Consider the following 59,751-nt stretch of genomic DNA (forward strand, 5'->3'; position numbering starts at 1 on the left):
CCACCTAGCCATATAATTAGTATGGGAACAGCTTCAGTATTTGAAGGCTGGTCAAAAGAACAACCAGGTTTGCGTTACAGGATCCAAAACGGTGACATTGTACCATAAAACACAGCACTGACGCAGGCAGGTTTATGTTCGCAGGATGTCCATGGATCAGTGTGACAAGCAGATCCTCCTGTAGGGTCCTGCTCTTTGACCCCTGACCGACACTGAAGCTGCAAGACTCACACTGTGAAGGGCTCTACGGGGACATTTTACAACTCAGACCAAAGTACAAGCGGCTCAGAGAAGTGTTTTCTGAATGACCCGTACCTGATCTCCACCCCATATGGAGAAGGGCAGCCCGTAGCCCGGCTCTATTTAATGAGTAAATAAACTTTTACTGAATCTTTTCCTTGAATGAAAATCAGAAGACCGTTCGAACAATTTAAAACATGCATGTATCTTCAGTTAGGGGAGTTTTCTGCTCTTTAAAGGAGGATACAGTCAAGTTCTGCCCAGCAAGTCAAGTGAAATTATAAACAAACAACTTAAGAATAAAATCACACATCCTCTGAGACATGCTTTTGAGTGACTGTAAAATGCATCATTGATTAGGATGGATATGTTAGCTGACATATTGTATAATTCACAACTGGGTAGTTTTAGCCCATTATTTGCCTTTTACAACAGAATTGCTGGTTTTGATTATGTTTGTAGTAATTTTATTGTCTGCATGTGTCGATGTGGTACTACATTTTTTAGGTTTTAGTTTCCATTTCAGCCAATTTTTTTTATAATATTATTCTCTACCAAGGAGGTCATGTTTGCACCCATTTCTGTTTGGTGGTTTGTTGGTTTGTCAACAGGATTTCACAAAAACTACTGAACGGATTTCCACATAAGGATGAAGGATGGGTCTCAGCCCAGAATAAACTTTTTGGTGCAGATTCGCATAAAACAATGGATCCAGGATTTTTTTCTCATGTTTGCTACCATTATAAGGCGTTTTTTGACATTTTCGTTAGTTTCTCCTGTATAACACTCCGGCGTATTTAGGTTGCTGGTATCAATGAGCGAGTACAATTTGATGCGGATCTGGAGAGCTTAAATCATAGTTAAGTAGTTTTAGTGATATGCGTTTGAGTTTGATATTGGATTAGGCTTGATTAAATTAAAGGGGACTGTTGAGCCTTGGCAGAGGTATGCTCTCTACTGAGTGCCATTCTTGTTTCTATTAAATATGATCAACATGTTAGTTGCTACTGGATATTAAGGATTTTGCACAAATAAAATAAACTTTTGAACATTAAAATGAGATATTGCATCTTTTTAAATCAACATTATGGCAGATCTGAGAGGCTTTACTAGTAGAAATGTGATTATATTTATATTATGTGACCTTCTAAATTCTGTAATACTCAATTTTTTAATGGTATTGTGCACTTGAAACTTGAGGACCAGTTGGTTTAAGTTATTTCAAGTCAGTTTGATTTATATAGCGCCAAATCACAACAAAAGTTATCTCATCGTGCTTTTCAGTAAGAGCAGGTCTTGACAATACTGCTTATAATACTTTTGTTTGTTACACATTTGTTCTTTTCTAATTTATGAGACTTTAAAATAAACTTTATTTTAAATATCAAATTACATTTTGGATGTAAATGCAAACGAAAAAGCTAAATGATCTGTTACATGTCTGTTTTTTTTTTCTCCGAGTCAAATTAATTTACTTCCTACAAAGACAACTTCTCCATGACATGAACAAATTACCACTCCAGCACAAGTTATGGATCATTTGCTTTTTGACAGTTTGTGTTGTGAAATATAATCTCACATACCTTCATCACAGGAACTTGGGGGTTAAAAAAAGAAAAGAAAAGAAAAACCACCCCTCTTAATTTTAGCGATGGTGGCAGCGGGTTAGCAAGTGACCCACAGTGACCTCTGGAATACCAGACGCGGGCTCAAGTGTAAATAAAGGTTTGGCATTCATTCACAGTCGTGGCACTACAACAAGGACGTATAGCTGAGAAGCGTGTGTCCCCTGAACAGAAACAGACTTTACACCAAGTTCAGCCCAAACTCTGAACAACCTCTGCTCACTGACTCAACCTCTAAACTTCAAAACAGCCAATCTGAACCATGAAACAGGATTTGACTTGTAGCTGCTTTCTACAGTTTCAAGAATGAGACAAAACCATCAAAATATAACAATCTCCTACAAACCTGCCCAGCACAGAAAACAGATCTCAAAGATTATCATTGTCCAGATGTATGCGATATGATTTTTTTTCTGTGCGCTGTAAAATGTTTAAGTTTTTCCTTATATACTACAGTACAAGCAAGACTGATAACTCTATTCAACTCAAGTCTATGCAACTGAGGGTAATTTTATCCTCTGATCTGCCAAAACCAACAGACATTTATGAATAAACATAATATATACTTTATCGAAATTTGAACGTGGTCTGGACTGCAAGTCATGTAGATAAGAGCAGAAGGAAAACAGCACATGAAATAATATTTTTTTGTTTTCCTAATTTTTAAATAATTGAACAGCATTTTTACTGGTTGATTGTAAAAAGCATTGTTGCCATCAGATCTGGCTTTCATCACAGTTTGCTCTGAGCACAGTATGCAAAATGACTTTTTTTGAGCCAAAATGTGTATTTTCAGTGGAGCTTTCCTTTAAAAAGCCAAAAATTGGCTCTCATTATACTCTCAGCCCAGTCATTTGTTAATAAGACTGGACTGTATCAACCTCGTCAGCCTCAACAAAACTACATTTCTTATCTATTTATGCACGTTTTTAAAAATATGCTCAGTACTTAATCTTTTCATACTGGTCAAAGCTTTCCACAATATATATATTTAATTACTCAAAGTTTATTTTATAGCTTATTTCCAAACATAGACATTTCCCCCACCATAGAAGTAAATGGTTTTGTAAAAGAGCCAACTATAAACACTAAGTTTAAGTTTAATGGACCCACCAACGTGTCATCATTACCTCCCTGTTGTTTTCATGTAAAAAAGGCAACATTAAATACCCACGTGCTGAATTCACCTCGGTGGTAACGGAGGAAAAGCACCCTAAATGCCGTCAGAGGGAATCACCAAGCCCTTTATTATTCCTAGTGCACTCCTAGAAGAGAGTATTAGCACTGACTTACAGCAGCGTCACCACCTTGTGTGTGTGCTTCTGTCTAATGGTGTGCGGAGGCAGACGGAACAAGCCCGAGGCAGTCCACATTAAACCTGCGGAGCCCCGCTGAGAGGAGGAGGAAAAGACCCCGAGTTATCCTAAACTCTTTGGGGAGACACATCACGGCGCGCACACTTAAAAAACTGGCCTCACTTTAACTAAACGATGGCTCCCCTTCAACGCCGAGGGCTTTTCCAACCTCAAACATCCAACCAAACAACCCTCCTCCAAAGTGCTTCTGCTCTAATCTTTTGAGATTCTGGTTGTTTTTGGACGAATCTGAAGCCTTAAGAAAGTGTTTTAAAGTATCATCACTGCACCGCAAGGTACATGAGCAGAAAGTAAACATGGCCACGCTTATCTTTCACTGTGGGGCTTAATTAAATATTCTGCCAATCTTTGCTTGATGGCGATGGCACAATATGAAGTTCTAGCGTTCCAACCAAAACATCGCCCTGGCTCTGCCTCATACTGCCAGAGGTTACGTATCCCCTATCAGATGACACATTCAGTGTATACAAGCTCGAATATAACATTTATTCTAATCCGTTCCATGCACGATGTCTGGGTTTTCAGGCCGCTATTACAACTGAAATGGCGAGCAAAAAGTGACAAATGTACTCAGTATCAAGATGATGACACTGCTTTGTTTGCTTTATTGCTGCTCTGCCAATGAATCATAAGAGTAAAATAGCGATGAAATATTTAAAACAATAGCTTCATTGTTTTCTGCAAAATGAAGTTGGAATCCCAGATGATATGATATTCAAAATAAAGTTAGGGTTGGTGCGGTGCATGTAAAATGGACAATGAATAATAAAGTCATTGTTCTTTACAAAGAAGCTCTGGTGAACCACTTTTTTAGTTCACTCCAAAGTTCAGACTTTGCAACATAACTGACATTAAGAGGCTGAATGTTACAAGCAAACCTGAAACTTCATAATAAAGGAGAAGGTAAACATTTTGTTGAATGTGCTCATTTCTTTCTGTCTTGCACACTTCAGAGTCAGGGGATAGTTACCTTAGCTTAGCATAAAGAATGTAAGCAGGTGGAATTAGCTAGCTAAGTTCAGAAATACACCTCTGGAGCATTGAAACACACACTATCTAATTTATGCTGCTAGGTGGCTCTCTAGCAAAACAAAACAAAAGACGTTTGCTGAGCGAGGGTCAGTGAGAGTTGACCTGGATGCAAACACAAAGACTTAATGTACAGTATAGTAATCCGCCTGAGTAACACACAAAAAACCCCACAAATGATCCTGCGGTCAAACTCACTACTCTGGTGGTGAATACCATTAAACAACCACCATTGCTGATAAAAATCTGTTGGAAGGTTGAGAATTTTACAGACATGAAATGAGTCAAAAAAACAAGTTCAAAATACATGACAGCTGAAGAGTCATTGTTTTTGGAAATTAAATTTTCCAATAAACTTTTTTTTACCTTCGACAAAGACAGTAAACTTTGCTGTCAGATACATGCAGCCTATTGCCTTTCGTATCAACTTGATGTTTACTTGGCTGTTTGACACTGCCTGTTCCTAAACTTTATGTTCAGCTACAGTGTGTCTGTCTTTTTTTATGTTTTTGCACTGTATATAAGTACATTAAGAAACAGAGTCACAATGTATATACCAGTAAACTAAATAGTCCAAATGCACACATGCTTTATGCTTCTACACTCTGCAGATTATCCTCAAAGTGAAGGGATAAAATGAGCTCCACATGGGACACTGTGCATAGTCCTGCACGACCACTTTCATAGGCCTGGGAACCCCCAAACACACACACACACACACACACACACACACACACACACACACACACACACACACTGAGCTTTTCCTTCTGTCTCCCACATCTGTGTCTATGGCCCTAATTGTTTAATACCTCTCCCCTTCCAACCTCCCTGTGCAGCCGAGGCACTAATAGGCCCATCAAAAACCTGCCGGGGCCTCTGATTCCTGTTACCCTGAGCTAACTGATGGAGATTTCACTGGTCAGTGGATGAACTCGTGCTCCTCGCCACCTGTGTTTATCCCACATGGTTGTTGTGGCTGGATTGTGTGTCTGAGTGTGTGTAAAAGATGGTTGAGTGGTTGAAAAAAAAACCCTTTGTTTGTGACTTCTTGAGGGTAACTAGGAGAAAAAAAAAAAGTTTTTGGTCTGTTTGTTTCAGTCTGTCTGCTCTTAATTTATGCATGATGTTGAAGTTCCCTTTGTTTCTGCATGTTTTTTTGCACTGTACTTCATCAGTCAACATCAGCTTGTCTTTGTTGAGCAGGACACACACAAAGACATAAAGCTGGCACCATAAAAGTTTGTCATTCTGCGTCATTTGCTACCTGTACCGCTCCAAGTCGACACGCTGAGGGACACCCAGTGAAAAAAAGGAAGACGGCTAGGTTGGAAAAACTTGACCCTAAAGTTGTTTGAACCCCTTCATCCTCCTGATGTCCCCACAGACAAAAATGGATGGACTTCTTTTGGACTAGAAGGGAGGAGAGCTGTCATTGCCACCTCTTCTACGCAGTGTCAGACGCAGCCATTTGAACCTGAGGTTGGGGCATAAATCTCCATCCTAGGGCCGGCCTTGACATTCTGTTCCCAGATGGTGCCTCCCCTGCTGTGGACTCTGCCCCAAAGGGGCCTGGCATCTCAGAGAGTCCCATCCATCACCGGAGAACCAGGCCCCTTATACTGGGAGCAGAGGCCCCACTAGGGAGCACCTGCCCTCGTGTTTTCACCCTTGTGGCTAAAACAACTCCACCCCACCCGAGCGCACTTCATCCCCCGCTGCTTTCCTGAGGGGTTAGAGGTCGTTTGAGGGTGTGAGACAACTTTGCATGTCCAGAGACACTCTTCTAAGATGACATTCACACTCAGGTCTGTGGTTAAATCTATTAGGGCTCATATTGCAAGCAGGTCAAAGGTTGAGATGTTGTTAATGTTAACAGAAGGCCACACAGACTATATAAAAAAACATGAAATAAGCAGTACTGGAGACAAAACGTCAGAAAACCAAAAGGACAGCTGCAGAGCAAAGATCAATCGCCTTCAAAAGAAAAAGAAAGGTACTTCTTCACTCCGAACAGCTTTTATACAAAAGAAATGCACTCCTCCCTTTTTTGGTCCATCTGTTTTATATATTGTGGCCAAAAAACATCACTGATTTGATTGGACCCAAATGTGATGCTTGAGGCTCCTTCATACATCCAAAGCCTGTTTGACCCTCCTTCTCCTGCCCTCCACCAACAAAGCTGCTTTTCCCTCTCCCCACTGGTCTCGTTCAAGGGGCTCCAGGCCTGAATACGTGTGTGTGTGTGTGTGTGTGTGTGTGTGTGTGTGTGTGTGTGTGTGTGTGTGTGTGTGTGTGTGTGTGTAGTCTTGTCCCAGCTTAACTGGCTGCCAACGGTATATACTGTGAGAAATACTTGACAAAGGACCTATGATTTAAGTATCAAACCACCTGTTAAAAGGTGGCTCTGAGAAGTTTGAACTTTCTCATACCTTCAACAAAATATGTCAAAATATGGCTGAATATACAGCTTTCATTCGATGCAAGCACCGTTTGTCACATGCAACTACCTCTGCTAACATGGTGGCAAGTTATAGACAGAATCAGCATAAACAGCTAGTCCCTGGTGTCAAACAGAAGCTGTATATAACCATATTATGGCAAAAGTTTTGGCAGCAACTGTTCTACAAAGTGTGTCATATCACGTTCACATTATATGTTTAAGATCTGACTTTTACATCAGGATGCGGAAAGGACGATGCTGGAGTTGCGGGGGAAGAGACTGTTGAGCAAGCACAGTTTGAGCTGAGTTTCAAGATTTGTTAGCCTGAAACCACTGAATACTTTTAAGGCGACCACGGGACAATTTCTAGTCATGTTTGTGGTGACCAAAACAGATATTTTAAGCCAAAACGTGATCTTTTCCTAACCCTAACCAAGCAGTTTTGGTAAATCTAACCAGACCATAAGCACAGCACTGTGTCAACATAAAATGGATAACTGAAAGTCTGGACCAAAATGGTGGATCAGCCATTTTCATATACTTCTGGATATTTTTTAAATACTTTTATGGCCGTGAAACTGGATCATTATTGCTATCTAGCTCTTGTGAATCCAACTCCAGCTGCCTTTCTCCAAAAAGAAGCACGACAAAGAGCCACTGTTTAAAGGAAAAGTTCACCAAAAAATTCAAATTCAGTCATAATCTTCTCACCCCCCATGCCGATGGAGAGTCGGGTGAAGTTTTGTAGTCCACCAAACATTTCTGGAGCTTCACAGCAAGACAGCGTTTCAGCAATTTCCTAAAAAGCAGAAGTAGATGGAGACAACAGAGAAAGAAAACCTCCTAATCCAAGTCTCCGAAGTCTCATGACCCTAAATTGATGTGAAAAGATCAAATAATGCTTCTTTCACAATGAAAGCTTATGCTTGAGCCCTGGTGCAACACGTGACGTTGTAATTTCAAGGTTTGGCTTCAAGGCCTGGTGCTCTTCCTGGGTTTGGATTGGGAGTCAGAGGTGTAAATAATGTGTTTTTTTCCCCAATCAATTTGACATCTCTGTTTAGGAAAATGGCATGAGGTTGAGTAGATATCGACCGAATCTGAATTTTCGTTTTTGGGTGAACTTTAAGCCAAAGCGAACTAACTGAACGAGCCTCGATAAGAGTCTGGAAGGAATTTAGCAAGCAACAAGTCACGCTGCATGTTACCATCCCCGCTTTAAATCCTTGTTCCTAGCTCTGCTCAGCTATCCCACATCATGTCTGTGTTAATTTCCATCAGGACCAGGCACAGCACTGCACTCTGGCATATATCGTCCTACACACTTGTCAAACATCTGAAAAGAAGATAGACAGGATGTCCCACATGGTTCTGATAAACACAGAGGTAAGCTATAGTCAGCACAGTTTACTCATTCCTAATCTGTGATTAATTCTTTATGTAAAGTGCATTGTGATTCCTCTGTGAAGAATGTATGGTTGAGGGAAAATGACTGTATTATAAATAATTGCTTAAATTGGTGCCTGTTATTAATAAATCATGATGGTTCACATTTCTTTCTTTTTCTGTCAAACGTGACCCTTTTTGTTTTGGGGAAGAAAAAGGTGGAAGAGAGAGAAAACAGAAAACATTTGGATTGTTTCCAGCTTGCAAATGAAGCGTAACACATGCTTTCAGTGTGACAATGTTTATACAATCTCTCAGCAACACAGCGTAGATGAACTTACAGATGTATGGAGAAATATCAAGACTCCGCACATATGTTGATTTTCTGGAGTCAAAGGACCGAGTGGTAATTTACGATACTGAGGATGATGATTTATGTTTTTGCTGCAAATCTGCTGATAGACCATAAACAGATTGTGGCTGTACTCTAAACTAAAAATGTATCTGAGCTGTCAGAAAGTGCAGATATAATTCTCCTGCAACCACTTACTCTATACTGATAAGAAACAAAACTGTAATTCAGTTGATCTTTAAAAAAATAAATAAAATAGCATTGGACTAAATTACTGAGTTGTAAAGTGGTCAGTGTTTCAAACAATTCATTCATAAACTGTGGCAAATCCCCCACTCAGCGAGTTTTAAGTACAAAAGCTTAAAAACATTAAAGTTAAGTAAAGCAACATTAAAAGTGTAAAAACATTTTTTTTTACTTAAAAAGCTATAATACAGAAAAAATATGCACAATTAAAATGCTGTTTGAAGACAGGAACACTGCTGCTTATGCTGTTTTTTTTGTTTTCCCATCTAAGTTCAGTCTATAATCTGTACCATCTTTCATGTAAGGGAGCTTCAGAAGAGCTCCTCGATGCTCATGCAGCTTTACTTACAACAGGTGGAATTTTTTTTTATCAAAATCACATGATACAAATCTGCATTACATAGGCCTACAAAAAGGTTTTGTTTTACCGTTCTAACCGGTCTAACAACCCGCTGTACCTCTGGCACGAAACATAACAAACCGAGATCAGACTGCTGCAATTACATTTAATTAGATATTACATTTGTCAATGTTAAAATATGTGGGTAACACACAGTCAACACAAAAAATGTTCTTTGTTTTGTATCTTCTGGTCCATCAAATCATATTTTTAGCCAAGAGAAGAATGAAGCAATCCATCACAGCCCTTAAGACTGGATATGAAAATAGTTTCAAAACAATTTATTATAAAATCAGTTGTCACCGCAACTACACTTTCCCGCTCCTCAACTGTTTCTCTGCCAAGCGAATGTAACCTAAATTCCTTCAGTGCATCGTACAGCCTCAAGTCCCCTGAGAAACAAGCCAGAAACCACAACGCAGAACGTGTTTAGAGGCCAGTACTTATCTCAATAGAATGCAAATAGAAATAAATAGAAAATCTGATCCAGGATGAGAACACAGCTGTGTTTTATTTGCCACAATGCCTCCTCTTCCAAGTGACTATCAGACCGGACTATCAGATGATAATCTTTTCTTCTTGTTCTGCAGGAAAACGCGGCTCAGGGCGAACGTTGTGAGATCAGCCTTGACCAGATTTGACAAGTGATGATCTAATACAGATGTGTATTATTGCGGAGGATCTTTCATTGGACTGTGACTTTTTAACACTGCTCTTTACTGCAGTATTATCTGCTCAGATACTGAAATACATGGGATCAAGGCTTGATTACCAACTGCAGAAGCAGCCAACTGCAGCTGGGCTCACGTGCTCCAAAAGCCCCAGGTGTGTCAAGTGGTTTGTTTTAATTTGATTAAGTGAAATTCTCTCATTTCGCTGACAAGACAGGTCCCGCGTTATTACCTGATCTTAGTGAAAGGTCCCTGTGTTAGCCTGAATTTCTGCCCACATTCCACATTCAGTAATTTAAATTTGACAGGTGGTCAGTTCTTACCTATTGCACCTTCAGACCAATCAACAATCCCAGGATGTAGCGACGGTGACCCTGCAAAACAGTGCGAGGGGAAACCTTTTTTTTTGCATGTGGAGAGGCGAGCTCCAGCATTAAACTGGTTAAGCTTGTTTACATTCATACTACTAGCGACCAGGTTGGGGTAACCAGCCCAGTCGCCGCAATAAAATGTTGGCAGTTAACGTTTCTGCAAACCACTGGTATGTTAAAACTTTCTTTGTGAACGTATCTGTAGTCTGCAGAAATGTACATTGCCAACATTTATTGTGGCGATTGGGTCAGCGTCATTTTCAGTGTATAGGTTGCTAGCTTGGAGGTTGTTGATGACTTAAGAGGATTTTGGAAGAGGTAACGCGCAGATAGTGGAAGGGAGGAGAATGCGACCTGAAATAGGTGCCCAGTGGCGGGCTCAACCAACAATCTACATCTGGTGAGTCAGACTACACTGACACGAAACTGAAGATAAATTATCTCTTGTTATGTGTAGCCTGTCAGTGACGCACTGACACACTAATTAATGAGGTGAAAACTAAACAGCAATTCACTCTCATAATCAGACTATTCCTGCATCAAGATCTAGTTTAATGAGCTGCTTTTTTTTGCGCTTACATGCGTCATACTGGAGATAATAGTGGAGGGCATACTATACACACTGCACATACAGTGGGAAACCCAGCAGCTCATTTTTGCTCTAGATCTCCCTAACAGGTTAATCCCACCGTACTGGGGATTACAGTCAGTTTCCATGCCTTATTAAACTGTGAATAATCTCATTTATTGCACACAAATCCAAAAACATCTCCGTCCTCAAAGAGCTGCCAAGGAATCTTATTGTACTTGAGACTTCTTGACCTCTCAGCAAATTGAGTTGCCTGACTGACAGGCAGTATCTGATAAAGATCCACTGAGCAGCTCTTTACTCCAGTTGTGTGGACTGTCGAGCGGCTGAGAACCAGAAGCTTGTTTGGCCAGCTCACCTGATATGGCGAGAGATCTCTTCGCTCACCGTGATCCCAAGGTCAAGGACCCGCTGAAATCACAAATACAGAGGAGCGCAGGGCTTGTCAAAACCCACTGAGGTGCAGAGGAGAGTCTGAACTGAGTCAATAAATAATTACGCACCTATCAGCGACTGCATGTAGGACACACTTGGCTGGTATGGTTTCGAAGCCAGACTGTTTATTATCTTTCATGAGAGTATCTGATAAAGACTTTAGCTCCTCAGCTTCCTCAGCTCATATGTTCCCTGAGGGTAGCACATTTGGATTAACAGCAGACCAAGTGGAGCCATGTTGAATCACTTTGTATTTCTTTACTGTTCTAAGAGAAGCAGACTTCTGTGATGTTCAGGTCACTTTTACAAGCAGCAAAAATAAAAATTCTCTCTTCAGCTTTTTAAATCCAAATTGCATCAATACTGGATGAAAGTGGCAGAGAACAAATAATAAATCAATGACAGTTTATGTTCAAAATAGCTGCAATGATGGATACAGAGAAATACAGTTCCAATTAAGTGTAAAAATTAATTAAAAATGCTTGTTTATTTATGCATGTGAAATTAATATTTCACTAAAGTTTGCGTTTGAGAAGTTTTGAGTGTCACTGAAGCCTCAAAAACCGATTGAATCAGGATTTATGAGATAGGCATGTTCTTTCACTTAATACATTTTATGATTTTATTATGATATATACATAATAATAAAGTAAATAAGTAAGTATATTTAAATAATTTTACTTTTTATTAAATTATCAAGTTTTTAAGGGCTCTTTACTCGCCTGTTGTGGGACTGCTTTCTGCTTTTAATTTTGTTGGACACAATGTCATTGTGAGGGTCACCCTTCTATGATTGATTGATGGATTGATTGATTATTATTATTTTATTTAGCCCTGAAGCTGCTCAGGAAAATTAAGATAAATGGTCAGATGCAATTAGAAGGTTATTCACAACTTTAACCAATGTGGTTTCTGTGCTATGATTCACTCTAAAACCTGACTGGAAATCCTCATATTAAGTATTGTTACGTAGAAAGTCGCATAGCTGATTGCCGACTGTTTTCTCAAGGATCTTAGAGAAAAGGGGTTAGAAATGGGTCTACGATTGGCTAAAACCTCTGGATCAAGTGCAGGCTTTCTAAGAAGAGGTTTACTTACAGCTACTTGAAAGGACTGTGATATATAGCGTGTTAAATTGGGAACAGATTAATCATGTTTAGTAGAGACGTGCTAACTAAGACGTAGAACTGCTTTAAGCAATTTATTTGGGATCGGGTCTGAGAAACTCTTTGTTAAAGAGCATGTTTTTAATCTGAAGTGATGAAAACCCTTGCATCAATTAGGACACTTAAGAAAAACCACAGGAAAACAAGTCAAATTGGATTCAGGAAAAGATGTCCAATGAAATGAAAATGTGCTTCTATCATTTTATAAAGAGGCTTTCCAATTCTTAAATTTAATGGGAAGCACCGCCGAAAAGTCTTATTTCTGTGTGGTAAAAATACATCATTTAATCATAAACATCATCATCTAATGATCATTTTCCTTGTTTTATTTAATTTATTAAGAAATTATGAGCTAATAAATCCCCCTGAAAGGCAATCAGTACCACAACATCCCACTTTTTGAATGCTGAACAGAGGAAAGCACAGAACAAAGTTTCTGTATTGCAAATTTGTTTGCAAATGTATCAATATTTATCAACTCATACACTCTCTGGAAATTGTACATAAAGTGCTGTTTATTAACAGGGTGTCCATAATTTACAGTCAGCACACACAACAACAATCATGAAGGGAAGAGACAATTTCTTTTCATGAGTAAAAATCATAACTGTCAGAACCTGGAACTGGTTTATGAAAATCTCGCCAACATGCTGATCAGTGACAGTGGGAGAACATAATACCATCTCTTAAATCTGTACAAAATTAGTGTCAGTGAAAAATCCCCCATATTTTTTGTAATATTTGGATGATGTCTCCATAAGCCTTGCCACTTATCTAGCTTTCAAAGACCGAACAATATAATAATGATATTAAGAACTGTCCTAGATTGAAGGAGTACTGCTCTCCACGGGATTTTATTGGCATTTTATTGGCAGAATATATTAAAGAAGAGGGAGGCAAAATGGGTCTGTATTCAAAACACAGTTTTTTTATGATTCCAGGAAGACAGACCTAACCACAGAACAATGTTGCCTTTCTTTGGATATTAAAGTTAAACCAGCCTTGAAAACTTTCCATCTAGAAGCTGCAACCAACAGCAATAAGAAAGTGTTTCATTTTCTGCACATATAAACATGTTTACAATAAAGCATTCGATAATTAATTGCATTCGAACATCTGCTCTTATTCAAGTGCTGCATTATAAGAATATAACGCAAGACTGAGTGCAGGTTTTTCCAGATATTAGTTTTATTACAGAAGCTGGTTATGAAATCGACCTCAATCTAAGTAATTAAATGACTACATTATGTTCAAATGACAAGTTTGCCCGGTATCGACCCTTTGAGACTAAACTCATGGCGCTCATGAGTCTATCACCATAGAAACAGGGACGACAATGGAAATAAGTCCAGGACTTTATAGTTCTATCTGAAAATAAGTTTGATATGATGCATTTTATACATATATTATAATGTTTTCAAGACTAAACTGTACAGTGTCACTTGAGCCTTGTTTCCACCAAGCAGTCCGGTTCAGTTCAGTTCGTAACACTTTAGCGCTTCGTTTTGGATAGTAGCAAAAGACACACTCTGTGCCCTACAGTCTTTTTGTCACCCTTCTACTGAGGTACCTAGCACACTGGTCGAATACTACAAGGTGGAGTTAAAACACTGCACACCACTGATTGGTCAATCAGAACAACCAAAGTCCTCTCATCGACCTGCAGCATTTTCACACGCTGTGGAAAAGTCACTGACTTGCACGGTTCACGTAAGTGTCTACTTGAAATGTCGCTGATGCCGTATTTTCCCCATTTTCACTCAGCTGAAGTTTTATTTTATGTATCATTTTGATGTTAAAAAAAGGGTTACCAGCTGTACTGTAAGGTATATGTCACATTGTGTCAGTTAATGCAGCATCTTCTCAGGAGTCAAGACCAGGCTCCCTGTTGTTTCCCAACTGCTGGAAAAGTGAACCGCCTACATTTAAGAGAACTGTCCACTGTGTAAACACAAAGTACTTCTCGCGATTCAATGGGTGCTATGCCAAGAGTACTTTAGTGGAAACGAGGCTTTAAAGTCCCTTAAAATACGAGAGGAAATGCCTTCAGATGTTGAATGAAAGATGGAATTGAATGTGAAAGTTTATGTCTACACCTGGATTTCTGCCTCCAACAGGCTTGCAGTGAGGGGCCCTGAGTCAAGTCTTATACCCCCTATCCCAGTCTCAGAGACAACTGGTGAGGCACTGGGGGTCCTAATGGTAAGAGAAGAAAGTGATGGGGAGAAACTAGGCGTCATGGCTGACGGGGTAAGTCCTGTGTTCCTCGCTAAGGGGGAATATGCATATCTGCGGGAAGAGTGCCTTCTGCTCAGGGTTGGTACACGCCCTGGCTTTCGTGGAGGCACAGTTCTGATGCCAGGCTGAGCTACTCCTGTTATAAGAGGCGGTGGGTACATGAGACAGCTTGCCTCTCCTGCCAAGTCCTCACGGCCACCCTGAAGCTCCTCATCAGGGAGCATCCCAATATCAGTGAAGACAGAGGCCAGAGATTGGTAGCGTGGCTCCCAGTCCAAAATGTATTCCCAGTTGTAGCTGCCCTGCATCTGCTCCTCGAGACACATCAGCGAAGAGAGAGAATCTGCAGCGGCCTGGGCTTCTGGGAGGGGAGCATACCCATTTGTCCTCATGCTCTCCTCCAAATCCCTCACTCTAAGTATTGCAGGAAGTAGTCCCTCACCTCCTCCCTCTTCTTTGAAGTGGTGGAGGCTTTCTGTGCTGGCCAACCCTGAGATCAAACATTTATTGACAGATAAAATGTGCTCCGGCCCTACATCAATAGAGTGGCAGGAGGCATTGTCCCCTGGTAAAGAAGAATGTGGGATCTCAGTAGTTGGGTTGCCTTGCACAGGTTCGTCTCTTTTACGGCAGGGGTACTCATTAATCCACTTGATCTCCTGGTCCTCAGCGGTCTCACCTTCTGCTGATCCACGGCCACTTGAATCTGACTGATTGTATGAGTTCATCAAGTCTCTCGGGGTCACCAAGAAGCCGGGCCGTTTCATCTGCCTTAGAGAGATTCCACTTTGCCTTTGGCCACTGGATCTACCAAACGAGCCTGTGCCGTGGTTCAAGTTTGCGGCAATGGCAGCGGCCTTTTTGATTGCCGCTTCCTTGATCTTGAACCTGAGAACCACGGCCACAAAAATGAGAAGGACAACTAGGAACATGATTAGTGAGACACTCAAACTGAGCATGTGTGCATCAAGAGGGACCCCAGTGAGTGCCTCTGCTGAGCTGGAGATATTGATGAAAACTAGGCAGTTGCTGGTCTTAGAGGCCATTTTAGGACTACCTGCAGACACTACCAGCTTCACCATGTCCTCGCTGGCATGGCTGCCTCTTCTGCGGTATACAGGATCTGATACAAAAATGGTACCAATTGTTTTGTTTATTGAGAAAAACGGTGATGGTGTCACAAAAGAGTACTCCACCAGACCGTCCATCCCTGCATCATGGTCCATCGCCATCACATAACCGACTGTATCTCCAAGCTTGGCATTCTCTGGCAGGAGGAAACGGTACTGCTTTTGGGTGAAGATGGGACTGAACTCATCCACACCCTTGATGGTCATCTGCACTCTCACTGTAGCTGCTTTGTCGCCTTTGTCCCTGGCCTCCACTACAAAGCAGTACTCACTCTCAAGTTCGTAATCAAAGGTCTGTCGTGTGTGAATGTCACCTGTAAGGGGGTCGATAGCAAAGGCCTCCTTCTTCTCAGGGCTGCCACTGCCGTAGTCCATGAAGCAGGAAGACAAAATAGAGTAGGTGAGCTGTCCATAGAGGCCTAAGTCATTGTCGACAGCGTGGACAGAACAGGTGTGGGTAAACGCTGGGAGGTTCTCCAGCACAGAGCAGTTAACAGTCGGGAACATGAAGTATGGAGTGTTGTCGTTTTCATCCAACACTGTGATGAAGACCACTGCAAAAGCCACCTTACGCACTTCAGATGATTCACCGCCATCTGATGCTCGGATGGTGAGGGTGTATTTTGAGTCTTCCTCAAAGTCAAGCGAGTGGTTGACCACCAGAAGGCCGGTCTGAGGGTCCAGCCTGTGGTGACCTTTGCTGTTCCCCGAGATAATGTCATACCGCAACAGGCCGTTAGTTCCCAGATCAGGATCCTGAGCAGTGACCTGGACCAGCCTGGTACCTACATGGCTGTTTTCACTCACCTGTGCGTGGTATTCTGTGCTGGAAAAGACGGGAGCATTGTCATTGCAGTCTGTCACAGTCACCATAACGACAGCAGAGCTGTTCAGTGGAGGCGTTCCTCGATCAGACACGCTCACTGTTAGTGCGTAGCTCTCTGTGGTCTCACGGTCTAAAGGGTTACACAGGACAAGTTTTCCAACATTTCTCATCTGATTCTCAACCTGAACCATTTTTACTTCCAGGCAGAATCTCTTTTCCTCATTTCCCCTGATGATGGCATAGTCCAGATGGGTATTTTCAGGGCTCCAGTCTTGGTCCTCTGCAGACAGTGTCAGTAAGGTGATGTCTGTGGGTGTGTCCTCTGGGACGGTGAGAGTGTAGATGTCCTGGTGGAACACAGGTGAATGGTCGTTGGTGTCCAGAATCAGCACATCTATGGAGGTGACAGCGGACAGCACGGGATCGCCTTCGTCTTTGGCCTCAACCAGGAGATGAATCAGGTTGCTGTTGGTGATGGCCTTCAAGGGCTTATTGGTGAAAACAGACCCTACAAGACAAAAAATTAACAGACAGTTACCACCAATCAGTTTTATGGAGCTATCGGCTGCTTTTAGCTACTTGTTGTTGTACACTACTTGTCCAGCACCAAATAACAGACAGACAAACATAGCAGTGCATTTAGCAAGCTAAAGATTCAAATTTATTCTCAGGAGTTGGTAGATAGTAAAACAAAGCTAAAAGGAGAGTGACTATTGAATTTAGGTGTTACAGGTGGTCAGAGACACGACTGCAAATGAATACTGATTTTTGCTCTGCGTCTGCAGCATTTGAAAGGTCTAGAAGATCCGTTTGACCAAATTATTTTATCCCCATCCCTTTCTGTCTGTATTTTCTTGTATGTATTTATTGTTGAGTTTGTGTTTGTATTGTCTTTCATGTATTTGTTGTTAAGTTTTATGTATTTGTATATGCTGTGGGTTGTGGCATCAGTTTATGCTGCATACCTGTCCCTATACAAATAAACATTAAATACAAAATGAATAAATAAAATCTCCCTACAATAAAAGTACACAACTGCTTGCTAACACATTTGCAGTAAGAACTTTACAAGGAGATCTTACTATATATCAGATTTCAGTGGCCAACCACACCCTCACTTTCTATAATCTGTTTCCCAGTTATCAAATCATTATATTGCAGTCAGTCAGCAGACATATGTTCAGTAATCTTGAAATGAAACCGCTTACAAGGTAAAGAATCTTTAGCAGACATCTGTTCTCGACGATGTAAAACTATAAAACTCTTGTCGACTGATTTAACAGATGGTTTAACGAACGCACAGATTGTTCCTGGATTTGTTTCTCTTCAGAATAAGAACTATAAAACATGTCTGCTTGTATGACAACATACTGAGAGTTAAATCAAAACTGTCCTTGTCATTATGCGCTGCAATACAACATCATTTCCTGCGAGACCATTCTTTAATGAATACCATATGCATACTGTAAGAGCTTTTCTTTTTTTCCAGTAACTGTTTGTCCATCCAATTTATTATTCCACTTCACTGCCACTTAAACTTTTCTACAGGACGACTATATTAAATCTAAAGCTCCACTCTAAAGCGCCACTATTCATTGTTTGCGAAACAAATAGGCATTGAAAAACTGGAGAGGCACCGCGCCTCGAAAAGCACCATATTAAATTTTTGGATTCCCCTTGGAGAGCTTTAGTCAACATTGATGCAGATCTCACTTTCCATTAGTGCTTCCTCGCCACAAAACAGGACAAATTCATTTCTCTGATATTAAACTTTGGAGTTCAAATATGATAGAAGCCCATAAATCACACTGGAGTGGAAAAGACTGGCCAGAACTGAGGAGTGGTGGTTTCCTTTCAGCTCTGCAGGATTTATCTTTCTTTCTTGGGTTGAGGGATTTTTAAAAAGGGAGATAATAGGATAGGCATGGCTCCTCTGAAGCACTTTATCTCAATGACTTATAATTACCTCTCTGCTGCTTCTCTTTACCGCTGTCTGAGGAACTCACTGGCACATCCTAGACTACACAAATATAAACAGTAGAGAAGTGTACTGCTACTGGCAGACTAACAAGTCTCTATAACTTCTGATCCTGTATGCTGAGAGAGACTTTCCCTGTGCCCTTTTCTTTGGCGTGTGTGCCTTTAACGACGCCAGAGAAACTGATTTTAATGGAGGGATGAATATGAAAATCAGACCACCAGACAGCAATGAGTCACAAAACTTGTAAAGCTTGAGTAAATGTCTTTTACAGAAGAACTACAATACATTTTGGATCATTGTTTTATCCTTCTGGTGGATTCTTAACCTTTCTCTTATCAACATATATACAGACACAGTGATGGTTTGCTATCAATGAGGCATTAATATGAGAGCATTGCAGGAAGTCTTTTCCATCAGTCAAGCTCTTCTCACCATTGTCTGGCTCGATGTAGAAACCTTGTAAAGGAGATGAAAGCAGTCTGTATGTGATCTTGCCATTCAGCCCAGAGTCTCTGTCGGTAGCAGACACTGACAGAACTAATGTGTCTGCTGAAGCCAACTCTGACAACTCCACCTGAAACGAGGACAGATAATGAGTCACATCTGCATCTGGAACAAAGGCTCGGTCACTTAAGAAACATTTATTGATGCTTTATAACTCATTACAAACATATGTATGAACAACTTTTAGGTTGCCAGGTTTGAAAAATCTCCTTGGCGGGGATTATCTCTCAGCATAACTTGAGATCAGGTCTTTAGATCAGCCATATTTTTACAACGTAGCAAACCCAAAGTTGTCCTCATTGATTACTTTAAAATGCATCTAGGAGAAATTTATTACATATATTTATTAAAACTCATAAATCTGGAATAAGGCCTGCCTTAGTAGAACATTGTCCCTAGTAAAAACAAGCAGAAACAGTTTTATTTATGGCTTGCTGACCCCAACCAGTTAACATATCAGCCTTCTACCCTTTTTATTGATAAATATATCATCTGTACCTGGTAGGAGACCTTGGTGAAGACTGGAGCGTTGTCATTGACGTCAAGCACTTGAACTCTGACCTCTCCGGTGGTCTGGTGGAGGGAGTCGGACGCCCAGACTGTCAGCATGTACTCCGTCTGCTCCTCATAGTCCAGGGCTCGAGTCAGGGTAACCACACCAGTGTAACGGTCGATGGCAAAGGGAAAGTTGGTGCTGCTGTTGTCTGAAAAGCTGTAGGTGATAGTGGAGCTCAGATCCACGTCGTTCGCAGTCACCTGGGTGACCATGTAACCTGCTGGCAGATCTACAGACGAACAGAAGCTGTCAAAATAACTCACAAATAGACAAATAACATAAAGAGCGTTTATATCCAGTGAGGGTTGGTCTTACTCTCTGCTATAACCACAGGCTCCATGGGGGGAATGGCAGGGCTGTTGTCATTGACATCCACCACTTGGACCCTGATGGTGGCGGTGCTGCTGAGTGGAGGGTTCCCCCTGTCTGCTGCCTGCAGAACCAGCCTGTAATGTGAAGGCAGGAAATAAATGATAACACTGACTCCAAATATTTAGTAATAGATAGTGATTGACTGTTGCACTGAACATGAATTACAGAGTCGTCCACAGCTATGCAGTTACCATTTTACTTTATATTTCTTTTCCTTCGTTAGGAAATCTTTCAGGCAACTTTCTAATGAAGACAGCCGTAATGAAATTGCTGGAGCAGGATCAGGGGCCCACTTTATCAAATTTAAAGGTAATTCGGAACACGAGATAATGACCGATTGATTTATAGTAGACACAGATGAAATAGCTTCCAAGAGCCATGTAGGACATATCCGTCTTCAATTTGCAAGTCACAAATCACAAGAACCCCTTCTCCACCAACATGGAACCAGTTCTCTTCTCATTCACTCAATTTATTTTGATTCGTTCAGAGAAAAAAAAAATGGTTTGGAAGCCAAAATGTTCGTTTCAAGCTACCAAAAAAACCCAAAATAGCAGGTTTTCCTTGATCTGTTTTTTTCCTTGATCTGTCATATCCTACAGGCTGTTGCTGATGTTTTCAACTCAAAACTGGTGTAAATGCAGACTGGTTTGCTAGGATCTGGTTCTAAGGAGGTTCTAAGAACAGAACCGCTTGAAGAGTCAGATATAATTTGGTGGAAAAGGAGCTTTTGTGAAACTGGCCCCACATCGGCTCTCAGAGTCAGCACGAGTTGACTTTCTATTTAAACTAATATAAAACTAGTAAAGTATTCTCGCCTATAGTTCCCACAAGAGTTTGCAGTGTGCCAGTGGCAACGACTCATAGGATATGTGTTTATTGAATGCTAACAAAGTGATTTACCTTTGTCATTAAAACCATGGTTTGATGATAAAATCAAATGCAGATAATGTTAGACTATGAATATCAACAGAAAACTCCTGCATCATCACTCACAGATGCTTGTGATTCAGACGGTTTCTTTTTAATATGTGAGATGTGCTTACTTGTATGAGTGGGTGATCTCGCGGTCCAGTACAACATTAGTGGCAAGAATCCCTCGAATAGAGTCTAAGATGAACGCTTCGTTAGGGTTACCGGACACGATGGAGTACTCAATCTGCCCGTTCATCCCGCTGTCAGCATCAGACGCAAACACCTGCAGAATACATGAGCACAGATCATTATTAATACGATCGTATCATAACTAAATATACGAAACACCTGCTTGGTATTTGAGAGTTGAAATATTCATACCTGCATAATGTAGGTGTTGTGCGCTTGCCCCTCCCAGACAGCTGTTCTGTAGCTGTTGTGTTCAAACACCGGCGCGTTGTCATTCATGTCCAGCAGGCTGATGGAGACCCGGCAGTGAGCCGTCTGCAGCCCGTTGTCAGCCAGCACCACCAGTTGGATCTGAGGGCTCTCCTCAAAGTCCAGAGAGTTATCTTTCTGCACACGGATCTCACCTGGAGGAGAGGATTAAAAACTGATGTATGACCCCAAAAGACTGAGACAACAGTCGCTCAGATTTTTAATTAGGACTTTATTAAAGTTTAATGTTTATTCTAATGATATGTTCCAAATTATAATATCGGTATTTGAATTGATTTTCCACTTCAGCTTCAGTCTTTTTCTCTTTGGCCTTGTGATGTGCTTTTTTTTTTATCTGATCAGGGAGAAAGATGGAAAGAAAAACACAACTTTTAGACTTTTTAAAAAGGTGTTGAAAGAAGCTCTTTTAGGTTCAAGTTTTTGTGGTAACCCTACAAAAGTATTCAGTCTACTATGTCACTATAATGTTGTGTCTTTAAGTCTGAACTGTATCTACTTCATTACTTTATGTAGACATGAATCCAAAAAACAGTTTGTGGTGGAATATGATAAAATCAGGCAGGCAACGATCATAATTCTTAAGGAAATACTTGCATATAAACAACCAGATGAACTTGATAAGCTGAAAAGGCCTTTTGAAGAGAGACGCAGGGCCTAAAATGGGTGGATTAGAAGCCCTGATTGATTTTACATAAACAATGGCGAGGACTGGAAGTCCAGCTATTTTCTGGATACTTTTGTGGAAAATAAAACGGATGAACGAGGACGAGAATTTGTGCTATTAGCATAAATTAAGTGATGAAAGTAGGCGTGACGTTCCTGTAAATGAGAACCAGTGAACTCCGGTAACAACTATGGAAGGGACAAAATAATGTTTCTGCTTGCAAAATGTGTTACCAGTGTGACGATTGATGGAAAAAATGCGATCATCGTTGCCACTGAATATGGTGTATGTGATCCTTTGTCTGCTGTTGTTTTGGTCACTGGCCTCCACTTTTGCAATCCAAGTGCCTTAACAAAGAGAAAGTGAAAAAGTTAGTGAGGTCAGTGTCGGTGAAAAAAGAGAAGTGAAAGAGGTGGTGAAACGTACCAGCTCTACTGTTCTCCTTGACAGTAGCGTTGTAGACTTTGTTTGTGAACTGTAGCCCTTCGTGTTCTCCCTTCAGATGGATAAAAAACAGGCAGGTGGAGGTTAAAGCCGGCTGTCCTCGGTCTGAAACCACCACCTGCAGCTTCCTCCCGGAGAAACCCGCTCTCACGCGCCTTCTCAGGGAAATCTCTCCTGTTTCGCTGTTGACGTCAAACAGATTTTCCTCATCCGTCAGCGTAAACCGTATCGTCCCATTCTCACCCTGGTCACCGTCTGTTGCCATCACCGTGGTAATGATCTGGTTTGGTAGAGTCCTCATGGAGACCCATGCATTGAGGGGATTCTGGTCACAAACCGGCACGTTGTCGTTCACATCCTCCACCTGTATGGTCACCGACGCCACAGAGCTCAGCGGTCCCTGAGTGCAGCCGTCAGTAGCCACAGCTCTGAGGGTGTACTGGGCCCTGCTCTCTCTGTCCAGAGACCTGGTGGTGCTGATCACTCCTGTGACAGCGTCTATGGAGAAGGCCCCCTGGCTGCTGTCCTCTGTCAGAGAGTAGGTCACGTCCCCGTTGGAGCCCTCGTCAGGATCAAAGGCGCTGACACGTAGGACCTCGGCCCCTGCAGGTAGGCCCTCGCTGATGGAGGCGTGGTAGCTCTTACGGGTGAAGGAGGGGATGTTGTCGTTCTGGTCCAGCAGCAGCAGCTGGAGCTGGGTGGAGGAGCTGAGCGGGGTGGGGCCATAGTCGCGGGCCTGTATGGTGAGGGAGTAATTCTGCCTTTCCTCACGGTCCAGGACCTGAGTGGTGCTGACAACACCTGTGTGGCTGTTGATGGTGAAGCGACCTCTGTAGTCCTCACCTAAAGACAGTAGATAGACATTAAAGGATCATTCCGCTTTAAGTTTCTCTTCTGAATTAGTTTGGCTCAGCCTCAGGGATCGTTTAAACGTGTGAATGTTTAGCTTTGTTTCCCCTTTAGACTGAGAATGAGTGTCTAGATCTCAGACTATAACACTATCATTGATAGAAATGAAGAAAATTACCAAAATATACAATATCAGGGTCCAGATAGCTTGACGGACAGAGCACTTCCTTGGTTTCTCACCTAATATGGAGTAGTGTATAGTTCCATTCTCTCCGTGGTCGGGGTCGGAGGCCTGAGCAGTGTGGACGACCCCAGGAGGCAGGTTTTCTGGCAGGCTGATCTGGAAGGAGGACTGCATGAACTCCGGAGGGTTGTCATTGTCGTCCAGCACAGAGCACAGCACTGTGGCCGTCCCCGACAGAGGCCGCGTGCTGCTGTCACGAGCCTGGACTGCAGACAGGAAACAAAAGGAATTGACACTTACGCTCACTGTAGAAATCTTGGTGTAATTTCTATTTAATTTTTAACAGTCGTGTAAAATCAGTAATCCAATACATTTTACAGCGCTGGGGAAGCCACTTCGAAAGCAGCTTTGCAGGCTAGACTTACTTCACACTGGATGAATTAAACTACATGAAAGCGACCCATGGGAGAACTAAAGCTTCTCAGTTATTCGCTGAATATATTAAGAGTTAAAGAGTTACATTACACGCATCATCAGTTGTCTCAGTCTCTTAACAGCTCAATGAGCAGATCTTTTGACTTTCTAGACTTTTAAAAGCATGACAGACCCTAAAAAATGAAAGAAAAATCCTGTCAACGTAAAGTACACACTGCAGCCAGAGAAAACTGTCCCCACATATTTCAGTATTTCCCAATAAGCTCTGTATGATTCTGGAACAACTTCAAGACACCCAGGCCTTCCTGTTATTATATTTTGTTATTAGATTTAATTGTTCGTCATTCTGCTGACTGTACAAATATTACGATAAAACATCTGAAAGCAGTTTATGCCTAAACACTGCTCAACGGTTTGAATGCAATTACTGTGTGTGCCCACGAGAGAGTGAAAGCAAACACTTCAAAAGGCAGAGGGTGCAGTCAGCAGAGGTTAGATATACTGTACCTCAGCCCTGTAAAAGTCTACTGTTTCCTTTACATAAATCAATCTGCGGAGTAGCGTTGCCTTCATACGAGAGGCAGACCTTGAGTCCTTTATGACTTTGGCTGTGAAGCATGACAAAAGAGAAGGTAGAGAATGAGAAACAGAGTGAGAGAAATGTCTGTGTTCGATGGAGAACTCTGTAAGTTTTGTTTTAGCAGGTTTAGATTTTCTTTTTAGATATTTTTATAACCCTTTAGTAGGAAGATCTGAGCCAAGTGTCGACGTAAATGTGTAGCCAAGCAGGAACACTGTACAAAGAACAGACTCACAGGCTTTTAAAGATATAATACGTAACATTTTTGCATTAAAAAGTCGAAAAACCACTTAGACCTTTCTCGTTTTTTTCGAGTTGTGTGCCCAAATGTTTCCAACATTGTTAAAAACCTGAGAAATCCATTCCTGAAGCTAACAGTGCCTTTCATGTAGTTGCCTTTCTCCATGATCGCTTCCGGGGGAAACATCAGATGAAACGACAGAGAGTGAGGAAGGAAATCCGCAAACTTTACTTCACATAACCCAAAAAAAACCCTTTAGGAAATGTATGTTTCCCTGAACATTTCTGCCAGAGTCATATAAGATTGATTTTCATCAGCAACGGAGGTTGTTTAACAATGAAGACAACAACTCCCATGATCCCACGCTACTTCAAGACATCATCAAACTTTTGTTAGTATTGTTTTCCTTAGTGGCAGAAATTCCGTACTGTGTTTAGACGTCGGTGTGTGCCGTTGCTCGCTAACGTTAGCTTAAGGCTAGTGTACAGTAAACACTGCATGAGTAACGCAAATAAACACAAATGTTCCTGCCGTCGAACTCGCTCCGCTGTTGACATGTACACCATTAAATAACCACCATCTGATGTGACTCAGGAACAAAATGTTCACAGATGAGTGAATGTTTTAAAGTTTTATTCACCTTAAATTTAATCTTGCTCGCCGACTTCCCTAAGGAGCGGCCGCGACCTATTGAGCTGCACCGTTACCTTGAGTCAACTTGTGGATTTCTCTGGTTTGAACATTGTTGGATAATGTAAGTAGACAACGCAACAAAATATATAACAAAGGTCTCGTGGTTTTTAGACATTTTAGTGCAGAATTAATACTTTTAAATCGCTGGATGTGTTTATATCCTCAGTTTTATGTGGTAGCCTGTTGTCAAAGACAAATCTTCCACGGGACAAATAAATGAATCTTGAATCACTGCTGATACGGGTCTATCAGGTCAATATGAACTTTAAACTTACGACCCCGATTCCTAAAGAGCTGGGACGCTTTGATAATTAACCTTTTTGACATACGTGCAATTGAAAACAGTACAAAAACACAAGATATTTAACGTTTACTTCATCAACTTTATTGATTTTTGTAAATAAATGCTCATTCAGAGTTTGATGGAGCAACAAAGGACTAGGAAAGTTGTGAAATTCTCCAAAAACACAGGTGAACAGGTTAACTGTTAACAGGTGATAGTATCATGACTGGGTATTAGAGGGGCATCCTCCTTATTCACAAGTAAGGAGTTTCACCACTATGTGAAACACATGATTTCATAAAAGGATATCACCACATGGGCTCAGGAACAACTTTCTGAAACACAGTTCGTTTGCACATGATTGCATTCTGTTTGTATTTACATTTTTCACTGCGTCCCAGACTCCCAACATGTGCACATCTGGTGATTGTGAAACTAACCTCGGCCTGCTGTCTGACCCGCAGTGCAGTCGTGAGTTATTTGTCTCACTCATCAGCACCTGATTGTGACTGATTGCACTGTTTGTTTCTGCTTTTCCCAACTTTTAAAAACTCACAAGGTTTTATTTCCCCTCTGGACGCTGCAACATGCCGCTCTGATTAATTACAGCCAAGAAAACATACAAGGAGGCTAATCACTGAGCTGATTCCAGAAATTCCAAATGTCAATTCAGTTTAACAGCTACCTTACTCAAGAAATGCTATGAGATGCAGTGCTGCTCCTTGTTTTCAGTGAATCTTAATAATACGGGTGGGTAAAGCATCCATTTACAGAAGAATTGCGATTCTTGTCTCCCACGATGGAATGGAAAATCGATTCTGAATCAAATCAGACAGCCAAGAATCAAAATCGAACCGAATTGTGAGATTACCAAAGATTCACACCCCTACTTAACAATCTTAAAATTATATTCATAAAAGTTCATTAATCTTTCAGACATTCGCGTAGGCATAATTTATCTCAGACATGGAGGAGAGCTTCCACTTTTAAACACTGTGATAAACCCTGTTATCTCAATGTCCGTGTGTTTTTTGGCACATTGTGTTTATGCAGCCCGGTCACCAGGATGTAATGTTAGTAGTTTCTGAAAAGTAGTTTCTGAAAAGTTCACATTAGGACGTGTCACTGGCCTGTGAACCATATCACGTTTCCACAAAATGTGTCATATCATGTCCAGATTACATGTTTATGACCTGATTGTCATAATGGCAGCCAGTTACTGCAGTTTGAGTCAGCGCTTCAACATTTGTGAGTGTGAAACCACTGGATATCTTTAAAGAGCCCCGGGACGATTTCCAGCTGTGTTTGTGGCGACCAAAACAGGTATTTTAAGCCAAAACATGCTCCTTTCCTGTCGCTAACCAAGTGGTTTTTAACCAGATTAGAAGCACAGCGTTGATATAACATAAAATGATTTGCAAAAACATATACTTCCAACATTTCTGTCCTACCTCTGAGGGTGAAGTGCTGCTGCTGCTCCCTGTCCAGATAGGAGGTGGTGGTGATCAGGCCGGTGTAAGGGTTGATGCTGAAGAGCTCGTAGCCGGGGCCGGGCAGCAGACTGTACCACACCACGGCGTTCTCCTCTGGAGGAAGGACACAGGAGGTTCACGTATGTTTTCACAGGCACTGGAGTAATGTTAAAACTTGTGAGGAAATATAACGTCCTGGTGTTATTGTCATAGTTACTGATTGACAGTGAATGTAACTCTCTGTGGTACCTTGAGGAGAAAATGACTCATGATGTCTGAAACAAGCTAATACTTTCCAAAAATCTTCCTATTCTCCATCAAATCTGTGAAAATTGTTTTCTTTCTTTCAATCTTGGCATTTCTGTCTGTCCTGAAGGTTGAGTTTAGCTCATGCGAGTTCTGCTGCCAGTTCAGACGGGCCTTATCTGGAATTGAAAACAGAACCCGTCATGTTCAAACTGACGGGGGAGCAAAACCTTTGTCGTTCGCCGCTCTAGTCTGGCTCCGCTGCATTTAGTTCTCATGGCTTTTCTATCGGCAGCAACACAATGTTTACTTTAAAATACACAAACTGTGAAGGTGAAGATCAGCAGTATGATGCAGGAGTTTTAAATCATTTGATATCAGAGAATCTCCGCAGGCACTGTCACGAGTCTGACTGATAAGTTGGACTGTCCTGTCTTAACATGTTTTCATCGACATGTTATCAGATGACGCGTTTTTCGTCATTTGGTGGATTTTTGCTGGCGGGGGGAGGGAGTTTACCATTGTTCAGTTGCATAAACTACCAACATTATAGTGAAATTCATCAAGGTTCCTGTTTAATTATCAGCCTGTTATTTAATATTTACTGGTTTTAATTTATTTTCTAGGTGAACGGGCGAGCTAAAAAAAAAAAATCATTTTTATTCAGCACATGAGATCATGCTGGATATTGAACAAATACAATTATTTCATTATATAAACAGCAATTCTTTACACTTCTGATGCAAGTATTTAGCAAGAAATTGTGAGATTTAACATTTTCAGCAAAAAAGGAGCGAAATAGTACAAAAAAAAAAGCCCTAGGGTTAGTTGACCTCATACACGATGAGTCTGATGTTGTTCTCAGATCTTACCACCAAAGTTCTCTGCGAATAATAAAACCGTTTCTGGTTTTCACTCCGAACAGACGAACATTTGCGCAACAAAGTGAAATCCGGGACACGCACAGCGAGACAAAGGTTAGCTGTCACACTCGGTAATATTGCACATCTCCTCTGACCGGCTCCGGCACATGGAAACTGTATACATACCAACACGGACACAAAACAATGGTCACCTTTTGGGAGCGTTGGGGAGGGGGACAGCAGCACAAATGATAATCAAATAAGACTGGTGGGAGAGCGGGCCGAGCTGCCAGACGAGCCGATTTCAAGGAGACGGATGAAAACACGGCGCCTATTGGCACAGATGGCTTGGATTATAGAAATCATCATGAGAGAGGACCTTTCAGATCTCCCAGAGGAGCTGTGTGCTTGCTGTTCTTGGACAATTCTCACCCCCAAGAATGTTAGTTCACATTGAACCCCCTCTTGCACTGATCCACCCGCCACATGCCCTCCACCTCCACTATTTAAAAGTACTGTCAACAAGACGGGATGAAATGGGATTTGGGGAGGCCCCGCGCACAACGTGTTAAAATAAACAGGGCTGATGTGTAGATTTGTGAATATGATTCTGGGTCAGATGGATGAGATTTGCTGGGATTTACAGTGAATGTATAACACATGAAAAAGACACAAGCGGAGCAACGCAGGAGGGAAAAAGGGGCAGGGGTTGGTTTCAATTAAACTCCTAATGGAGTGAAACAAAACAGACGATAACCTTGATTCACTGCAGCGCTGACGTTTAACCAAAACATGGCAGGCTGAGCTGCTGCTCGACTGCTTTTTGTCATGTGCTTCATCACTTTAAAATAATAAAAAAGAACTGTTTTACTGCAGCTGAAAGAGAAAAATGTTGTAGAGGAGTTTCCTCTTTTTGCCATTTAATGCATCACGTATTTTAAAACAGATTTAAATACCACAGAAATGAGAAAAAAGCTACTTTTCTTTCATAATTTATAAAACACAACATTATTTAGGAGCTCAGATGCTTTGTTCTTGAGTTGAATCTTATTTCCATGTGTCACTATTTGGTTTGATGTGTACTGAGTCTATGATTTGAGGCCATTAGCTAACATTAGGTCTATAAAATACACATGCTAGTGCTGCCATCTAGGCACTTTTGAGGCATACTGCCATCACCACTTCCACAGACACGCATTGGATGCCATATCTACGTACAAAGACGTAAGTACACAGCAGATGGTTTGGACTCTGGATCATGACATTAAATCCAGGAGTCTGATCAGATCCAATTCAACAGGAGCTGAGGTCATCCCGAGTCAGTTTATGCACTGAAAAACAAGCATGCTTCCCCAGAATCTGGGGAGGGGGGGGATATTAAAAGCTGATGATTATTACCTGAATCCGTATCGGTGGCAGACACCCTGATCACCGGCTCTCCAGGGTCTCTGTTCTCCGCCACACTGGCGTTGTAGACGCTCTGACTGAAGACCGGCGACTGGTCGTTCACGTCGCCAACCTCCACTGTCAGAGTCTGGGTGGAGGAGAGCGAGGGCAGGCCGTGGTCCACGGCACGGACGGTCAGACGGTGGAAACGTTGAGTCTCGTAGTCCAGAGAGGCGGAGAGAAACAGGAGGCCTGTAGGAGATGGAAGAGGATGGACTATGAATATGATCGACAGAGGGAACGGCTTATCATTATTATTATCATTATTATTGCATGTTACCCCAATACAGATATAACAGCAGTGAGCTAATACCTGCTGATACATAAACCCAGGCTAGCTCTACTAAAACCAGTATCCCTAATAATCATGCTGTGTGAAACTCCTACCTGTTTTCTCTTCTAGTGTGAAGAATCCATTCTTGTTTCCAGCCAAGATGACGTAAGAGACGACCCCATTTTCACCCAGATCTCCATCTATGGCCACAAAATGATGCAGCAGACTCCCCACCTCTGCGTCCTCCATCACCTGAACCGAGTCGGCTGATATAAACACCGGCCGGTTATCGTTCACATCCAGCAGGAAGACCTGAGCCGTCACCGACGTCTGTTTTCGCTCGTCCTTCCTCTTCGCCTGGTCGGTGGCTGTGACAGTGAAGGCGAAGCTGGTTGTGGTCTCCCGGTCTAAAGGTGCAGCTACAGTCAGACTCCCTGTGTAAGGGTTGATCTGAAAGGGGAAGCGAGGTGAAGAGGTGCTGAGGTCAGGGTCAAAGGCCAGAGAATAGCGGAGGGCGCTGTTAGGAAAGGTCCCATCAGCATCTCTGGCATGGAAAGCAAACGCCAGTGATGCGACTGCGGCGTCCTCCTGCAGACCGAACGTCACCAGTTTATCAGGGAACCAGGGCGTGTGGTCGTTGACGTCCTCCACCATCACACTGACCAGCACTGACATGTTCACTCCAGGAGCCAGTGCTGCATCTTCAGCTCGGACCAGGAGGAAGTACTGCTTGGCAGACTCGTAGTCCAGCGGCTGGTTGATGTATATGTCACCAGAGGAGCTGTCGATGCCGAAGTGAATGCTGCCGTCGCCCTCAGAGATGGAATAATGGAATCTGCCTCTATCTGCGACACCGGCAGAGCCGATGACAGTCGCCGGCTCCGTGTCCTCCTTCACCGTAAAACGCCTCACGAGCTGATGGTCGGAGCGGCCGTACAGAGCCTCCAATCCATGAACCTGTGGAGGAAACACACACGGAGGGATACTGTTTGTTGGTTGATTTGCAAAATATCATATCAACATTTTAAAAGTCACAGCAAAATTATATCAGATCAAAAAACTTGGAAGAATTAAAAAGTAGAGTTGAAGCAAATCATTTGGCACCTCTTAAAGAGAAAGGAAATCTCCCAGCTTAAAAACTTTTTAAAAACTCTTCATAAAAAAATAGTATATGTCTCCCCCTGGTGCCAAACTTTTGCTACTACTACTACTACTTTCATTCTTTTCATTGTGCTTATTGTTTTGTCCCTGTACATTTTTTAAAATATACATTGTACATACATATTTTTGGACATATTTCTGTCTCATGTTATTTCCAAATTGTAGGTCAAAACATGTTGGCTTTTTTATGATTTTTATGATGTAGCCACTACAATAAAGGCAATTTAATATTTTCATCCTCATTTTTTGATATTTTCTTTTTTTGAATGCTTGGATTGCGCCTGAATGTAATCACCCTTTTCTAACATTTTCCAAGAGCTCCCAGAAACAAATACATACGCATATCCAGCAGGAATTTCACCTACAAAGAAAGCTGTAAGTCACAGTATGAAGTGGAGGAATGACGGTACCTGTACATGAATGACTGCTGTGTCCTCCAGAGGTGAAGCTCCGCTGTCCTTTGCTTTTATTCTCAGTGTATAAAACGGTTCAGTGTTCTGGGCGAACCGCTCCGTTGTTCGGATGTCTCCACTTTCACTGTCGATCTCAAAGTGTCGGAGACCCTCCTCCTCTAAACCCACTGAGAGAAAAACCACATGGTGATACTCAGGACCTCAATAACAAAGAGTGCACTGCACAGCTCAGTGTATCCGAATACAAGTGTTCATAACTGACCTGTAACCATCGAGAAGATAACTGTCCCATTCTCTCCTGCATCTAAATCTTTAGCAAACATGTTTGTCACTAAGGATCCTGCTGGTAGACCAGCCCAGATCTGAAATAAAGAGAAGAACAGAGTCAATTACACTGGATATAACAACAATGCACTCTTGTAGTACGATATAAAAGCTCAACATGTTTACCTGGATGCTGAGCTCCTTGCTGGCCGGCAGGTGTGTGAACTGCGGCATGTTGTCGTTGATGTCGGTCACCAGGATGTGAACGGTGGCGGTGGCATTGAGACGAGGGTGGCCCTGGTCCGTCACCATCACCTTCAGACTGTGCTGGCTGTGCTGCTCCCGGTCCAACGCCACCCAGTTGATAATTTCACCTGGAAGGGTAACGAGAAGAGACAGAGGGGTGAGGATGCACGGCGGCACGGTATTATCAAAGGTTAAATATATGAGATTTTGAACAGTAATGCAGCAGAAAACTACTTTCTATGTAAAGATATAGTGGGGTGAACAGAGAATGAAGTCACACTTGCTCCCTGTGTGTTGTGATGGTAATGTATTTATGTGATTTTACATGTGGTATATGTGACCGGACCCGGTGTATACTACGGGTTAAATGATTATCCGATCTCATATTCAGCAGTGAATGTTGTATATTTCACCTTTCATTTAAATTTTTTACCTGTTTTAGTGTTGATGCGAAAGAACTTCCCATCTGTGAGCAGGATGTAGGACAGCTGGGCGTTTTTCCCAGAGTCCTTATCTGTGGCCGTGACTGTTCCCACCAGGCCTTGAGGCGACGACCCCTCTGACACGGTGAAGTAGTAAACCTCGCTGCTGAACACCGGAGCGTTATCATTGATGTCCAGCACCAGCACGGTCACTGTGGCTGTGGCTGTGATGTTGGCCAGCGAGGCCTCCCTGGCCGTGGCCACCACCCGAAAACGAAACATGGACTCTGTCTCATAGTCCAGATTGTGGGAGAGATACAACCATCCCGTCTTTGGGTGAACGCGAAACGGAGCAGGAGGAAATCCGGCTTCTGCCTCCAAGGAGTATGTGAGGCCTGAGTTCGACATGTGGGCGCCTCGGCTCCAGTGTGCTCTCACCTGGATCACCCTCGAATCTTTCCTGTAGCCCTCACCGATCTCCACCTGGTAGACTAAAGTCTCGAAGGCCAGGCTGTCTTCAGCAGCGGTGCGGTCCACGTTGACTGTGAGGGTCAGTGTGGAGCTCTGTGAAGGTTCTCCTTCATCTTTAGCCACGACCTCCAGGCTGTACCTCTGCTGATGATCCACCTGTAAACTCTGATTTAATGTAACGGTCCCGAGGTTCTGGTCGATGACAAACGTGCTGTTTCTGGTACTCTTCAGGTAATACTGCACCCTCCCGTTGGCGCCGCTGTCATAGTCGTGTGCGTGAGCAATGAACAACACTGTTCCTGGGAGTGTGTTTTGAGACACTGTGATGGCGTCGCTGAGTTTGGGGAAAACTGGAGCGTTGTCGTTAATGTCGGCAATGGTGATGTTGACCTGTGTGGTGCTGTAAACTGGAGAGGTGTCGGTGTAGGACTGAAGGACCAGCAGTGCGTACGGCTGCGACTCGTGGTCCAGAGGTTTGATGTTGCTGATCAGGCCGGACTTCGGATGAACGGTGAACAAACCCTGAGGGTCTCCGGATGAGATTCTGTAGGACACCGATTCCCGAAAGTCTGCGAAGACAAAAAGCAACAAAACATCACAGGGTTGGTTTTCCTAAATATAAACTCAAACTGAAAAAAAAAACATTATTATTATCATTATTATTATTATACATAAATAAAATTAGGTCAATACTATAACTATATGTAATTTGCCACATGAATACGCAGCACACACACACACACAGTAAGCCACATGAAGTAATTACAGTGCAGGTCAGAAGATCTCATTAATCTCCTCCAAGTGTTTGCTGCACTTCAACAGTAACTACAAACCACCGAAAACACGCAAAGAGCTTAGGGGTGCCCGACCCCTGTCAAACAGGCCCAATCCTGTTGTTTCTGCTTTAAGTTGAAGCTTTAATCTTTTAATGGATTAGACAACCTTAAATGCCTGTCTAGTGTAGTAGCTGCTGAAGAGAAGCAGTGGAGTTACAAACGGACTATGATGGGAAACAGAGAGAAGAGACTCCACTCAGTGTTACCGTAGATCAAATATGACACAGAATACAAGCTGCTGTATCTCCGTCACTCTGAATTATATATGTTTATAATATGTGCTCACTTTTAAATGGCAGCTACATCCAATGCAGTCTCACAAAACAAGTACAGTTATTATATTTAGAAATCACACTCCAGCCCAGGTGTGTATTTATGACAGGACTATCAACACTGTGTCCGTCTGTCGTCGACCCTTTATCATCTGTCATCTGTACATGTGGCTAAAGAGGATTAAAGATTAAACTGCAGCCCTCCTCTTTACCGCTGCCTCTTCATGTCTGGAAGGAGATTTGAACAATGACAGTGATCGCTCAATTGTGTTTGTCACAGGTCGTCTGTCAGGACAAATCCTGCTTAAATGCTGCACGTCTGCAGCATCCGACTCAGAAGTGATCGTTGTTTTGTATTTTCAGTTTTTATTTCTATGCCATTTTTTTTAAATCTTAATTTAGTTTAGTTTCAGTTAGTTTCCATGGCGGGTTTACGCGTTTCAGTTTAGTTTTTATTGTTTAAGTTGTGGCACGCAGCTGATTTGCTAACTCCATGGCAACATTAAACTTCTGTTAACATCCTCCAAACACCTTCAGTGATTTTTAAAATTGTGTTAAGTAATCTGATTACTCTCACACCCATCTGTGGTAAGAGCTGCTCTCAGACTTGGGTGTAGGATGCTCACTCACCCGCTGGGTTTATGGCCTCCACCGTCCCCACGGAGGTCCCCGGCGGTGCGTCCTCGTCCACTGTGAAGGAGTAGCGCGACCTCTGGAACACAGCTGGAGCCTGAGCGCTGCGTAAAACATTGATGGTGACCTCTGCGGGTCTGACTGAGGTCAAGCCCTCGCCGTCCTGCGCTGTTATTGAGAGCTTCACACTGGCTGCACCCAGGTGGGTCAGAGTGGAGGTCAGGAAGAGCATTCCTACATGGACACAAGCAAGTACACTCAGTATATACTCAATGAATAATACTCAAGCTTTATTTGAGTTTTTATTCAGTTAGTCAGGTCATACAATCATTTCAAACACAACAGACGGTCTGCCATTGTTTTTTCTTTCTTCTTGGTCAAAGTCTCATTGAGATTAGAGCCAAGGTTAGATGACTGATAAAAATGTTAGCTATCAACTATTGTTGATTGATTGACAATGACAATTAATCAATAATATGAATAATTTTTCAAGCAGAAAAATTATGGAGAGAATTTGCTGATTTTTTCTCTTTTATATCAATATAAAATGATTTGGGTTTTTTTGGTTTGTTTTGTTGTGTTGGTTGGACAAAACAAGCAATTTCAATATGTCACCTTTTGCTCTCGGAAATACTAAATACTGAACATTTTTCCCCGACATTTTATAAATAAAATGATTAATCAATTAATATGGGAACAAACAATATCTATTTAAGATTTACATACAGGTGTTTTAACAGACTAGGGATAAAACATTTATTGGGGGCCGATATTCAGCATTTTTCCATTTATCGGCATCAGTGTTTTCTGTGTCTGATTGCTGATAAAATAAATTAACTTAAAAATGCAATATTTTGCGCTCTGATGCACCACCCCCCTTCTGTCTGTAGTCTCACTCAGTGTCCCGTCCACGACATCATCTGATCAGTCACACTAAAGTTATGGAATAAAATGGAAATACTCAAGTACCTCAAAATTGTACTTAAAGCGATAGTTCGGGTCTTTTGATGTGGGGTTGTATGAGGTTCTTATCCCTCAGGTTACACACTGATTACCTGCAGTAGATGACCATCAGCAGCACAGACAGACTTCAGGACTTTGTACGGCTAAGATGTATTTTAGCCACCTAAAATAAGCCCCATCTAAAATATGTATATCCTTTCCAGCGCTATGTTTTTAACATTTTTGGCCCTTTACACAGCCTTTTCCTTTGGCACTACATTCTGCTTGTGTGTAGGAATACGGAAGTTGTGCGGTTGAGGGAATGTAGTAAGGAAAAGACTGTTTAACAGCAGCCAGGTGGGACTTATTTTATGTCTCGCTGCAGCTACAGTTTCAGCAGTACAATGAGTCAACATTTAGTTTGCTGCATTAACAGACAGACAACAATGACAGATGGGTTGGAAGGAAGGTGACTCATTTTTATCACCTCCCATCTACAGCAGCAAACATTGTTCTGGACGCACCGCCTCAACACTACTGCTCAATAAGTTTGGAAAAAGGATCCACGTGCAAGCAGAATCATTAAAAATGGTTTTCTATTTATTTTAATATTTTATGTAGTATCACACTGTGAGTGCAGATCTGATCTCACACTCACCACATGCGGATATAAAGCTTTGGGATTTCTGCACCACCCTGCTGAGAAGTGACACTGGCAATCATTTCAGTGGGACTTACACAAAGTAAGCAGTTGTTTATCCCTGAACACCGGGACTGCCGACAAGTCACTTTAAGAGCAGTGAGTGGATCTGTGACAAGTCACTGCAGCTTGATAGGTCAAATAGAGTTTGAACACAAAATGTTTTCACTTGGAAACAAAAGTGAAACACTAAAGAAAACTCTGTGTCTTCTTCTGCCTGCCTACCTGTTTGTTTATCCAGAGCAAACAAGCTGGACATGTCGCCAGGAACCACGTCATAGGTGACCTGTCCGAACCTGCCAGAGTCTCGGTCAGTGGCGATAACGTTGAGGATCTCTGTGCCGGGCTGTGCGTGGCTGCTGATGCTCATGGTGTACTGGTCGGGGTTAAACACTGGAGCGTTATCGTTCAGGTCCACCACCTCAATGTGCACGTACGTCTGAGCGCTCAGGCCTCCCTGATATTTGAAAGAGTGAGAAAAGAGGAGAATTTTGTATGATCAAAATGTGCAACTTTGCAATCTTCACAACTTTGCAATGTACGCAGTTCATGACTCACTGGATCTTCGGCTTTGATGAGAATATCGTGGACCGTCTGTCCCGAGTCTCGATCGATATCCTCAGAGACGCACAGCTGTCCGGTCTGTGGGTGGATTCTGAACAGAGGGTGTTTGTCCTGCTTGTCGAAGCCGTCAGACAGAGAGAAGAGCAGCGTGCCGAACTCAGGGCTGTCTGCATCTGTGGCAACAACCTCAATAGAAGGAAAATACAGTTTTATGAGCCTTTAGACAAAAAATTACTGCCAATATCAACACTACCTGCTGAAAATGACGGGAAGGCTGATCAACCAGTCAACAACATCATGCAGGTGTCATGAATGAACACTGTTTGTTTGTAATCATCGCGAAATACGGGCCTGGAGACAAGTATTGTAGCAGGAAATACCTCAGAAGAGGATTTAAGTACTACAGTCCAGTCGCACGAATAAAATGATGGCAGTGAACCACTGATCTGTTCACATTTGTACGTGTCATAGGCTACGTACCATACTGACATTTCTAAAAAAAAGAGTGCCACATCACGCTCACATTACATGTTTATGACCTGACTTTCATATCGAGAGATGGAGGGGATGGTTTGTGGATTTACAGGAGAGAAGGCTGCCAAGTCACTGACCCCAGTTCGAGACGTTTGTAAGCGTGACTCCCCTGAATATCTTAAATTATTTTGTGCCTTCACCTAACCAGAGCATAAGCATGTTCTTGACCTACAAACACAGGTTCAAAGTCGACCATGTGAGGACAGTTGGGCATTTTTAATAAATCTGGCACAGTTTTAGGAAACTAACGTGTCATGTCATGTATTCCACTGCACCGTACACAATGATTTGTTGTTGCAGGTGCTGTGACCATCACATGATGGTTTCTAGTTTGTTCCTGCTGCTCCTCCTAAACTTGTAAAGCCTTATTTGACGGTAATCCTTTGTTTGCACGTGCACTCACTGACAGTCTTGTCTGTTATCTACTGTAAGCCTCACCGTGGTATATAAACCTACAAACCTTTATTAAGTGTCACGTAGTTAAAAAGGGATCATTTTTCATATACATTATTATATTTTTTGTCTTTTCATTTAGTCTTTTTTCATGTATCTATATATTTTGTTCTGCTAACCACATCTACGGTGGCCCTGAGGGTCAAAACACAACAACATTTCACAAAACAAAGATGTTGCTGTGTTTTCTGATATGTAATTGTATTTTGACCCTCAGGGGCACCGTACAATCCCGCATATTACTCGTCCAACTATAACATCTAGTACACAGTTTGCAGTCTCTCTTGGACAATGTCTAAATAAAATGGATGTGTTGTTCAGCCTCTGTAGCTGCAGATCTATTCCTAACAGCAGTGCTGCTGCAGTCAGAGTCATGTCTCGGGTGTCAATGTTTAGTCAGAACTGTGAATCATAATACTTGTTCTGCCAGAGAAGGTCAACATAATAAAAGCATAAAAATCCCAACAATCAAAGGGTAAGGAGTTTCATTCAGGTGGAAAACAAGACACCGGAGCCAAACCGCCGAGCAAAGACACGCCTCAGACCCGAGCTTTCATGTCCAACTGTGCGCGTGACAAGAGACACAATTTACAGATAGAGCGCTCACTTTCCTGCCATAAAGATGATATCACCTCAGACTTTATGAACTCTGATTGGTGGAACTTTAAGAGACAAAGGTCAAGGTCTGGTTAGACGTGTAACACACTCTCCAATCTTTCGGTTACAGGACGTTTGTGTGTCCATGAGTCATTAGCTTTTCTTTTGTGTTAACTGATCTCATAAAACTTGTACTAATTCTAATTCTCGAGACGTCCCTGGAAATAATAATTTGAAGCCCCTATTTAATCAAATTTAATGCCAGACATCACTTATGTTCTCATAAAATGAACTGCTAAATAAGGCGTCTTTTGTAATGGTCTTCAGCTTGTGGTACCAGGCATCACATCTGTCATATCGAAACCACAATGCTGAACTGGACGGAGTGCGTGTGTGTTGCGTGTGTTTAGGATGAACACTGATGTCTTTGTGTGTACACACTGAAGGCTACTTTTGTCTAATGAGACGTAAGGAAGAGACAACAAGACAGAGAGCGTGAGATGTTGACTGCTCACACAAACTCTTCTTCAGCTGCTCCGGTTTGCATTTAAATCGTCAGCTGTTTTTGTAAAACCAAACTGGGAGAATTGTTGAAAGCAGCTGTCCACTGGAGAGTGTTGCTGAGTGGTGGTTCACAAGATTTTTGTCGTATGACCCCTCAAAATAAAGTGACGTCTACTTGTGTTCTTGTCAAAAATCCAGAGTGAGTTATGTGTTGCGTTAACTTTGACTTTGACATTGAATTTGCAGGAAGAATAAGATGAATCCAAACAATGTCAAACAATTTAAAGGATAAGTTCACCCCAAAATGAAAATGCAGCCGTTATCTGCTCACCCTCATGCCGATGGAAAGTCAGGTGAAGTTTTGTAGTCCACAAAACATTTCTAGAGCTTCACAGCAAAACAGAGTTGAAGCATTCCTCAAAACACCCAAAGTAAATGGGGACTTGTTTTAAAACAGTGTAAAACAACCGAAAAACATTATAAAATTGATCCATACAGCCTTTTAGGCATAACCCAAGTCTCCTGAAGCCTCTAGGATCCCAAATTGATTTGAAAAAAACATTATTTACACCCTCGATGTGTGGCTGAACTTGTGTATCTAACGTTTTTAGCCTAGCATCTAAAGTTAGGATTCTGGCCTTAAGAAAGGGTGTAAATAAAGTCTTTTCAAATCACTTTAGGGATCAGGATTTCCGGAGACTTGGATTAAGACAGACAAGCTATATGCAGCCATTTTATGTGTCTTTTTTTCTCTTGTTTTTGTTGTAAAACAAGTCCCCATCTACTTCAGTTGTTTAGGAGAACACTGCAACACTGTTTTGCGTTGAAGCTCCAGACATGTTTTGTGGACTATGAAACTTGACCTGACTTTCCGAATTTTCATTTTTGGGTGAACTTCACCTAAATTACAAACATATTTTCACACTCTGGTGATGTCCATGCAGGTAGCTTTAATGATTATTTTTTATTACAGATTAATGCTGATTCTGTTCTCGGATAATGGATGTGCATTAATGTAATGAAAAAAGGCATGTTTTTTATCTGACCATCAGTCCTAAACACAAAGATATATTGTTTATAGTGATGCTACACAGAGAAAAGCAGCAAATTACAACAATGAGTGGAAACTAGTGAATTTCTTTGCTTGAAAAATGACTAAAATGATTTAATTGATCATCAATATACTTGCAGATTAATCAATTTATCGATGTCAATTCTCAAGATTTTCAGATTTCTGCCTCCTCTCCATTATAATATAACTAAAAGTAACTTCTCTGTGATGCTCACTCAGTTGCAAAATCTCTTCACAGGAACACTGTCGTGGTCACGCTGGATAATCCACAGACTTCACTGCCAACAATGTTTACTGGAACTACTCTCTACCAAAGAAATGGTCACTAAGAAAGCAGCTTACAGTGTCTTCTGTGGATTATCAGGAGTAAGCAGGACAATGTTCCTCTGAAGACAAGTTACCACTGAACACTTCAAACATCATCTTTCATCCAAAAATAAAATTCTGACCACTAAATTTTGGCAGGAGAGGGTTTAGACACTGATCATGTAATCCCAGTGTCTCCAGTTCAAAGTGTTACTGGGTTCGTTTGTTGTAGGGCTGCAAAATTAATTTTAAAAAATGCATGTTGTACCCTTCCTCTCTCTCTGTATTTCCTGTCAGTTCTACCCCAAAATGCCCCCCAAAAAGTGCAGCGGGGTGAAGGCAGGAATTTCAGGGCCTTATATCTCAAAACTGGACAGATAAACAAAACTATTTGGATGGAAAGATGCCCCTGAATGTAGGTGAGTAGATATTCTCCAACATACTTGTAAAAAGCAGCTCCCAATGTCACTGTGCTCTGGTATGGACACGTTGTACAGCTGATGCTGGAACACTGGCTCGTTGTCATTCACATCCTCCACCAGCACAGTGACTGTGGCTGTGGATGACAGAGCCGGGTCCCCTCCGTCAGCCGCCACCACCAGGAACCAAACCTCCATCTGTGTCTCTCTGTCCAGAGCTGCAGCTGTCGTGACAAGGCCCGACTCCGGGTCGATGCTGATCAGGCTGTCGTGGTTGGACTTGAGGATGGAGTATCTGATGTCTGAGTTGACGCCCTCATCTGCGTCTCGGGCCTGAATCTGGATGAGGGAGCTCCCCTGAGGAGCATCCTCAGGAATACTGATGATGTACACATCCTTCTCAAAAGCTGGGGGGCAGTCATTGGTGTCGGCCACCTTCAGGAGGAGGACCGTCTCACTGCTCAGGGGCGGGTTCCCAAAATCTGATGCTTGCACTTTCAGCTCATACAGATCCTGCTCTTCCCTGTCTAGCTCTGCGTTGACACACAAAGCATACAGGAAGTCATCCGTCTGCTTCAGGGCGAACTTGTCATCACCTCCCTCCAGTGTGACGGTGACCCTCTCCTCCTCAAAGTCAGGATCTGACACCGAGATCCGAGCAACATAGTCCCCGATCCCTGCTGCCTCTGACACCACAGCATCTCCTGTCTCACTGAGAAACAGCACACTGATGGTGGGACTGTTATCATTGATGTTCAGCACCTTCACGCCCACAAAGGTGCTGCTGTACTCCGGCTGAGCCCCGCTATCTCTCGCGCTGATGATCAACTCGTGGAAAGCTTGGGCCTCATAATCAAGCGGCTTGTTGAGGTACACCACCCCACTGGTTTGGTTGATGGAGAAAACCTCGTTGGGGTCACTCTGCCGCCTGTTGATCTCATATGTTACTCTGCCGTTGTCGCCCAGGTCGAGGTCGTAGGCGTGCACCTGACACACAGAGGACATCAGTGGAGCATCCTCCAGCAGCGAGGTGTGATATTCAGTCTGGTTGAACACAGGAGGGTTGTCGTTCTCATCCAGGACGTGGATGTTCACCTGAAGCCTCCCCGTCCTGGCTGGGATGCCACCATCGAAGGCCTCGATGGTGAGGGAGTAGAAGGCCTGTGTTTCTCGGTCTAGTTTGTTCGTGAGGATGAGATCCAGGCTTGGGTGGCTCTCAGATCCACTCCTATATTCCAGGTGGAACAATTCCCCCATCTCACTCTCTGTGATCCTGTATCCCTGGGTACCAAACTCACCTTCATCCTCATCTTTAGCTCCTTCAAGCTGAAACCGGCTCCCAGGGGGGCTCAGTTCTGATATCTCCAAGTCCACCTCCTTTGAGGGGAATACAGGTGAGTGGTCGTTCACATCCTTCACTTCTATTTTAACTTTTATCATCTCACCTGTGAGAGTGGCGGCCACAAACTCATACCTCTCTCTGCTCTCTCTGTCCAGGACCACAGCAGTGGAGATGATCCCCGTGTCCGCGTCTATCTCCAGGTCTCTGAACACGTACGAGTCTCTGCTCTCTGAGATGAAGAATCCAGTGCTTGGCCTGCTTAGCCCCGCTCCCAGATCTCCGACGATGGTTTTCGCAGGCAGGCCTTCTTTGACCGACAGCGTCAGGTTGAACACCTGCCCGAGCGACTGCGCGCAAAGCAGCGACAGGACGAACGTCCCCAGGAGCCGAGTTGCGGCATTTTTGCGACCCATTCCTCCTTTACACATGGCTTCCAGCTCTTGGTTTGAGAGGCCAAGTACTCTACATATTTCCGTGTCAAAAAGTCACTCACCAAAATCACATTTTAGAGCTCCTCTCCAAACAAAAACAGGTAAACGCACCATTTTTGCGCACCGGAATTCAGCCAGCAGTCATTCTCCATCACGATATTTCAGCAGCTTTTTTTCTTTGCGTGATTTTACAGACTAGAAATCCACACACCAAGCGGCGTAAATCCCCCTGGGCTTCTTCACACATCCCGGCACTGAGTGGCCACACAGCTCAGTGCGCACTGAGCACACCTCCTCCTGGCAGGCGGCGCGCCCCACGCTGATCGGCTCCATCTGTGGCCCTGATTGCTTCAGATTTAATTAGGCCGACAGATTACTTACAGTGCCGCATGCTCACAGGTGGTATATTATGTTTGACCTCTTGAAGATCATAAAGTGTGCACGAGGCGGAGGAACATAAAGATATGCAGGCTGAGCTGTGGAGAGAAACCTCAGCTGACACAATCTGTGATTTAGCTACACTGATCTGTCTTAAAGTGGTTAGAAAATCAAATTAAATCAAATGAATAATAAGAAGTTTTAATGAGCTTGAGTTTTGGCACATGTCCATATAGTGTTGGGGTGGCGCCCTCTACAGGTACAAACGAGAACTGCAGGGACTTTTCACTGTTAAAGGCTTATTTGAGTTCAAGTTTATCCGGTCAAATCTGGGCTCAGTCAGAGGGGGAGGAAGCATTCAAATCCTTTACTGAGGTAACAGTACTAATACTACACTGTGAAAATACTCTACTACAAGTAAAAGTCCTACTTTCAAAAGTAATACTCTCAAGTATTTGAAATCAGCTAAATGTCCTTCAAGTATCAAAAGTAAAAGTACTCAGTATTCCTTGCCAGAGTTTTAACATCATATTTGATGTTTTTGGATTCATATCACAGCTGCGTTAACGTTTAATTTTACTGCACTACATGCTTCTGGTTGAGCTCATTTTAAAGGGTAACTCCACAAATTTTACACATTAAAGTGTGGACTTGCATATGTGAAAAAAAGTAGGATGGTATACTAAACTAAAGTAGTAGAAAGTGTGTTGTGTCTCCAGAGGAAGCTGAATTTAATCTCATAAATCGCCTCAAGTGATCAAGTAAGTTGCATTGTGGGTAATGCAGGCGGCAGGTTGTGAAAAGCAGTTCACTGGTCTAGCATTGCACTCCTGGACAGTTATAAAGCCTTTTAAAACCTGTGAAAAAAACTGTGTGAAGGTGGAGAAAAGATGTGTATCCTTAAAGGACCTGCTTGAAAGAAAAATTGATTTTTGAGTCGCACTCCCAACTCGTCAAAGACCGACGCTTTAGGATGGCGGCCGACCCATCCTACAATCCCAAAGCGTCAGGAATTTAAAATTAAGTTGTCTAAATAAAATGTGCACAAGTTTCACAAGAACTCTGAGAAACTTTTCAACTTTAACCCTGCGCTCAAGTCGTTTTATCTCATACCTCCACCAAGGCCCAACAGTCCCCTTGTGCACTCACTCATAGACACCAACCACCTAAAATATATCTGGTTTATGTCATCAGGCTTCATGTATTATTCCCTTAGAAAGGAATGAAAATGTCTGCTGTAAGTGTTATTTCTTTAAAATCAAAATAAGTATTGAATAGCTCTATATTCCAACAGTAATGACTGTTATCGGGTGTTTGGTCAGTAACACGTCTCTCCTCCTGCTCATGCAGTAAAAGAGCAAAGAAAGTCTGGGAGATGCATTTTTAATTATACCAGACCTTCAATTTCACATTCATTCTTTAGTCTCATAGCTCTATAAGCACCTTTAGTGGAGCCCACAATGGTCCTGCAGGACTTCATTCCCATCATGCATCCTCCCATCGGTGCTGTAACCAAGCAACAGATGTAACCTGAGCTGTATACCTGAGCAAACAAACAGCCTAGCTACTGAGTCTCCCCTTTGTCTGCCTCACTTTGTCCAGCAACTCCACAAACTGTAAAAACTCCATCACAGAAGCTTTTCACTGATTTTTTAGTGAAAATGCCGGCTCACGTTATGCTCTCCTACCAGTGGGATGATCAGGCTCTTGTGAAGAAGATATACAACCGCCTCAAGGATCACGGTCTGCCAGTGTGGATGGATATCGAAGGAGGGGTGACGGGGAACATCAACGACTCGTGAGTACAGTGGAGTGTGTTTAAACCTCCATCGTAACCTGTGACACATGTTGGAGGCTGATAAAGTAGAATCCATTTGTGTGTTTGTGTGTTTTCAGGATGGCTGCAGGCGTGGAGGAGGCCGTGGTGATTTGTCCGTTCATGACTCCAGCTTACCAGGCCTCCCGCAGCTGCAAGAAGGAGCTTAACTACGCGGACACCAGGGAGGTCATCATGGTGCCGGTCATGCTGGCCAACAACTGGGAGGCCAGTGAGTGGCTGGGACTGATCACTGCAGGCCTGCTGTGGGTGGACTTCAGGTGAGGAGGCCTGTCAGAGAGCACAGGTGACACACTATCACACCATGGATCAAACTTGATTTTGGTGTTTGTGCTTAAAATTTTCATTTTCAGAAACGCAGAACAGGATGAGGAGCAGTTTGAGATGTGTCTCCAGTCTCTGGAGGAGGAGATCATGTTTAACGCCGGCAACCTCCTGGCAGTTGAGGAACCTCAGACAGAGGTGGTGGATCACCCTGAGCCATCGAAGCCCCGCCTGAAGAAGAAACCGGGTCGAGGGTTTTGCCATGCTGTCTCGAAGCTCTACATCCACGAGTCGGGTAGATATAGAAGACTGAACATGAAGTTTTTAAAGTGTGTTTCAGGAAGGCTCAGTGAATGGAAGTGAAAAATATTACAGTCGTAATCAAAAGGAGATCATAGAATAGCCTAAATGTGTATGATTTGGTTAAAGAGATACAGTAGTTTTGGAAAATGTTACCATTTTTCTCACTTCCCCAGAGTCAGAAACTAATAAATGCCCTCTGACAGACCTTTTTTTAAGTATTTGGTGTCGTCTGAACTTATGTCAGACAGCAGTATTAGGCTATCTTGGCTCAAATGTTGAGTGTCTACAGGATTAAATAACTTAAAGGATAAGTTTAACCCAAAATTTTCATCGTCCACAAAACATTTCTGGAGTTTCACAGCAAAACAGATTTTGCAGCGTTCTCCTAAACAACTGAAGTAGATGGGGACTTGTTTTAAAATGTCAACAAACAAACAAAAATAATAAATAAATGGCTCCATGCAGCTCATCCGGTGTAATCCAAGTCTCCTGAAGCCTTGATCCCAAACTGATTTGAAAGGACGTCATTTACACTCTTTTGAAAGCCGATATCTTCACTGTAGCTGCTAAGATAATAGCGTCAGCACACACCCTGTCAGAAGTGGGTGTATGAGCTCAACCTCACATCGAGGGAGAAAATAACAGCTTTTCAAATTAATTTAAGGTCCACTTGCATCCGGAGATTTGCATTACGCTGGACGTATGGAACCATTTTATGTTTTTATCAGTTGTGGGGTTTTTTCAGTCCCAGTCCACTTTTGTTGTGTAGGAGAATGCTGCAACACTCTTTTGCCGTGAAGCTCCAGAAATATTTAGTTGATTACTCAACCTCACACAAATTGCCATCGGCATTGGAGTGAGAAGATAATGAGTGAATTTTTAGGTTTTGGGTGAACTTATCCTTTATTCATGACCCCAGGTATCCAGGAACTGAGCCAAACTAAGGAATTAAACTGAGGCTTTTTCCAAGCTTTGTCTGAGGGGCGGCTCAGGCTCAGACTGATGAAAAAAAACTGCTACACTAAATATTTTGCAGAAATTCATCCAAACTTTTAATAACGACTCTTTGTTCGGTATGATGTAAGTGGGACATTGTGAAATTGTTAGTCATCTTCCAACTCCATGGCTAGATACCATTTAAGATAGACCATTATTTGTAATTGTGGTGAACCCTTTAAATTGAATAGCAGTCTGATACTAATCTAGGAGTACAACAGCTTTGTAAGAGTGGAATTAAAGGACTTTCAAGGCACCAAAACCAAAGATTTCCTTATCATCACATCCAAACTACTAAACTATAAATGCAACTGCAAAAACCCCCAACCCTACCCATAGCAATCAATAAAGGCTATTATCTGAGCATGTAAAATTTGATTGTTCTGATCATAATTTTTATGCTCTCTAATTTCTATTTCATGCCCTGGACACAAACAAATAGGATAACAGGATTGTTTCATTACAAATATTCAGATAAGTTTGGTTTACATGAGTGATTGTGCAGAGTAAACACCTAAGCTTGAAAACATAAAGGTTACAATTAAGCATATGTACAAATCCTGTTTTCGTGACATGATTTCACAGGTGAGCGACTAACCAGCCTGACTGGTGACAGCAGCAAAAACACAGTGAAGCTCAACAACAAACCTGGAGATCATTGTTACTGGGAAGAGATTAAGGGTAACGGCTGTAAATACTACAGGAACATTGTCACCAACAGATACCTCGGTGAGTAAAGAAACTGATCTTTACTGAACAAAAGAAACCGCAAGTATGTGAAAAATGTCGTCTTTATTCAATGGAGCAAAATAAACTTCACATTTCTGCAAACCAGAAAAAAAAACGGGCAATGTTTGTTCATGTCTGTACAACCGGCAATTCTGTTGAGTCGATACAAAAAACAGATTTTTTTTCAAACATTTTTTCTGCCCTCTGCAGGGTTTGACCCCAGCAGGAACCAAGTCCACTCTGAAGCCAGTCCATCTGAGTGTGAAGAGTGGGTGCTGTTGGTGGATCAGACTGACCGGAGCCATCAGAGAGCCGTCATCATCAAGAACAAACACTCGGGGATCTTCCTGGCAGTCCAAAATGGCCTCTTAGTCGGACAAACATCTTACAACGAAGACTGCAAATGGATCTTAGAGTAAAAGGAACAATTCATTTTCAGGAGTTTGTGTCTAGAACATTTTGTAGAAATAAAAATTGTTACTGTGAGAAGATGAACAAATAAAAAAAAAATCATTAGAATCTTTTCCTCTTGAGGATTTCTGGTTTCCAGTTGACTGGATGGCTTTCTTCCGTCTGCAAGAAAGAAAAGAAAAGAAAACAGGGTGGTCAGATTCTTGTGCCCGGAAACGTAAACTAAAATCTTAACTGGTTTCAAACATTACAGCATTACTTACAGCTGTGTCGTCCTCTTTGTATACTTTGATGGTCTTATCAGCCTCGGCGGTGATCAGCCTGCTCTCAGAGTTGTCGAACATGCAGGCAAAGATGCCCGACTCGCTGTCCAGAGATCCAGGCTGCACGGCTGCATGAATCCGCTGGAAGTTGTAGCCCGTCCTCCAATCCCACATGTGGATGGTTCCATTGTCGGCTACAGAGGGAGCAAAAAATGAGTCCCGAGCTAAATGTTTGTTCTAATCCAATACTGTACTGACCTGGATTAACAGTCAACATCAACCCAAATAAAAGAAATTGAAAGCTAAACATTTTCCAAAACAAGCTAACAAGCTACTTATGATTACCTCCAGAAACCAACACGCCATCAGAGTTAACAGCGAGTGTGTTGATGATGGCGTTGTGGCCTGACAGGTTCTGGATGAAGTTGCCATCTGGGAACATCCATTGTTTGATGTTATCAGCAGAACCAGAAGCAAACGTGTATCTGTAAAACACAGAAAGTGAGATGACAATATGTTGAGCAACTCTTAATTTGTTGGTTTAAATGATGTATTATTCTCCCACAGGAGCTTATTTCTATATTATGGATTAATTTCCCAACTGTAGTCAAACCAGACCAACATGTATTCAGTTTAAAATGATACAAAACTGAGAGAAGAAAGACAAAAAAGATCAGAACCAATGTAAACCATCTAACGTTTAGCATGTTTCCTCAATAACTGATAGTCAATCAAATATTGTCTACATGTTGTCTACTACTAGTTGTTTCACACTATACAATATATGTAGTGATTTGAGTTAACTTACTGTCTGGGGTGCAACACAACAGTTCGGACGGACTTCTTGTGGTTTGTCAGAGTTGCTCTGGTTTTCCCAGCAATCAAATCCCACAGCCTGATGGTTGAATCGTGGCTGCCTGCAAGACGTTAAACCAGTGAAGTTACAGACAAACTAATCTGCTACAACTTCAACATAATTAGTTTGGTTTTCTTTAGACTTGGAAAAAAAATTACCAGTGATGATTTGTGGTTCTGCAGCCTGACATCTCACTGTGGCCACAGTGTTGGTGTGGCCGGTCAGTGTGTGCACGTTAGCTTTTGTCCTGATGTCCCACACCTGCATGAGCAAAGAAGAAATCCAATTATTTCAGCTAATAAACCAAGAGGAGAACTAATTGTAACTTAACATACATTTAATAGCGAACATGCAAATCATGAGCTTACCCTCGCTGTGGCGTCTCTGCTGCAGGTCACCAGCACGTCAATAGTTGGATGTAGATCTAAATCGTACACAGCACTAAGATGTCCGTGGTAGTGCCTGATGACCTAATACACAGATTAATATTGTCAATAAACACACAGATAATTACTATATTGACTCCATTGCGATAACCTCCCTCTTATTATCATGTCATACCTTGTTGTACTCCAGATCCCAACACTTGACTTGCTTGTCTTCTCCACAGGAGAACAGGTAGGGGCTGCGCGTGCTGACCGCCACACCACGCACTGTACTGATGTGTCCAGTCAGGGAGAGTTTCAGTTTCCCACTGGCCAGGTCCCAGATCTGTAGAAACAAACAGCTTCAAGGTCATATAATGAGCATTTTAGAAAATTTCCTGAAATAGGGTCTTCACAGTGTCGTCCTGAGGTGGTGCGAGGGACATGATCATTAAATCTGCAGCGAAAGATGCTTAAAAAAAGTGTGTTTTATATCGCTTACGGGTCCAAAAGAAAACAGAATGTAATAAAGCTGCCATCAACCTTTCTAGCATACATACGCTTAATTAATGTAGTCTCAGTTTTCAGCATGTGAACACATGCAGTTTAAAGCTCTGGAGACAGAAAGTTGACCTTATTTTAGATTGTTTGGTAAAACTGCTCTGGAATCAAATCAAAAAGGAGCTTTCGAGCTCATAATCTTCTACATCAGGACAACCAAAGGATAAAACTTCTGGATAACATTTGATCATTTCTTTAATCACCAAATGTTGATTATTTTAATTTTTACTCACCTTTATGGTTCTATCAGCAGACCCCGTGACAAACCACTGATTCCCAGGCTCCACGGCGATGGACCTCACCCAGCCGAGATGACCACTGATGACCTGCCAGATAAAGCACACTACTGTTAAAAACAAATGCAGGCTTCAGTTTGGTATCAGTGTCAATTTTATCCACAGACAAATGGAAAATAGAGGTCAAAGCGATTTGTAGTTACCCGAAACAGTTTCCACGGTGGATGCCACTGAGGTTTGGGCATGGTTGGTGCTTTCCTCATGAGCGAAGAATTTCTGGTGCCGCCTCCTTCCATGAGCGACTAAAATGAATACATACATTATCAATTCTGCACTTCTTTCAGGGATGTAACAGCGGGTGTAAAAAAAAAAAAAATCACATCAAGTGACCTACTAGAGCACTCGACGGAGGGTGAGATCTCCCTGCTCCTCCCGCATGTTGATGGATGTCACCCACACTGGCTGCTGTGCGGCTCACATCTTGCCTAAAATTAAGCAGAATTCATGTTTTTTATGAATAAGTTGTGGCAAAATCCTGAAAAGGTCCTGAAAATGTACCTCATCTGTGTTATTTATGCCATATTAAATATTATGGAAGAAAAGAAAGGCTTACCTGGCTTGTGAGGGCGGCAAAGCCAGCGCCATGGAGTGGATTCCTCCCTCACTTGGATTCCTGTGCAACTTTGTGTCAGCAGTCAAAGCCACTCCTGTTGAAAGAAAAACACTGGTGTAAACACTAGAATAACACTGCCACAAGCACACAGTTTGGTTAAAATAATAGTACAGTTCTTACCAGGTCCAGAAGGATACGCATGTGTTCCTGCGATCAGGTATTCTGGGTCATCCCCTGGAAGAACAAAATGCTTTGATGTTCAGAAGAAACAACAAGAACATTATCTTCAAATCAGTCCAAATAAGTTACAAAACATGTTTAAATAGTGGGTTTTCTGGGGGCCTAAAAATACAATTTCGTACAACACTGCCTCTGAAATGCACTCGGTCATCACACTGAAGGGTGCGCGTGCAGTGTTCGTTTCATCCTCACCTGGCTGTGAGTAGCTGTGCTGCATGCCGCCAGGATGTGAAGCTCTGTCTTTCCCTTCCTTCAGGACAGGCATGTGTAACACGGCACCATACTCCGTTTTCAGTTTCACACCCATCTTAACCTTGTGGCTGCATATACAGGAAATATAAGGAAATATTACAGGTGCCTGTTAGATTCATTAGTAGTCAACTATTTTAAACATCAATTAATCTATTTAAGTAAAGAAAAAAGTCAAAAATTATCTGATTCCAGCTTCTTAAAACTGAATATTTTCTAGTTTTATGACAGTAAATTGAATAACTGTGGATTGTGGACAAAACAAGACAACTGAAGATATCATATTGGGCTTTGGGGATCACTGTTCAACACTTTTTAACATCTTCTGACATTTTACAGGCCAAACAACTAATCAATTAACCAAGAAAGCAATCAACATGTCAGTCTTTAATGAAAATAATCATTAATTGAAGCCCTTGTGCCTATTCTCTAGTACAAGAATGGAGGAAATGGATAGTTAAAACTCAGTGAAATATTTGTGAATCCTATAATGTACTTAAAACAAATTAAATACAGTTCAAACATGGACATTAATGTAAGTAACAGGTAGCCAGAATTACCTTTCGTCGTCCAGAGAGATGGACTTCGCATGGTCAGACACAAACATATCATGCGTCCTCTTCAGAGATCTGAAGACCAGAGTGTGGACCGAGTGCTTCTGAACATCCTGTAGCAGAAAAGTATCGTGTTAAATATATCATCCATCACCGTTAACAAAGACGACAATGTTTATAAATGACTCAATTATCTATACAGACTAGAAATCGTAATCGTAAACGTAACGTGATCCAGCGATTAGCCGGGGCCCGACGATGAATATGTTGCGTCGCGCCGGAGCGGGAGCGAAGAAAAAGCAGCGAGAAGACTTCAAACCTCGACTTACCTCCGTCATCTTGGTGATGTATGTCCGGATAAACCAGCACAGTCGGAGAAAATTGTGTTTTGCTGATTACTGCCGCTCAAAAATCTATCACAATCCCAAACAACATGTCCAACACAAGCACAATCCGACAACTATACGACCCGGAAGTAAACAAAATCAACAGCAGCTGGTGTTTTGTCAGCGCCACCCAGCGGTCAGGAGGTGCAGGACACTGCAACACAAATACTCAAGCTTCAGTAGTACACATTTGAGGTACTTGTACCCTACTTTACTCCACTACTTGTATGTTATGCTAGGCCTACTTAACCCTCATGCAACTGTTGATACATTTCATGTTTATTATCTTTCTTTTTTGGATCATTTTGGCTGTATTAATGTATATTGCAGACATTTTGGCAAAGGGGTTTGTTAATTTTCTTTCTTTCTTAGTTAATTATCTTTTCTGCATACATTGTATCAGGCTTTCATTCTGTGGTCCTGGATGAGTTTTTGTCATTTTCACTATTTTTTTTTACTCTATAGGAGTAATAATAAAAACTTAACCATCATGAAACTGATAAAAGACCACATTAAGTACAAAAAAATAATGTTCCATGTCAAAAACTGCCCAAAAAATACTACTAAAAAATATACTTTGGATAAAATATATGTAAAATGACAGTTTTTTGTGTGCTTTGTTTTTTCATTTAAAAAAAGTGGCATCATGTAAACAAACTGGTATTCAAAGGGTTAACATCCTGAAAATTTATGAATATTTGGTAGTTATTATCAGGACTGGTGTTGATTAAAAAATGTAACCAGGCAAAAGTTGAAAATAATATTAATATATAGTATTTTTATGGCCGGTTTTGACATGAAACGTTTTTTGTACTAAATGTGGTTTGATGTGTGATGTTTCTTTTCTTTTTTTTTAACAGTTGAATGAGGGTTAATAGTTCCACTTCTACTCCACTGCATATTTTTACTCCACTACATTTATCTGACTTTATTTACTAGTTACTTTTGGCATGATAAACTTAGATACAAGCTGTAAGACATTGTTAAGGATTAAAAGTGGTTCCTATAACCTTTTTTGGTTGTCTTGGATGGTTTCATTTAAATAACTTGAAATTATCTGACATTTCACAAAATGCAAATTTTAGAGAAAAGGTAAGAAAAAAACTTACAACTACAACCAATTCATCATCTCACGACCCCTTAGATGATTTTTATGTACTTAAAAAAGGTTAGAAAATGTGAAATTCTATTGAAAATGACTTAAAATGCTACTAAAATATAATTCAATTTATATGAATATATTAATGAAAAATAATGGGACATTATAGCTCGTTGAGCAACATATATGTCAAGATGACTGTAGGCCTAATTGGTTGTATCTGAGTATGTATGCTGATTTTTTATGTGATTTGTGAAGAGAAAAGGTAAACAAAGAAGGGTTGGCCATATTATTATTAAGAAAGGCAGGTGTTCTTCTTCCTGCTCCTGTTTTGTTCATTGAATGTGTAAGTATAGTGGGTAAAGTGCATTATGTGTCCTGTACGTTTGTTTTGGAGCTCACACACTGAAATTGGCTAAATAAACCAAATATGAATTAATTAATGAACTTCACTACATTTATTTGACAGCTATAATAACAGATTATGACTTTTGCATACTTATACTGTATGAACATCTTATAAATTGTAAAAAAAATTCTTATTGATTAACCTATAGCATTACATAAAGAAGCATATGACATTATGAATGCTGCCTCAGTGTTAATAAATGTTAATTATATTATATATAGCTCTTATGAATACTGTACTTTTGATACTGACAATACACCGCACAGATAATAATTCTAGTTTTTGAATTGATTTTTTTCTTGTAATGAAGTACTTCTAGTGTGGTACCGCTACCACATGACATGACCACGATAACTAGAGTAAGTTATCAGAAAAAATGTAGTATTTTTGTTATTACCACGGACACTAGTACTAAAATTTGAAATGATACTCAGCTCTATAGACCTGAAGTACAACACAAACACATATGAATGTAGCCACATTTCTTAAAAGATGACATTAACCACTGTGAACAGGACATATGATTTTTTTTTATATATATAAAACAAAAACATCAGTTTACTGGTACTTTAACTGAATGCATGAGGCTATATAATCATAAACAAGTTTGACTTATACCACATTTTATATATAGCTATCTGTCTGAAAGCCTCTACAACATTTCCAGTGTTGACACTGGAGCTACAGTCATTTACATGACAGATAAAGGCAACACACGTATGATTCAGAGGCTCTCTGAACGCCCCATCTCCTCTCTCATAACACTTCAACACCGCGAGCGTTACGAAAGCCAACACTCGCCTCTGATTGGCCGTCGCTTTAGAAACCTACAGTCTCACTATCATCACTCCATCCCGCGGACCAATCAGCGACGCCGCTCGGCCCCCCGACGTCAGTCTCCTCTCCTCTCGGCCAATCAGATTGTTCTATATGACTGTACTTCACCCGGCCGGCCGCCTCTTCGCTCAGGTAGACGGGACGTTCAGCGGAAAGGTGAGACTTCTGCGTCGTTTTGTGGCTGGAAACGAGAAAGTTAGCTGAATTTAGCTAATGTGAGTGTGTTGTTTGTGTGTTTGAGAGAAGAACAGAGGAAGGTGTTGGGTTGTGAGTTGTGAAAGACGAATATTTAGGCCTGTTTCGTGATCTGAAGCGCAGAAGTAATTCATTAATAATGACAAAGTGTCAGGTGTCGGTGATGTGTTTGAGGTCTCTTCTGTGTGAATGTAACGATGAAATGTGTGTGTTTGTGTTCTTGTTAACGTTTGTAACAGGGATGCATATGAACGTTGACATGTGGGGATTTTATGTGCAGCGTCTTTTGTTGTTTTTGGAAAGTTAAGTGCACATTTAGCTCCAAAAATGAGTAAATTCTTGTGAGTTAATTAGTTTTTACATATATTTCAGTCAAAATTTTGCAGTTATGGGGCGTTACTGCACTCAAGTATGATTTTTATGGTACTAGTACTTTCCTTGGATATTTCCATACGTTTTTACTTTGCATTTCAGGGTACAGGTTGTACTTTTTACTGCACTAAATCTATGTGACAACTAAAGTCATCAGTTACTTTGTAGATCCAGATATTAAATCCAAAACCTTTAATGCGTTTATAAAATATGATATAGCTTATATTATAGATTAATTTACCCAACACGATATAAAGTAGTTAATATCACATCAGCTTGCTGCAACATTAAACTGTTGCCTCTGTATGTATGCACCCATTATAACTGTGTAACAGTAGCATTCAAGGAAAAAGGTCATTTTGCATTAAAAGTACCATAACTTTTGATACTTGTAGTATATTTTGCTCATAACTCTTCTTAATTCTTACTTCAGTTATATTTTGAATGCAGGACTTGAAACACAATCATTAACCTGGTGTTACAACAGCTTTTTATCTAAATAAATTATCTGAGTACCTCATAAAGTCAATGATAGTGTCTGTGCATGCTTATAAATAATATTTATTGTTCCATGTAGTGTTTTCAGATATTTAATGTAATTGTAGAAGGACAAGGCAAGTTCAGAAATAGTGTAAACTGAAATGTTGGTGTTATGTTGGTGTTAATTAAAGTTAATTTGACAGTGAATATTAGCTGTAATGATTACACGTACCCGTGACACAGTGTTCCTGTTTTCCAGTCTTCTCTCTCCAGACCTGCAGTCACCTCGCAATGTCCATCATGGCGGTGAACGGCACGGCAGACATCTTGAGCTCGGCGTACCTGGCGGTGGAGTACGTCGATGCAGTGCTGCCGGAAAACCCCTTCCAGCCCTCCCTGAAACACGCCTGGGGCTACATGCTGGACAACTACACCAAGTTCCAGATTGCCACCTGGGGGTCGCTCATCGTCCACGAGTTCATCTACTTCCTGTTCTGCCTGCCTGGATTTCTCTTCCAGTTTCTGCCCTTCATGCAGAAATACAAGATCCAACAGGTTTGTGTGAGGTTTTTGGTTGTTTTGATTTTATTTTTAAAAAATCTAAGATGTCTTTCCTCTTAACAGACCTTCTCACTGTGCATGGTTGTGTGTGTGTGTGTGTGTGTGCAGGACAGGCCTGAGACCTGGGAGAAACAGTGGAGATGTTTCAAGATGCTGCTGTTTAACCACTTCTGTATCCAGCTTCCTTTGATCTGCGGGACTTACTACTTCACTGAGTTCTTCAACATCCCCTATGACTGGGACTCCATGCCACGCTGGTCAGTGGAAGTACAATAAAACACATGTATCCTCGACACACACTCAGTGGGCTACCCAACAATACTTTTTAAAAATATGATATCAGATTAAATGGCCCTCCTCTCCTGCTCTCCTCCTTCAGGCCGTACGTCCTGGCTCAGTGCTTCGGCTGTGCTGTCGTTGAAGACACCTGGCACTACTTCCTGCATCGCGCGCTGCATCACCGCAGGATCTACAAATTCATCCACAAAGTCCACCATGAGTTCACCGTGAGTACAACATGCATTAATAGTACTGATAAATTAAACATGAACGCACCACGAGTTACTCATTAACCTGCGTGTCTGCTGTCTCTCAGGCTCCCTTCGGCATGCAGGCAGAATACGCTCATCCCGCTGAGACTCTCATCCTGGGTGCTGGTTTCTTCATCGGCATCATGCTCTTCTGTAACCACGTGTTCTTCCTGTGGGCCTGGGTGTCCTTCCGCCTGCTGGAGACCATTGATGTCCACAGGTAGGAAACAATAACAGCTTCTACATTTTCTCTGTCATTTTTGTTCTTTTGCTCTCATTTCCTTCCCTCTCTCTGCTATGTTAGATCGATTGTTGCCATGACTGAGGAGAGCAGGATGTACATTCTTTTAAACAAACAGAGCAGCAGTTACATCACTGGTTACAGTGAGAGTACAGCGAGAGGACGGTTACATGTGGAACGGCACGTTTCTCATCATGTTATTTGTGTCAGTAACGTGTGAGGTCGACCACTAGAGGGCCACAGAGAACACCAGATGTTACACTCGAGCTGACAGAGCGCCTTTATTTAAATACTGACACATTTACATTTTACATTTATATAGTTATATATACAGACTGTGGTGGTATTAACAATAAACTAGATTTATCAAACTAGCTTTTTCTCTTTGTTCAAATTCTTTAACTGTGTTATAGGTCATATCTCAGAGCTTTGGTTTGCTTTTTCATTTAATTTTTGTTCAATTTTCTAAAATTTAATATCATCTAATATGCAATTAAATTTCAAAGATTGTATTTAATTGTATTTATATTTAGTTTCACTCTAATCAATTCATATTCCTGGTTTTGTGACTTTTTGTGGAGGACTTTGCTTTTACATACTTTTGATTTTTGCTTTTAAACATTCTTTTAAAATAATGTTTTATTCATCATTATTTTATATAAATAACTGATTCTTCACTACACAATAATTTCTCACAACTCATATGACTTAAAGAGTAAATAATTCATCACAGCTACTGTATAGAAAACATGAAATTGCAACAGTTGAAAAGAATAGAACAATACACATAACGAGAGAGAGAGCTAAAATCAATTTAGAAATGATTTTTTTTTAACTAATAAACATGAATAACTAATTTTTTTCATTCTTTGCGGAAGTATACACCATTTTCTTTTTCTTATTTAGCATTTAGGAATTTGGCCTTTAAGAAAAAAGAATGCTTTTGAGAAAAGACAGACTTCATTTCATCTTTATAGAAGAATTAATTATACGTACTAGTTTTAAGTGTTATTGTTTGTTGGAACATTAGAGAAAAGAAGCTGTCCATTTATATTTAGTCACATGGCAGCAACATGAGAACAGAACCAGAATAAATGCATACTTTCATCATAAAAACCTGAATTTATCATCAGCTTACATCTGTCTTGCTGGAAGGGTCTTTTTAATTGCAAATACTGACTCTTAACATCTGAAACAGAACAAAAAAAGGGTTATTTTTTAAAATAAATATCTGACAGGCTTGATTTTTTTCCTTGCTCCCTCTCAGTGGTTACGACATCCCTTGGAACCCTCTCCACCTGATCCCGTTCTACGCCGGCACCCGTTTCCACGACTTCCACCACATGAACTTCGTCGGGAACTACGCCTCCACCTTCACCTGGTGGGACAAGCTGCTGCAGACTGACAACCAGTACAACAAGTACATGCAGAAACAGGACAAGAAGGAGCAGTAAACCACTCGAACCTCTATTTCCACACCTGTTCTGTCAGGGAGAAGGAACAGGACAAACAACGAGAACACAAACAGTGCTGCTTTTTCTCTCATTACACGTACTGAAACAGACACACACAATCTAAAAGTGTATTTTAAACGAATCTGGACCAAGAAGACATTTTCCTACAAACTTACATTGCAAAAAGAAGTAGATGTAAAAACGGTGGATAAATGTTTTTTGGTGTCACAACCGCAAAATGACTCATCAAACTGTAATCAAGTAAGCACCTGTCTGTGCAGTGTGCATTTATCCAAGTCATTTCTTCACATCAGGAAGTGGCCTTTTACGCAACATGTATACGAATGACAGAGCCCTGCCTCTGATGCTGTATCCAGTTCTAATCAAACATCCATGATCAGGACTTCTGTGATTTGATTCTGACTTTAATCGGACTGCATGCTGACTTCAGTCCGCCTCGTGTGCCTTTCTGCAAAAGCAGTATTGTTCTGCTGCTGGCTAAATAAAAAACCGTCAACATCCTCATTTTCATTTGTTGCTTTGCTCATTGAATGAAGAAAGCTGTATGATAGGACTCTCTTGTGAAATTCTTCCGTTAATCTCTGAATGTCCGAGCACTTTAGCGCTTCCTCTTGAGTTAAACTGAGTCACTCAGTGACGATGTGTTTCAGCTGCCGTGCTGCAACTCTGTGCCGACTTTTGAAACAATATAGGCATGTACGATCCCATCTCAGTTTTTGATGGGATTGGCTCATATGGCACTTGCAGGTTGTTAGAGCCTATTTTGTTTAAGACTGTAATAATAAATCAGTTTTGGTTTTACAAAAAGAAACCTTGAAAATGTTTTGTTTTTGTGTTTTTGTCATATTAGAATAAAAATGTATGAACAAATTTGAACATGAGTTCGGTCGTGTTGAGCAGTTTTTTAATTCAAGCTATTTAAGATTAACATCACAGAATCTTCTCTGGGTATTTTTTATATTTTTGGTCAACAGTTATTAAGCGTGGGTTGATGGGGAGCTGGGGTAATTTCGTGACTAGATATTCTCTCCATCTCCTCTCTGCTGCACTGTGGACACACCCCTACTGCCCCATTCAGCTGCGTCAAGGCAGCGAGCAGCAGCAGGTACCAAACAGGAAGTGAGGCGGTTTCATGAGAGGGATGATTAAGTGGATAACAAGCTTCAATTAACAACTTTATTAGTCACGCTGTACACTGTCATCTCAGGGTTTGTAGTCCATGAATTCCAATAAATGAATTATGCAGCAGCCTTTTGTAGGATATAAACTGTGAGAAAAATGTAATTATAAAAGGGAATCGAATTTAAGTAAAGACGTTAAAAAGGTAATAGCCCTACCAACCCATATTAAATATGAAATAAGTAAATAAAGACAATGAAACAAATATACAAATGTGTAATATAACCATGAAATTGAGGATTAATAGACATATTTAAATTTAAGGTAATTTGTTATAAAGTGTTATTTCTTCCTGCCTTTTTTTCACAATGACTCAATTTAATCTTTTGAGAGGCAATTTTATTTTATTTCAGCAGTTTTGTTATTTAAAAATGTCCTTAAAGCCTTTTGTTTTTCAAGAAGGAAAATAAAAAAGTGTTTGTTTTTTTTACACAGTGACAATTTTTAGTCTCAATCCATCAGAACTGGAATAACACTTGTGATAAACCGTTACTGCCAAACAGCAGGATAAATAACAATGAGTAGTAATAAACTGAGTTTTAACAATTTATTTGATTATTTCACAT

General features: G+C 41.5%; 4 protein-coding genes across 4 annotated transcripts; 1 reads left to right on the top strand and 3 right to left on the bottom strand.

Moving 5' to 3' along the window:
• Positions 1 to 12,820: 12,820 nt before the first annotated feature.
• Positions 12,821 to 31,910, bottom strand: dchs2 (dachsous cadherin-related 2). Its single transcript, XM_073464552.1, has 14 exons — positions 31,821 to 31,910; positions 31,556 to 31,725; positions 30,098 to 30,941; positions 29,663 to 29,902; positions 27,135 to 27,269; positions 23,508 to 23,717; positions 22,401 to 23,261; positions 22,208 to 22,321; positions 21,233 to 21,444; positions 20,983 to 21,134; positions 19,880 to 20,010; positions 19,507 to 19,793; positions 18,937 to 19,078; positions 12,821 to 17,031 (listed from the first exon to the last, which is right to left on the bottom strand). Exons 1-14 carry the CDS (start codon positions 31,879 to 31,881, stop codon positions 14,420 to 14,422), a joined length of 6,171 nt encoding a protein of 2,056 aa, XP_073320653.1. The 5' UTR covers positions 31,882 to 31,910; the 3' UTR covers positions 12,821 to 14,419.
• LOC141005523 (protocadherin-23-like) lies at positions 31,890 to 42,780 on the bottom strand. Its single transcript, XM_073477383.1, has 7 exons — positions 40,818 to 42,780; positions 36,903 to 37,094; positions 36,570 to 36,801; positions 34,700 to 34,936; positions 32,502 to 33,530; positions 32,001 to 32,196; positions 31,890 to 31,920 (listed from the first exon to the last, which is right to left on the bottom strand). The coding sequence occupies exons 1-7, from the start codon at positions 42,561 to 42,563 to the stop codon at positions 31,890 to 31,892; spliced, it is 3,663 nt and encodes a 1,220-aa protein (XP_073333484.1). The 5' UTR covers positions 42,564 to 42,780.
• Positions 42,781 to 47,117: 4,337 nt separating this feature from the next.
• plrg1 (pleiotropic regulator 1) lies at positions 47,118 to 51,898 on the bottom strand. The gene is made up of 15 exons (XM_073489052.1): positions 51,751 to 51,898; positions 51,428 to 51,534; positions 50,811 to 50,938; positions 50,559 to 50,612; positions 50,379 to 50,472; positions 50,160 to 50,250; positions 49,969 to 50,067; positions 49,763 to 49,855; positions 49,165 to 49,314; positions 48,972 to 49,073; positions 48,762 to 48,864; positions 48,556 to 48,664; positions 48,093 to 48,232; positions 47,748 to 47,941; positions 47,118 to 47,646 (listed from the first exon to the last, which is right to left on the bottom strand). The coding sequence occupies exons 1-15, from the start codon at positions 51,757 to 51,759 to the stop codon at positions 47,587 to 47,589; spliced, it is 1,533 nt and encodes a 510-aa protein (XP_073345153.1). The 5' UTR covers positions 51,760 to 51,898; the 3' UTR covers positions 47,118 to 47,586.
• A 2,379-nt stretch (positions 51,899 to 54,277) lies between these two features.
• Positions 54,278 to 58,510, top strand: msmo1 (methylsterol monooxygenase 1). The gene is made up of 6 exons (XM_073464478.1): positions 54,278 to 54,308; positions 55,459 to 55,754; positions 55,869 to 56,017; positions 56,140 to 56,266; positions 56,356 to 56,510; positions 57,799 to 58,510. Exons 2-6 carry the CDS (start codon positions 55,491 to 55,493, stop codon positions 57,983 to 57,985), a joined length of 882 nt encoding a protein of 293 aa, XP_073320579.1. The 5' UTR covers positions 54,278 to 54,308; positions 55,459 to 55,490; the 3' UTR covers positions 57,986 to 58,510.
• The last annotated feature ends 1,241 nt before the right edge of the window (positions 58,511 to 59,751 follow it).

The sequence above is a fragment of the Pagrus major genome, chromosome 1, assembly GCF_040436345.1.
Source record: "Pagrus major chromosome 1, Pma_NU_1.0".
Lineage (NCBI taxonomy): Eukaryota > Metazoa > Chordata > Actinopteri > Spariformes > Sparidae > Pagrus > Pagrus major.

Bases quoted from the DNA above. Each gene is read 5' to 3' on its own strand.
- dchs2 (XM_073464552.1), bottom strand. From the start codon at position 31,881: ATGTTTGCTAAAGATTTAGATGCAGGAGAGAATGGGACAGTTATCTTC. The intron at 30,942-31,555 runs GTACCGTCATTC...TTTCCTCCACAG, and splicing joins CAGCAGTCATTCATGTACAG to GTTCATGGATTGGAGGCTCT. The intron at 27,270-29,662 runs GTAATAATCATC...TCCTTCCTCCAG, and splicing joins TGCCACCGATACGGATTCAG to AGGAGAACGCCGTGGTGTGG.
- msmo1 (XM_073464478.1), top strand. From the start codon at position 55,491: ATGTCCATCATGGCGGTGAACGGCACGGCAGACATCTTGAGCTCGGCG. The intron at 55,755-55,868 runs GTTTGTGTGAGG...GTGTGTGTGCAG, and splicing joins AGAAATACAAGATCCAACAG to GACAGGCCTGAGACCTGGGA. The intron at 56,267-56,355 runs GTGAGTACAACA...GCTGTCTCTCAG, and splicing joins AAGTCCACCATGAGTTCACC to GCTCCCTTCGGCATGCAGGC.
- LOC141005523 (XM_073477383.1), bottom strand. From the start codon at position 42,563: ATGTGTAAAGGAGGAATGGGTCGCAAAAATGCCGCAACTCGGCTCCTG. The intron at 34,937-36,569 runs GTAGGCAGGCAG...GTGTCCATGTAG, and splicing joins TGCTCTGGATAAACAAACAG to GAATGCTCTTCCTGACCTCC. The intron at 31,921-32,000 runs GTTGAGCTTTTA...TCTTTATTTCAG, and splicing joins CTCAGCATCCAGGTAAACAT to ATCTGGGCTGGTCTACCAGC.
- plrg1 (XM_073489052.1), bottom strand. The intron at 49,074-49,164 runs GTATGACATGAT...TCTGTGTATTAG, and splicing joins GGGATCTGGAGTACAACAAG to GTCATCAGGCACTACCACGG. The intron at 48,665-48,761 runs GTAATTTTTTTT...AACGTCTTGCAG, and splicing joins AGAACCACAAATCATCACTG to GCAGCCACGATTCAACCATC.